We start from the raw sequence: 72,089 nt of genomic DNA, 5'->3' as shown, positions 1-72,089 counted from the left end.
TTGATTATACGGAATTTTTGATCTTAAATAAACATCATATAATTGTAAAAAATCTTTAACATCTTTTTACATTTGAGGCCACAAAAAATCATTAGATATTAGCTCCAAAGTTTTATTGTATCCAAAATGTCTTATCACTAGAAAGTCATGACAAGCTTTAAAATCACTTAATCATGCTTCATCTTCTGAAACATATAAGCACCTTTCAAAATAGAGTAGAGTATTCTTGAATTCAAATTTAGAACTATCATGAGATTTTGAAGAATTTTTCTTAATATTACAAATAAGAGGATCAAAAGTCATACTTGATTCAACTTCCTTAAGAAAAATTGAATCAACAATTAGTGTTGATTTTATTACTCAAAGATGAAATTATTCTAGCTTGAAGGAAATGATTTGTTGTTGATTAAAAGTTACATGTCTTTCTTTTGGTGCAAGATAATATTATCTAGAAAAGACATTTGATAAACTTTGTTTTTTTCATAATCAATAAGTGATCTTGAATTTGAAATTCGATAAGGACATATTCTAACAAATTTGACAATGATTCTAAACACATGCTGAGATAAAATGCTTAAGGTTCTTGTGATCCATATATATGAGAATTGGATTGGAAGCACCTTCTAATTAATGATGCTATTCTTAAAATAAATCAATAATCTTTTTGATGTAGATTTTATAGTTGATCTCAGTTATTTAAAATTTTCTTGAATAAAAAGCTATTAGGTGAAATTTATCATTTTTTCTTATTTGTAATAATACAATACTCAAAAAAAATCTAATGCATCTATTTTTTATAAATAATTGCTTTAAAAAGTTGATGAAATACATGATTGGTGCAAAAATAAAAGTCATCTTCAAAACTTTAAATGTTACTTTTGCTTCTTGATTCTACTTAAGTTTTTCTTTACAAGTCAAACATGTAAATAGAGTTATAATTTGAAAAAAATTCTTAATAAAGATTTGATAATAATTGAAATTTTAAAAAAAGTATTGGATATCTTTTATTATCTTCAAGATAGTTTGTATTTTTTAAGAATCCATCATGAGTCTATCATTTGAAATGATATATTCTAAGAAGTTTACTTAAGTAGTATGAAAGACATACTTCTCTATCTTGGTATAAAGTCATACATCTCTTAATTTTTGTAATATACATCAAACATGAATTTCACATTTTTTTATGTTATAAAAATAGATTAAGATATCATTTAGATAAAAAATAATAAAATTGTCTTAAAACTCTTGAAAGATATCATTTATCAGATATTAAAAAGTTACAAGTGCATTTGTGAGTCCAAAAAATAAGACATTGTATTCAAAATATTCATATTTTATTTGAAATACATTCTTCTATTCATCTCTTTTTTTAATGTATATTAGATTGTATGCTCCTCATAGATCTATTTTTGTACAAATAACAAAGATAGAAGATATTTTTTCTTAATGTTGATTTTTTTAAATCACCAATAATCTATTCATATTTGCAATGATCAATCATTTTTTTTTATAAACAAGATAGGAACTCTTATTGAAAATTTTAAATGGTGTGTGAAATTCTTAGCCATATTTTCTTCAATATACTCCTTGAGTTCAACTAATTGATTTTGCAATTAACTATAAATTGGTCTAAATGGCAATTGAGCTCCCTCTTGAAGGTCAATTAAACAATCGTAGGGACAATGTTTTGAAAGAGTATCCATATTTTTTTTTAAAGACATCTTAATAATCTTGATGTTAGCTTAGATTGCCACTTGAAGCCTTTTGACCATTGAAAACATAGGTGGCATAAACAATACAAGGTGATTCTTCTTTTATAGTATGCAAGAAAGCTCTTGCACCTACAAATACAAGTTTTATTATATTGTACTTATGACTTTCTACTTGATTAATAATATTCTTAATTATACTTTCAAAAAAGTCAAAACTACAAAAAATATAATCTATTTAAGGATTATATTTTTTTAGCTACAATAAATCTAAAATAATTGAATTAGAAGAAGATCTAATAATATTAAATATTATAAAGCTACTATGATCATTAGTTATTATTTCTATAGAAAAGATTTTATGAGCAAAATCTCCAAAAGATAACAAATTACTTCTATATGAACAAGTTTAATTCTCCACAATATAAGCACAATTCTTTTTATTGATGAAAAGTCTTTTATGCTTTTCAAATGACTACAAATAGAAGCATATTATAAAGTTTCATAATATTGAGCAATAGATGAATTGTCTATAGCCATAGATATGGCTTGTTTAAAGAACTCTACTTCATCATGTAAACATTGAGCTCAAACATCAAGATCATCTAAGTCTACAATTAGAATTAGCTTCTCATATATTGAGCTAGGAAGGATTGACTCCCATCTATACAACGACTAGTAAAGACTATAAGATATTAAAGATGCTTATTTATTGTAGCAATAATCTATTGCAATATATAACAACATCAAGTTTCAATCATGATGCTTATCATAAAGTAATCCATACTTCCATAATCCACATTTCATACTCTGAATAACTTGCTCAGTTAAGCCATCTGCCTCAAGATGATTTCTAGATGTGGTATAATGATCTATTAAAGCTTTAATACACAAAGCTTCAAAACTCCAAAAAGATTCTCTTTCTTGATCCATTAAAACTTCAAAAAATACTCCAAAATATGCTAATACTTGATCAAAAAAAGCCATAATTGCCAATTTTGAAGAATTTTGTAGTAAAGCCACAAGTTCAATTTACTTGCTATAATGTTCTATGAATACTAACATGTATTTAGCTCCACATGAGGTAACAATAAGTGATCCAACAAAGTCCAAAGATCAATGATAATAAAAATCTATGATAAGTAACAACTTCAATTGAAGTAATAATGTGATAAAACTTGATCTTACTTAATTACACTCTTCACATGGAGAAACATATGTGGCCACTTATTGATACATATCACTCCACCAATATTAACTATGTAATATAGAATATATTATATGCACCTTAAAATGTTGAAGTTCTTTATATATTTGATATATTAAAGATATTCTTTAGTTTGGTCTTAGAATTATGCACTTAGTTCCATTAGGCCATATATAAAATAAAAAATTATTTTTTCAATAAAATCTTCTTATTTGGTGACTAATCCTATCTCTTTTTATGTCAAAGATAGTTGAAAGAAATGTTCCTTGTTGATACTTGTATAAAATTGTAAGATCTTTTCGTACATTACTAAATATTTGATTTTTATTCAATTCTTAATTTGAATTTTGATCAAATATCATTGTTGCAAAATTTGATATTAAAGTCAAGTATGTGACTGCATGCCATCTAAAAACTACCTCTTAATTATAAATTTTATGCCATCAAATTGTAATTAAGTCTTCTTTTGAAGGACATGGATTACAAAAAAGTCCATTGGCATTCAAATTGATAATATATGTCCGATACACAACCTCAAAGTTGTATTCTTAAAGTAGCAAAGTTCATCTTATAAGCTTGCTAGTAAGCTTATCTAACTCCATTAGCCACTTCAAAGATTGATAGATAATTACTAATATTAAATATTAATCATACAAGTAAGGTCAAAAATGAGCAATGGTACAAATTATTGTGAAAGCTTTTTTTTTTATAAGATGAATAATTTGACTCTACATTTTTATTACTTCTAGAAATAAATACAATAACATATTCTTATGCTACCTCATCTTTTTATGTCAAGACCGCTCCCAATTCTATTGCACTCAAATCTATATATAATTAAAAATATCTATTACCAACCAAACATCAAAGTACTGGAGTTGAATCCAACTTTTATTTCAATGTGTTAAATGCATGTTATTCATGATTTTAAGTCCATGATTGATCTTTATCTGTGACAATAATAAAAGTTTTAGCAATGGCACTAAAAATTTTAAGAAACCTTCAGTAGTAATTTGCCAATCTTAAAAAAATCCAAAGTTGTGAAACGTCACTTGATGTCAAGATTTTCTACAATGCATCTATCTTTGTTTTTTGTATGTTAAGATTTGTTGAGATAATCACATGATCTAAGTATGCTAATCATTTATGGAAGAATTTACACTTTTTATGATATAAGTACAATTTTTATTATTATAGTCATTCAAATATTACTTACAAATATCTTATATGATTTTGTAGAGTACTACTAAAAATGATAACATCATCAATGTAACATTTAGAAAATGACAAGCCAGATAAAACTTGATCCATGATCCATTGAAACTAAGTTGATGCATTTTAAAGATCAAATAGAAGGAACTTCCTGCAATAGAATTAATCTTTTTTATTTTGATCAATTTTCTAAAATATTATCTTTAATTGAACTTCAACAAGTAATAGTAATTGGTGATAATTAGATCTTAAATCTAAAGTCTTAAATACTCAAGAAAATCCTACAACATCAAAAAATTCCTTTAACATTAGCATTGGATATCAATCAAATTTAGTCTTACAATTAACTAGACAATAGTCTCTACACATCCATTTTTTTATCCAATTGCCAAAAATATCCTTCTTCAAAGGTATGACTATGGCATAAGCATACTCACCATTAGAAAATTCAATCAAGTGTGTAGCCAATAACTCTTGGCAAGAAGCTTGGATACAAGCTTTTTTTGAGGCACTAAGCCTATAACATTGGATGATTATCTTTCAATTATAGGTGAAGAGATTTTCTTTTATAACTTTTAAGATCTTTAAGATTAAAGGCAAAATAATTGCAATACAAGTAAATAAAATTTTGTATCTTTCATGCTTTGGCATCAATAAGATGAGATCCTAACTCCAATAAGAAAGTCTCTTAAGAATTATTTTTTTCTAAATCTTTAGCTAAAACTATAAAGATATATTGAGCTTATAGCTCATCAATTGCATGCCTTTGTAAACAAAGAAATAATTTAGATTCTTCAACTTTAGTAAGTTTAGAATCCACCATTTTTTGATTATTATTCTTTAACTTCAAAGTACTAACATAGTCATGAAAATTCTTTTGAATAATGAGGGATATGCCAAAAATCCATATTGAAGTGTTGAGGTCCATAGCTTGGTTTAAAAAAATATAATATTAGCTTTCAATAAGATTATATACAACTATGGTGCTAGTTAAAAAGCCCATGGCATACTTTCTTTCATTGGTATTAAGTTCTTCATAGGTTTTTGAATTGACATCCCAAATCATACCAAGTCCATATATGTCACGGCCATAATCATGTAAGATAATAATTACATATAGAAATAGGTAGAAGTAAATAAAAGTAGATAAAAGTAAGTTAATTCTATAATATTTAATATGGAAGCTTCCTAGAAACTTCTTAGATGCTACTTTGACTTCATAGGTGTCTTTAATTGACTTTTTGGATTAGAAACGTGGTCAACAAGTTGGCCATGTGCCACACATGTTGTTAGCTTGAAGATCAAGCTAACTATGTGGCCCACACGTAGAAAAACTTGCCTTGTAAGTCAAGGCATGTGTCTTACAAAGTCAACACATATTGGAGGTCCTATAGAACGTTGCCACATAGCCCCTAGTTAGATAGTATATATAGAGACAAGAGTGAAGGCTTCTTCACTCTTGTCAACTCCTTTCTTGCTCCTAGTCCAGGTTCAAGAGTCTTTAGTTTCTTATCTTGTGGCAATAGCCATTCCAGTTTCCTTTTAATATACATACTTGTTTATATTTTGACTTATTATATCGAGATAGCCTTTTTGTGTATATTTTCCCTCATCGAATCTTTGTCCTTGACAAATTGACAAGAGTATACTTATGATATCAGAGCTTTGTTTTTCTTGAGTAAGAATGGATTACTCTTTTCTCTTGACAAGACATAAGCATATTAGAAGTTTGCGGATTACCCACTTCTAAACTGATATTGTTCTTAGTATCTTCTTTGTTATCAAGTCTTTCTTTTCTTTTGTCTTGAGCAGTATCAAACAAATTTTTCTTCTTAGTGTCATTATGGTAGAGCTTGTTGAAATGAAGACTGCAATGGCAGAAATGCAAGAGCAAATGAGGGAGTTAATGCTTGCGATGCATCAACTCAATTCACCAATACAGGAAAGAACAAGAATAGCAGAAAGTAGGAATATAGAGATGATCGGAGCTGCTTCAATATCTACAACAAATCACGTTCCTTCCCCAATTGTACAACACCCTGTAAGCACTAGAGAACCAAGAATTGCCTTACCCGAGAAATTTGATGGTACGAGATCTAAGTTTCGAGGGTTCATCAATCAAGTACAATTGGTAATTGAACTTCAACCGCAAAGCTATCCAACTCCAGGATCACAAGTCAGGTTTATTGGCACTCTACTTTCTGGTTCTGTATTATCGTGGTTTTCATCTTTTATTGAACAACGAAATCCAATATTGGACAATTTGGAAGCTTTTTTGGCGGAGTTTCGATCTATGTATGGTGAACACGATGCAACTCGTGTTGGAACAAATAAGATCCGAATTCTGCGACAAAAAAATCACTCTGTAACAGTGTATGCTTCACAATTTTGACAACTTGCAATTGACATCAAGTGCGATGATACTACACTCATGAGTCAATTTCTTTATGGATTGCAATACGAAGTAAAGAAATTGATGCTCAACTTACCTGATCCTCAAACTTTGAGTCAAGCAATCGATTTTGCAGTAAAATGTGATAATCGACTTTTTGAATTTTGATTCGAGAATCATTCACGGAAACCTCAACGTTATTACTCAATGGCAACATCAACATCTTTGCCAAACGTACATTCGGAAGTAGAAGACATGCAAATTGAAACGATACGTTTTAAACCCCTAACTAAGCAAGAAAAGATTTGTCGTCGTCAAGAAGGATTATGTTTATATTGCGGAGAACCTAAGCACACTCCTCAACATTGTCCAAAGAAACGACGCAACTATAAAATGAGGGGTACGGCGGTCAAAAAAGACAACATGTCGAAAAACGGATTTATCCAGCTACAATAGGGACCGTTGTCGTATTACATGCTTTCCTGCTCGAGAACGTGCCAAGCGTCTGGCTGTAGAAGGTAGTATGGAGATTTGCCGATAGTCAAGCAGTCTATCAGTTTTGACTACAGGAATATAAATGACTGCAACAATGTACCGTAAATCTATACAGATGCTCTTCGACTGCTTGTCGAAGTCCTTTTTGCCCCAGCCGGTAGGTCTCTAGACGTTACAGAGAACCCCGAACAACCCAAACTGTTAATCTTCAATACCGCTTTGTACTTACGATCTTGTATCCACTGACTGTCTTGTTAGATTAACCCAATAAATTTCATTCACTCCACATACTCAATCCTATAGACATCCTTTTAATCCTTCAATCATAGACGTAACTCGATTTCACAAAACGGTCAAGAATATTCAAACCCACTTCATTAAAAATCCCGATTCACCATTACAATACTGACTTCAGCAGCGATTGCCTTTGTCTTCCCAAAACTCTACGAAGAAGAAAAATCCAAATTCTATGTCTTTCCTTCCCCGACCCGAAGCATGAAGCTCCTCTCTCTAATCCCTCTTTGATCTTCAGAAACCTCCAATGAAAACCGAACTAGTAACCTTGCAAAAGCTTGAAAACTAGCTCCCCTCCCGATTCCCTGAAAAAAAAATCCCCCCCCCCCTCGTTCAAAACTATATCCCCTTAATTTTATCCTCTGAATTTCTTCAATCTTCCGTCTTAGATCCGGAATTGGCTCCCACCGTCAACCTTGGATCTGAAATTGTCTCTCGCCGTCAAGCTTGGATCCGAAATTGGCTCTCGCCGTCAGAGCTTTCATTTACCTTTAAGAAATCCATTTATCGAAAACAACGTTCCTTGAAACGGCACAGAGAACAAGACAGCCTGAAACAGAATCGAACCCCGTAATCGGGACCTTATTGAGTCGCCCGACCAATTCAGGTCCCATATTGGGAAAGATGCCCGTAGTAACCTGGATGTTCCCGTAATTAGGACAATTTGGTCCTTGCGTCAGATTGGCTAAGACCCGTAATAAGACCTGGATTTCCCGTAATTAGACTGCATTGGGTTGACCGGCCAATTCAGGTCTCATATTGGATAAGAGGACTCGGATTGGATTCTCGAAATTGGATCCAATTGGCTCTTCAAACCCGTCGTGTGAATTGGCCCTTCTCTTCCTGCTGACTCCCGTTATTGGAATCGAATGGAGCATTTCAGTATGCCCCGGCTGACTGTAATGGAGCGACTGAACCTGACCACTCAGTATTTGCACTAGAGTTGGTCAATGCTCCCAATATTCGTGGTAACTGAATATTAATAAAATTCCCCTTTCTTTTTATTTTCACTGTATACTCGTGTTACAACATGACATCCACCCCCTCTGAACTTGTGCATGCTCCGGTATGCACCAATTTACCCAATTGCTATTTGATTCAGAATATATCCTCTACGTATTTGTCCAGTTCGTCTTCGTCACCTTCATTATCCAAATCACTTTCATCTTCTTGCTGCGGAATCTCTATACCTTCATTAAGGTCTTCCATATTCATCTCAGCGTGTCTTCGTTTAAATATTTTTACTCGCTTCCCTGCAATTGGTATTTTCAATTTTGTACTATCTAACTCCCGTAACGAGTAAGTCGCATTATCATGAACTGTTGTTACCACATATGGTCCAAACCAACGTTTTGAAAATTTTCGCAAAGTATTATGTTGATTATTCAGACTATTGTCATAAACAAGTACCTAGTCACCTTCTTCGATTGCTTTTGGTCTCAATCGATGTTGCTTATCGAATCGCGCCTTGTTTTGTAACCTTGCTCTTTTTAACCTTCCCAATGCTATCTGGACATCTTCCGTTCTTTGCTCCAATTGTCGAATCCTAATAACCAGAAGTTCTTCTCTTGTCAATCCATCTTCCCATGGTAGCATACTCCAAGTAAGTACCTTTTCTTCAATCGACATAATTGGTTTTTGACTTGTCATAAGTTCTACTGGCATATATCTTGTCACCGAGCTATGTGTTGTTTGATCAGTCCATAATGCAAATGACAAAAGCCGTGGCCACTCTTTAACTTTCCCATTACAAGCTTTAACCAATGCTTTCACAATCGGTGGGTGACCACGTTCGCTTTTTGCATTCCCTTCTGGATTATAAGCAGTAGTCAGTGATAGTTTAACTCCACATCTTTCAAAGAACTTACGAGCTTCTTGTGCATTTAATTCTCCACGATCTGCAGTGATTTTTCCTACGCACCCGTAACGGCAAATGACATCTTCAAGCAAAAACCTACAAATCCCCTCTGTAGATTTTGTCCTCAATGCTCTTCCTTCTACTTGATTTGATAAATCTTCACGAGCTAAAACCAAATATCTCATCTGCCATAACCCAACCGGCATAATAACCAAATCAACAATCCATTTAAAATGAATAGTCAGAGGATATGTAGGATGAAGACCATCTCGGTGTCGGATATTAGAATACGATTGACAGATTTTACATGACTCTACAAATGAGAGCACATCTCGATACATATTTTTCCACCAATATCGTTCCTTGAGTTTAGCAAAAGTAGCCCAGATTCCTCTATGCCCTGCCCATAAACTGTGATGAAACTCCTTTAATAATTTTAGTTTTTCTTCCCTTTTGCCTATCACTCGTTGAGGCATCCCAATTCCTTTCTTTGGTCTCTTCCATAAGAATCCATTTCGAAGTAAAAATCCATATGCTTTTTTTCTTATTTGTTTGAATTTTTCTGTAGGCCAATTCCCCTGCTTAGTCAAGGTATTCAAATAATGACCAATATCCAATAATTCTCCTTCATAAGATTCTTCAAGAAATAGCTTGTCTTCTCCGTTGAGATTTGATATGGAATAGAATTTCAATCCAACATCATCAATGTCTTCAACCATTTCGTCCTCCCTCTCGTATCTTGCTCGAGATAGCATGTCTGCTACTAAATTGTCCTTTCCAGTGATATGCTTAAATTCTGGATTTAGTGACTTAATATAAGCAATCCATCTCAACATTGCAATATTTGGCGTTGAACAGTTAATAATCATTCCAAGCAATGGCAAGCAATCTGTTTCAATTACTACTACTGCCCCAATCAAATAGTCCTTTTCAGCTTTCATAGCCGAAACGACTTCCCAAAGTTCTCTTTTGACTTGCGAATATGCACGCTGACGAATACTTAAAACTTTAGCCCCAAATCGAACTGCAAATCTACTCCCATTCGAATCATCTTGACCCACAGTCCATCCAACGGCAATTGGACTAGCGTCCACAGTAAGAATCACTGCTCTATTGCACTTATAATCAACCTTCCTCAATATTGGAGGTGACATCAATAATTTCTTCAATCTTTGCATTGCCTGAATATGCCTTTCTTCCCATTTAAATCGGTAACCCTTGCGTAACAGTTCATATAATGGATCCGCTATGTGAGCAAAATGAGGGATCCAGATTCGATAAAATACACATGCACCCAAAAACCTGTGAACCTCTGTTAAAGAATCACAATCCTCTTTCATCCTTCTAATTGCATCAACTTTAGTCGGATCTGGTTTTCTTCCGTAAGATCCACATAAATGTCCAACAATTACAACCTCTCGTACTCCAAATACGGACTTCATACCCGATAATGTAAGATGAACTTCTCCAAGCCGAGTTAAAATCTTTTCACAATCTTGTATATGATCAACAACATATTTGCGACACCCCCTCGTATCTAAAGTTTCATCCTTGTCTCCTTCTCTGCACCCTTTTATAGGAACATCATCCAGAAAAGGCATAGTCTTTTCCGGAATAAAATCTCTCAATACCTTATTCATCCCATTCATCATATGCGCAACTGAGTTGGTCGCGCCTTGAGGAAGAGTGCACATTCTAACCAATCCAAGCGGTGTCCACATCGTTGTCATATCTCTACTTCCTTCGGCAAGTTGAAATTGATCATAACCTGAATACAAATCACCCATTGAATAGATCGCCCTTCCAACAAACGCCTCAGCAATTTCATCCACAATAGGTCCAATTCCTGCATTCCTGACAGTTACAGCATTCACCGGCTGCATATCTTGAATAAACCGTAGTGACCCATTCTTCTTAGGTACCGTAAACCATGGACTAGAATACGGCACAAATGAAGGTTCCAATATTTTCATCTTTATCTTTTCTTTCAATAGTTCCACCAATTTAGGTAAATGTGCCCTCAGTACTGGAATCGGTCTTAGATTCCAAGGTACATGCGGTACAGTGAAGATAACCATAGGTGTTATAATATTTAGATCCACACATCCAATTTCATGAGATTCAAAGGCAAACGATCTACCTTGTTTAGCCAACATCTTTTTGAAGCAAGTAATTTCCTCCGACAATAAAGAACCATCAGAACCAATCTTCAATTCTTCAAAAGTCTCTTCACTAAACTGATGTCCAATACTCATTGGATCTCTTAAACTTTCTTCTTTTGATGCTTCTCCCATTTGTTCTTTAGAATCCTCTGGTAATGGTCCGGCAACAGGCTTTACCTTCTTATCTGCCGTTTTATATCTCGTCTCTATTGTGACTTCTGGTGCTTGAAAAGATTCAAGCATGGTATAAACCTCTCTCGAATGAATCTCAATAATCTTATCATTATCCCCTAACCCAATAGATGTAATCAATTCCAATGAATCTTCCAGTCCATTTTTTTCATAAACACCCAAAATCCTCTCATCATCTTGCAATGCACCTATCTTGCATAATTGTCCTTCAATATTATATAATCTTTTTCTTTCTTTTCTTTTAAAATCATCAACTTTCTTATACATAATATTTCCATTCTCCAATATACCAATAAAACTCGCATCAAAGGCACCTTCATCTCGCGAGAGTACCTCCTCTTTTGTACCTCCATAATCTCGCTTTACAGTGGTACCTCCCCAAAATCCTTAAATCCTTCAACAATCTTTGGCAATGGTTTCTCCCTCAACCTATCTCGATTCCGTTCATGGTTAGGAGGTACTGTTAGAAATTGTATAGCTTTCCTCCCATCTTCGCTCCGTACCCTTGCATAAGCAGAACCATCGTCAAGTACCTTTGTTTCCATTCATGTTGCTGTGATATAAGGTTGTCCTAAAATCAACGGATAAGACGTTGTATCTTGAATGAAGAAATGTTGCTCTGTAGCAACATCCCCAATCCGAATTTTGACATCTGGACAAGCTCCATATAATTCGCCTCGTGTGTTATTAGCTGCTCGTATTGCCCATCCATGTTCCATATCAATTGGCCATTTTTGCTTCTTATAAAGATCTTTAGACATGAGATTTATTTCAGAACCATGGTCCACCAAAGCAACTATTGGTTCATCTATATCTCCTACCTTCACCAATACCTCAGTAGTTGCCCTTGCCCAATGCTTTCGAGTATAATGGCTCAAAGTTTCCATTTCCTTGTCACTAGAATCTTTAAAACGTACTCGCTGATTATACCCATTCTTTTCATTTGTTGGTTGCTTGTAACCAATATCAACCTCTTCTTCATCTCTACATATTCTTGCATCAATAGCATGACTCATTCCAGTTTCGCCCATTAATTGCCTCTTTCGCTTAATGTTGTCAATGATAACATCATGAAACTCCTTCTTTGCAATTCCCAAGACTTCTTTCAATGTGAATTCCACCTTAGCGTTTAATATACGTTCTTCCAACACCCCTTTCAAATTTGTTGCCGCTTCAATGTCAGAAAGTAGCTTATAGGCAATTGATTTGCCTTTATCTTTTGTCTCCGTTGTTTTTTCTCCCAATGATGATGAGGTATCCTTTACAGGCAATTCTTGTGAAGCTGCCTCCCGAGCCTTGTCTCCTCGAGTTTGCCTCTTAAAAGAATTTCCTTCTCTAGTATCATCAAAATTTTCTCGTCTCTTTTCTTCCATCAAAGCTTCATGTTGGCTCTTAGCAATATAAGCATGAACTGAAAGAGACTCAACAGGATCCTCCCAACCTGTTCTACCTCGTATTGTAGCTGCAGTTCTCAATAACGCTTCTCGAGGTAATTTCCCTTCTTGCATTGTAGAAACGGTAGAAGCCCAAAATTCACTAGTTTCCGTACTTCCACCAATTTCATCATCTACTCTAGCACCATAACTTGCACTTTCTCGTCCTACTGATTCATGCTCTTTTAAGTAATCTTGAATCAATGCTCTCATTCCTCCCTTGCCAAAATTGGTTTGAAGAAGATCCTCCCTATCTTTCAATGCTATCTTCCCATCTTTCCAGCAAATAATTCCCTATCGTATCATATTATTAAATTCATTGCAATCTTTTCTAGTGTGTGAAGCATCATCACACCAAATGCATCTTTGTACATATCCTTGTTTTGAAACATTCTTCGAATTATTTATAGAAGTATTTTCTTCAAGTCTTGCCAATTTGATTAGAAGATCTCGCATTCCTTGTATAATTTCTTCCATACCCATATCTGCTTTCTTTGACATGAATGTCGAAGGTTAAACTGTAGGCATTGTTGGTGGTGTTGTACGTACTGGAGCTTTGGGTGCTTGTACTGTTTTCGGAATATTGCTCCTATCCTTCCTCCTTTCTTTTTTTGTAAGCAACCCCACCGCATCTTCAACGTTCTTCTACTTCGTTGTCAATCCTTCATCTTCTTCTTTGTCTTCAAGAAGGGATTCTAATTTCTCTTGCAATTCTCCATCAGCAGCTTGAAGAAATAGCTCAACTTTGTTCGGCTCCAATGTCAATTTTTCTACCTTCGATAATTGAGAGTACTGCCTCTCAAATTCCCTTAGTAGCTCTGTTGCTTGCAAATTCTTATTGGGCCGTTCAATCCATCCCAGAAACAGCTTCTTAGTAACGCGATCAGCATCTTCCAAGAAATATTCGTCTTTCAATGCATGTAAAAAATCCTCCCATGAATTTCCATAATGATCCGTAATCGATGTAATGTGGTCTCTTATCTCTGGTATCGTGGCAAGTCCAAATAGTGCAACCATTTTCTTCTCAAAAACCCGATTTAATTCCATTTCACGAACATAACATCTTAAATACCTTGAAATATTCCTCCCATCAAATTGATCAATTTTATTGACCACTGCTTGCAATGCTTTAGTTGCCAGAGCTTCCTTTCGATCATTGCTTTGCTGTTGCTGCATTGACAATGAGAAGGCTTGAAACAAACTAGCAATAGATGGATCCATGTGCATACCTTGTCCTTTAGAAGACTCCCCACCAGAAACTCCTCCCAAAAATCCTTCAAAATTTTTATTTTCGTTTTCCATAAAATAAAGATAAAATCAACCGAAATCCAATACCTTCTACCTCAAGCTTTCACTTCGGGTTCACCACTTTTTGTCGTATTACGTGCTTTCCTGCTCGAGAACGTGCCAAGCGTCTGGCTGTAGAAGGTAGTATGGAGATTTGCCGATAGTCAAGCAGTCTATCAGTTTTGACTACAGGAATATAAATGACTGCAACAATGTACCGTAAATCTATACAGATGCTCTTCGACTGCTTGTCGAAGTCCTTTTTGCCCCAGCCGGTAGGTCTCTAGACGTTACAGAGAACCCCGAACAACCCAAACTGTTAATCTTCAATACCGCTTTGTACTTACGATCTTGTATCCACTGACTGTCTTGTTAGATTAACCCAATAAATTTCATTCACTCCACATACTCAATCCTATAGACATCCTTTTAATCCTTCAATCATAGACGTAACTCGATTTCACAAAACGGTCAAGAATATTCAAACCCACTTCATTAAAAATCCCGATTCACCATTACAATACTGACTTCAGCAGCGATTGCCTTTGTCTTCCCAAAACTCTACGAAGAAGAAAAATCCAAATTCTATGTCTTTCCTTCCCCGACCCGAAGCATGAAGCTCCTCTCTCTAATCCCTCTTTGATCTTCAGAAACCTCCAATGAAAACCGAACTAGTAACCTTGCAAAAGCTTGAAAACTAGCTCCCCTCCCGATTCCCTGAAAAAAAAATCCCCCCCCCCCCTCGTTCAAAACTATATCCCCCTTAATTTTATCCTCTGAATTTCTTCAATCTTCCGTCTTAGATCCGGAATTGGCTCCCACCATCAAGCTTGGATCTGAAATTGTCTCTCGCCGTCAAGCTTGGATCCGAAATTGGCTCTCGCCGTCAGAGCTTTCATTTACCTTTAAGAAATCCATTTATCGAAAACAACGTTCCTTGAAACGGCACAGAGAACAAGACAGCCTGAAACAGAATCGAACCCCGTAATCGGGACCTTATTGAGTCGCCCGACCAATTCAGGTCCCATATTGGGAAAGATGCCCGTAGTAACCTGGATGTTCCCGTAATTAGGACAATTTGGTCCTTGCGTCAGATTGGCTAAGACCCGTAATAAGACCTGGATTTCCCGTAATTAGACTGCATTGGGTTGACCGGCCAATTCAGGTCTCATATTGGATAAGAGGACTCGGATTGGATTCTCGAAATTGGATCCAATTGGCTCTTCAAACCCGTCGTGTGAATTGGCCCTTCTCTTCCTGCTGACTTCCGTTATTGGAATCGAATGGAGCATTTCAGTATGCCCCGGCTGACTGTAATGGAGCGACTGAACCTGACCACTCAGTATTTGCACTGGAGTTGGTCGATGCTCCCAATATTCGAGGTAACTGAATATTAATAAAATTCTCCTTTCTTTTTATTTTCACTGTATACTCGTGTTACAACACGACACCGTGCAGCTGGAACCTTGTACAATTCCTAATGAAGGTCCTATCCTCTCCTCAGAACCCTCTTCTTGTTTTATAATAGACTTATATTTAGGACCTAAGAATTGCAAAGCCTTTGCTTTATTAGATTCGGGAGCCTCAGCATGTTTTTTAGATGAACAATTTGTTAAAAGTCGTAAAATATCTTTTATACAAAAACCTAAACCAGTACATGTAGAAGTCATAGATGGTCGTCCCTTGTCTTCTGGAGATGTCACTCATGAAACTCATCCTATAAAAGTAACAATAGACGGTCATGATAGCTACATAGCTTTTAACATAATTAAATCCCTGTCCAATCCAGTTATTTTAGGTTTATCCTGGCTAGAAAAATATAACCCTCGAATAGATTGGAATTCACGTAAACTTGACTTTTTCCAGAGCGTTATTAATAGTTCTACCAACCAAGTAAAAAATTATAAGTCTAGTATAATAAAATCCATACTGATAGGTGCAAAAGCATTTATACATGTAGCAAAAGAAGGATCAACTTTTGCTATTTATGCTGCACCTATTTTTGAAAACGTAAAGACTTCAAGTGGCATTCCAAGTCAATATCAGGAGTATCAAGACGTTTTTGAGAAAAAAAATGCAGATATTCTTCCTGAGCATCGTCCATATGATTGTTCAATCGACCTCAAGGAAGGAACTCAGCCACCATTTGGACCAATTTACAGTTTATCGCAAGATGAGTTGGCTGAACTCAAGACATATATTGATGAGAATTTAGCAAAGAATTTCATACGCCATTCAAAATCTCCAGCAGGAGCTTTAATTCTATTCGTAAAGAAAAAAGATGAATCTTTACGAATGTGTGTTGATTATCGAGGACTCAACAAGATCACAATCAAGAACAGGTATCCATTACCTTTGATATCAGGACTCCTTGACCAGTTGAATCAAGTTAAGATCTATACAAAAATAGATCTAAGAGGAGCATATAATCTAGTACGGATCAAAGAAGGAGATGAATGGAAGACTGCATTTCGAACCAGGTATGGAAATTTCGAATATAATGTCATGCCCTTTGGACTCACGAATGCACCAGCCACTTTTCAACATCTCATGAATGATGTATTTCGTGAATTCTTAGACAATTTTGTCGTTTGCTATCTAGACGATATCCTGATCTATTCTAAGAACGTCGAAGAACATGAAATACATGTTCGTCAAGTATTACAAAAACTTAGAGATGCAAGATTGTACGCCAAGATGGAAAAGTGTGTATTTCACACTACTCAAGTTGACTTTTTAGGATACATCATTTCAAATGATGGTCTCATGATGGATTCTAAGAAAGTCCAAACAATCATGGATTGGAAGATTCCAAGGACAGTAAGAGATGTCCAATGTTTCTTGGGATTTGCCAATTACTATCGGATCTTCATCAAAGATTTCTCACGAGTTGCAGCTCCACTTACACGCTTGACTAGTAAAGATAAATTCTAATGGAATCAAGAAGCGGAAGCAGCATTTGTCTCTGCACCAGTCTTATATCGTGTTGACTTTTTGAAGGACGCCTATATGTTCCAGAAGGAGAAGCACGTTTACGTGTTCTTCAAGCACGTCATGACTTTCCAGCAGCAGAGTACTTTGGATATAATAAGACTTTGGAACTCATATCAAGAGATTTTTGGTGGCCACAAATGTGGAAGTCAGTCAAAGACTTTGTACAATCTTGTGATATTTGTTCAAGATCAAAAATTCCTCGTCATCGACCTTAAGGACTTCTTCAGCCATTACCTATACCAGAACAACCATGGTCTTCTGTTTCTATGGATTTCATCACAGATCTTCCAAGCTCAAGATCTTATGATTTTATATTTGTGATAGTAGATCGTTTCACCAAGATGGCATATTTTGTGCCAAGTACAAAATCTATCACAGGTGAAGAAACAGCTAAGCTTTTCATTGATAATATCTATCGCTATCATGGATTACCTAAAGATATCATATCGGATAGGGAAACTCAATTTGTGTCAAGATTCTGGAGGACCCTTTTCAAGATTTTAAAAGTGGACATAAAGCTATCTTCGGCTTTCCATCCTCAAAGTGATGGACAAGCAGAGCGCGTAAACCAAGTCTTGGAGCAATATTTAAGGTGTACTATCAACTACCAACAAGATGATTGGACAACCCTTCTGCCATTGGCAGAGTTTGCTTATAATAATACGGTACATTCTTCCACGCAACAAACACCTTTCTTTGCCAATTATGGCTATCATCCACAACTTGTTACTTTTGATTTTTCAAAAGTTGATAATCCTGCAGCAGAAGATATGGCAAATCGGTTGTCAAAGTTACATGCAATAATGAAGACACAATTGAAGGAAGCTCAAGAACGACAAAAGATAAACACAGATCTATATCGTAAGGAGCAACCACAACTCAACGTGGGTGATAAGGTATGGCTACTTCGTCGCAATATCAAGACTACTCGACCTTGTGACAAGTTGGACTATCGTAGGCTTGGCCCCTTTTCTGTTTCTGAACAAATCAACCCAGTTGCATATCGGTTACATCTATCGGAGTCAATGAAGATCCATCCTATATTCCACGTGTCTCTTCTTGAACCATATAAGACAGTGGATATACAAGGAAGAAGACAATTGCCACCGCCTCCTATAGAAGTAGATAATAATAAAGAATTTGAGGTGGAAGAGATATTAGACTCAATGCGATGCCGAAATAAGCTGGAATATCTTGTTTATTGGCACGAATATGATATTAGTGAACGCACATGGAAGCCATCTAGGAATCTAACAAATGCATCAGCTAAAGTTAAAGTTTTTTATCAATGACATCCATCAAAACCAAGATGAAAATCTCTCTTATAAAAGAGATAAGATTGAGGCAAGATAACATTCAATTTTCTATCCTTGTTTGTAACTTCTTTGCATTTGTGACGCTAATTAGATGGAGAGCCAACAACTAGTAAATTCAACTCAAGAACCTTCGTTTGCTGACCTGCCGGATGAGACATTACGATTGTCACAACCTTCAAGACGATGCAATCGAGATGAAGATCTTCAAGAACGACATGTTCTTCCTCAAATAGATGGTGAGATACAACACGTTTGGTATCACGATTTGGGAAGGGACTTCCGATGTTTGGTGATTTTACTAGAGGTAGGAACAACTCCTGATGGTGTTCCAAATATTCTATTCGAAGGAAGTTACGAAGGCCTCAACAATGATCAAATAATTGGATGGTCTTCCCGCCCTGGTATGAGACACTACCAATGGTTGAGAGGCCCTATCAATTATCTTCGAAGAGAACAGAGATCAGAGTATGTGGCGAATACAATTCGTCGCATCATAGATTTCATCAACATATGACCGCTCCTCGTGGAACTCGTCTCTAGAAGGGAGGATAATGTCACCGCTATAATCATGTAAGCTAATAATTACATATAGAAATAGGTAGAAGTAAGTAAAAGTAGATAAAAGTAAGTTAATTCTATAATATTTAATATGGAAGCTTTCTAGAAACTTCCTAGATGCTGCTTTGACTTCATAGGTGTCTTTAATTGACTTTTTGGATTAGAAACGTGGTCAAAAAGTTGACCATGTGCCACACATGTTGTTAGCTTGAAGATCAAGCTAACTATGTGGCCCACACGTAGAAAAACTTGCCTTGTAAGTCAAGGCATGTGTCCTACAAAGTCAACACATATTGGAGGTCCTATAGAACGTTGCCACGTAGCCCCTAGTTAGATAGTATATATAGAGACAAGAGTGAAGGCTTCTTCACTCTTATCAACTCCTTTCTTGCTCCTAGTCCAGGTTCAAGAGTCTTTAGTTTCTTGTCTTGTGGCAATAGCCATTCCAATTTCCTTTTAATATACATACTTGTTTATATTTTGACTTATTATATCGAGATAGCCTTTTTGTGTATATTTTCCCTCATCGAATCTTTGTCCTTGACAATATAATTGAAATATAATAGATGTTAGAAATATTACAAATATAGAAAATATACCACAAGGTACCTCTATTTTATTAATTAAGGCAATAGAAGGTTTATCAGCCTTAGTGACAACCAAAAAAATTTGGTTATTATGCAAGATTTCATCAACATGGCACCCAAAAGGTTATTTAACTCTAAAAAGTACTTTTGTAAGAATATAAGATAATTACAAATTAATCCAAATCAAGTAAGGTTGATGGACATAAGAGCCCAAAGTTGCAACATCCTTATAGGTTGAAGGACCAAAGAATTGATTAATATATTAATGAAACTTCAAAACTTATATTTGAATATTATCAAATGATGGTATATTTTTAAAAATGTACCTAAGTGGTGTCGTTTGATGCATAAAATACTATTATATAAGCCTCATCAAATTTTTAAATAAATTAGATTAAAGACTATACAATCCTTGAGCTGCTTCAATATGTGAATAATCTTGATAAGGCGATCTAATAATTAATAATTCTATATGGCCTAATCTCCTCAAATATTTATTACTAATGAAGATGACATCTCAAAGGAGTTGACTAAAACAACCAAGAATGATAAGAGGTTGTAGTTGTTTGACATACATAACCAACAATCTTTAAAGATGATGTCAAGTTGCTTGGTTACATAAAATTTTGATATCCATGTGAATGTACCATTAAACAATAAGTCCAACTTCCAATACTACTACCAAATCTATACATATGCTTGCAAAGAATTCCACAAGGATAATACCCTCATTTAGTGGATGTCACTAAATAGATTCAGCAAAGGTAGGTAATAAACAAGTTTTTGGTACCTTTAATATATCCAATGAAGCTAAAAATTTCTTCACATTGGTAAAAAGTTATGCATGTGATTTTCAATGAAGAGATGGATCCTTCTAGTATTTTGCATAAACTTCTAAAGATGATAGATTAGTTGGTCCTATGGAATAGAATATAAATACTAATATTTTTTTTAATAAAATTGCTTGACAAGGCAAATCAAATGCCAATGCACTGTAGTCAAATAAAAATTTTATTGACATAATTATATCAATGATTGTAAATATGATTAGAATAAATTCTTTTCTTCTTTTTATATTAGAAGTAGACCATTTTAGTCAAATCTATGCTTCTTTAGGCCAATTATTTAGGCCAAAATTAAATAGATAAAGGACCTATTGACCTACTAAAATATCATAGTTGGTGGCATTAGTCACGGCATACTTTAAAGATAAGTGTGAATAAAGTGGACTAGATCTACTACAAAATATTAATTACAAAGACTATTTAATATAGCCAATAGCTTATTTTGTACTTCCTACTAAAATGACAATGGTGAAAGAATAATGTTTCAAGTCTATAGGAGTGAGACCTAATTCTTGAGCAAGTTGCTTATCAATCATAATTGACCGAGCTCCAAAATCTAGCATAATATACAAAGATATAGCTCAAATAATATTGCTAATAATACGACTAACAACCAGCTTATTATTAATGTTATTTAATTATATAACTTTTAAGCATAAATTTTGATGTTTTCAAACAAATCTAATTATAATATAAAATAAAAATACTACCTTTGTAGCCAATGGAACTTTACTTAAAAGATTTATATTTATGGCCTTTAAGTCACCTTTATCAAATATGGTAATAGCTTCAATTGTAAGTTTTTCTTGTAATTTACCTAAATCTTCTTGTATTGAAAGCTTTATTACTACTTGAGTCATTTCTAACAATGGCACAAGTACTTTTTCTTCTAACATTTTATCAATCAATTGAAAGATTTTTACAAGTTTAAATTTTGAAGCCAACAAGTCAACATTAGAAAATATAGGCATATTCAATATTTTATAAGCCAAAGTATGTATTATATTTTCAACACTAATATCTTCATGTAATATTGAGGTTAAAATAAAAGACTTTGTTGCAAGGCCAAATGATAAAGGTAATTGTACATAAATATTACAATCTCTATGTTTACTTAGACGGCCAAATAAAGGTTCTAGTACTTCACTTGTTGTAGGTGCCATATTCTTAATTGTTGTTTGAGCATGTATTGCAATTGCAACTATCATTTCTTTTGATGCATCAAACATATAATTTTTTGCAGAAGAAGAAATAATTTTATTTCTAGAAGCGATATGAAAGCTAGTGACTTGATCTAATGGGGCCACACTATTGAATCTCTTTTATAACTTATAATGTTAGCTTCTAAGGTCTTTTCCTTATCCTAAGCAAGTCATATGTATAGATGTAATATAAAGCAATTATCTTCATTGTGATTAAGTTTATCACATTAGATAAATTTTAATTGATTCTTTTTGGATTTATTTCCTATTTTAGCCATTTCAATTTTTGACTTAGACTTCTCTATGTATAAAGCTTTTTTCTCTTAGAGACATTTGAGATTATTCTTGGTGTGGCTAGATTCACCATACCTCCAAAATTATATAGTCTTTTCAAGTTGAATTTCTACTAAGCTACTTTTGATACTTGCCATCTTTTTGGGCTTCGATACATCCATCATTCAAGCTATCATATCAATAGCATCATGTTGATAAAGTAATCATATTTTTTTAACTTCAGCAAATGTTTGTATCAATGTTGACTTGCCATCATAGTTAAAAATAATTCTTAATGTGGCTAAATCCAAAATATCTTATCAATCTTAGATAAGAAAATTTTAACAAGTTGGCTCTCAGCAAATACACCTTCTAACTCTACTGCAAAATGATCCAAACAAGTATACATGGTTTGTGGAATATCTTCTTTTTCATGACGGAAGTCTTGAATGCATTGCATTTGAACATACCTAAAACCTCTATACTCATGCTCTAAATGCTTAATAAATATTTAGAGAGGTTCAAATGATGGTGGCTCTCCTATTGCAAATAAAGCTATTTTTATTGCTTGAGCCACGCAAGACAAAGTAATTAGAGTGTTGATTAAAAAAGTAGCTACTTTTTTTCCTTTGGTATCTTCTAAAATTATACCAACTTCTCCTTAGATTGAATCTTCTTTCTTCATCGTAGGCATGAAGCTTAAAATAGCACCTTCTTTAAGATCTGAAATAATCTCTAAGCATGCCATCCAATAATGTTCCACTTCATACAACTTAAGTAAGTATTCTTCATTCTATTTTCCATAGGTTTAAAATACCTCATGCTCTAAATATTGTAATAAAGGTCAAAGACATATCATTCATTAAAATTGAGAGACCTTTGATGCTTCTCCTTTATTCATGTTTGAAACTTAAGTTTTCAATCTAGTAAAGAAATGCCTCTAGCTCTTCTTAAGAAACTATCTTTCACCATGTTATGAGGATTATCTTCCATCTAATAAAATATATCTACTCCTGGGACTCAAAGCCTTTGAATAGTATCCAATGCTGAAACAGGTTGAAAAGCCTTATTAGTATCTACTCCTAGCTTGAAGTTTTGGATGTGGTCACTATCTAAGTAGTTTGGTGAAGGAGATTGATAATATCAACTCCTATTATATACCATAAAGGACTATTTGATTACCTGCAACTATCTAAAGGCTAAAAAGATAATCTATATTTGTAAAACCACTAAGCATTATAATTTACTAATAATCACCTTTGGATTGCCATAAGACTTACATATCCACAATTAAAAAGATCTTGTCAGCCATTAATCCGACTTTATCTTTATAATACATATATTAACACATACTAGTATAAACAAAAAATAGAGTAAGCATGAAAAAACCTTTGAAAACAATACCTACAACGAGAGGAAGGTATCAAAAAAAATCCAAAAATCCACACTAGATCCTCATTTCTATTAATACATAAGTAAAAATCAAAGTGAACCAAAGTAATTAGAATCCACTTATAGTTGATGGTCACAAATTTTAGAATCCATGACAATAAAAGATAATTGCAATAAAATGAAACATAGAGAAGTAAGAGAAAATCAAATATTTACTTAGAAAGCAATTAAAATTTAGTAAATGCCACTTTAATACTTCAATTGATCTTTGCTTTAAAAAATTGAGTACACCAATGAATTCTTTAGGCCTCTTTCATATGAAATTGGCTCAAAAATAATCAAATTTGGATTCCATATGCACTTTGAATGAGCCTCCAAATTTGATACTTAAGAATTTTAGATAATGTGTATATTTTATTTTTTTAAAATATTAGATCCTATCATTGTACAATGGATCTATGTCCATAGATCTTATTACCATAGTTCTATGATCATGTATCTTATCACTATGTATTGATGCTTTGAACTACAATTTATCATCATCTGCCACCATTGATCTTTGTTATTTTTCTTGCAATATATATATATATATATATATATATATATATTTATATATCAAAACTTTACACCACATTGTCTTATGCAAAGCACCTTGCCAAACTATCCCAATGTTACTTCCAACACCAAAAATCCAAAAACTCAATGTATTATTGTAATTATAAGAAATCCCACAATAAGAAAAAAATCAAAATTATACCTTCTTGTTTAATAATGAGCCCCACAATCCAAATCCTAGCAACTTTGCCTTCCAACTTTATTTCATAACTCCAATATTATTTTATAACAAGTACTACCTCCAATGCCCCTGTTATGCAATAATACAATTTCATGCTGCAACTATGTCTCTCATGCGACCTTCATATATAACACTGCAACCCCCTGAATGCACTTTGCTCAATGACACGACCTAATATAATCCTAATCTAGTACTTCATATTACATAATATTTACAACAACCAATATGGTCATAGACAACACTGTGGCAATACAATCCAGCTAATTTCAATGCCTAGAATAGCCCAAAACCTAACACCAAAACATAAAATTCAAATTACATTTTTTTTTTTTTAATCTATTCCATTCTAATTTCTTATTCCACAAATTGAAGAAAAAGAGAGATTCTTGTCAAGTAAAAGATTAGAAATCTATACCAAACTAAATCAAGCTATCTCTTATACTAAAAAAAAAAAAATTCAAGAGTGTAAGTATAAAAATAAATAAAAAAATAAAAAAATAAAAAAAATCCTAAAGCTTTACTAAAATGACTAAAATACCATAGCCAAGCAAACTCTTACAACAAGTTCTTTCACTTTCAAAATCATTCACAAGACTTGACTTAACAAGAATGTTAAGTCAAGGATTTTTTTTCACTTAAATACTCAAACTCTAATTGATATGAATAAAGTCAACTAGCAGAAAAACTATCAATGGATGAAAAATCCACTAATTATATTAAACTATATACATTTGACAAGATTTGGCACTTTATGCTATATTATGTGATAATTTACATATTATTTACTTCCAAATGTATATGCTAAGAATATATAGATGTTCTAATTAAATTATAGTAATATTAAGGCCCATTATTGTGACTTTCAAGTTAAAATTTGAAAAGCCAATTGTCATATTTCATAACAAAGTGAATTACTTAATTCAATGTTTGAAGATTAAATAAGTTAAACATCAATTTTTTTATGTCATATCATAATTTGTAAAGAAATTGGTTAATGAATGTAGCATCATTCCATTTAATATCAATTGCAAGTTGTCAAAATTGTGAATCATATAATGTTATAAATTGATTTTTTTGATATAAAATATAGATCTTATTGGTTGCAATATAAATTGCATTATGGTTTCTATACATAGATTGAAACTTTGCTAAAAAAGCATCTAAATTATCTAATATTGAATTATATTATTTAAACAAAGATAAAAACCATGATAATATAGAACTTGAAAGTAGTGTTCTAATAAACCTAATTTTTGATCTTGAAGTTGAATAGCTTTGAGATTGAAGTTCAATCACTAGTTTTACTTGATTGATAAATCTTTAAAATTTTGATCTTTTATTATCAAACTTCTTAAAAAAGGTAATTCTTGATTCTCTAAGATTTGAATTATATTTCTCTATAGGAAGAATAACTTGATTTAATATAAATGTTGAAGTAGCTCCAAATATTTCTATATCTTCACTTCCTACCAATCTTATTGTTCTTTGTAGTGGTAAATTGAATTGATGCATAGAAAGTATTAACTCTTTCAATTTCACTTACATTTGTGGTATTTCATTCTTCATTTTAATAAATTTTTCTATAATTATACAATGAAAAAAAAAGATGTTTAATATTTCCTAAAATAAATAGAAAAGAAGATTGGAGAATAAATTTTTTTTAAGAATAATATTAGTTCAAAAGTGAATAATCTATTACTTCCAATATGCTTATGTTTTATTAAGAAAAAGAAATAATTCATTTTTAATCAAAAAAAGACAAAGTTGTGATATTGTAAGTGTATCCTTCTCAATTTGTTAAAAACAAGAACCTAAAAAAGATACATAAATTTGTCTTAACTTGCAAAGCAAGTTTCTTACATGTGTACCACATTGTTAGTTTGTATCACAAGTTATTAATACAAGCAATACGTTGCTAACTTGTTGGCCAAATTTCTAATGTATGAATGATCTATAAACATGTATAAAGGCAAAACTACATCGATGAAGCTTTTTAAGGATATATAATTAAATTAATTTACTTTTTTCTACTTCTACTTATTCATATTAACTAATTATTAGAGTAAATACGTATATCTATGAAAATTATTTAACATTATATAATATTATTCAAAAAAAATGATAAAGCTAAATTTGAAACGAATGTTCAAATAAACATAATTTTTGATCTTAGAGTTGGATAATTTGAGGTTGAAGCTCAATTATCAATTATACTTGATTGATGAATCTTCAAATCTTTAATCTTATATCATCAATCTTCTCAAAAAAATCAATTTTGGATCCATTTATGTTTAAATGATGTTCTATAATAATAAAATAATATGATTTCATATAGATGTTGAAAAAACTCCAATCATCTTTATATCTTCACTTCTAATTCATCATATTATTCTTTATAGTGGTGAATTGAGTTTATGCATTTCAAGTATTAATTCTTTTATTTTCTCCTATATTTATATTAGTGAAATTTTATTCCAAAAAGCTTTATCATAATATTATAATAAAAAATAAAATATCTAATATCAATTAGAAAAAAATAAAATAAAGAACTTAAGAACAAAAAAATTATAAAATAGTAATAATTTAGAAGTAAGTAATCTACAACTTCTATTATGTTTATGTCTTATTTAAAAAAAGAAATAATATGTTCTTAATCAAGAAAAAATAAATCTTTGATATTATAAGTATATTCTTATTAATTTGTCAAAAATAAAAACTAAAGAATGTAAATAAATAAATGAGATATATGTCTTTCTTTGATATATATATATATATATATAGAGAGAGAGAGAGAGAGAGAGAGAGAGATAAGAATGGCTATTGCCAAAAATAAGAAGACTATAGATTCTTGAAATAAGTCTAAGAATAAAAAAAGGCATTGATAAGAATTAAGCAGGCCGTATTATTGTCTCTATATACAATGAATGTTTAATTGAATGTTATTGTTACTTAGGTTGTAACAATAATATTCAACAATTATATGAAAGTAATCATTGTATATGATTTATAACTCTTATGGAAATATATATATATATATATATATATATACATAGATATATTTTTATATTTTTAGATTTTTTAAAAATATCTATGTATATATATATATATATATATTTATATGAAAGTAATCATTGTATATGATTCATATACAAGAGTAAATCATTGTATATGATTCATATATGAATCATTGTATATGATTCATATACAAGAGTTATAAATCATATACAATGATTACTTTCATATAATTGTTGAATATTATTGTTACAACCTAAGTAACAATAACATTCAATTAAACATTCATTGTGGTTTTCAAGCATATTAATCATTCTTTCTTCTCTACCCTATAGTGATGGGAAATTATCCCAAACTCAATGTCATACTCCAGGCAATTCAGAAATATAGTGAGATGAATACCAGGAATATTTATTCACATCGACCCCTATCGCCGGGCAATGCCACTCCCACCGCGGAATGAGAAACTCCTTGAAAAAACAAGTCCCTTCCCAGCTGCCCGAAATCGGCCGCCTGGTCAGCACGGCACGACACTGCCCACGTGCAATCCTGACGTGGCCTCTACGTCCGGAAGGCGGCGCCGTTAGCGATGTCCTCCTATGCAAGTTCCTCTTGTGGCGGGGCAGTGTGCCCGCCACTTCACCGTCACCCTCCACCCCAACAAGTGGCCCAAATTACTCAGGGGCAGCCCAGCTTCGAAATTTTAAGCGGTGACCGCCCCTTCTCATCGTCACGCGTTACTTCTTTTTCACTCAATCGAGTCTGTTTATTATTGGCCGCTAGGAAATTGCAGCTTCCAACTCCGCATCACCGCGTGCAGTACAGTGGAGATCTTCAAGAGTGTCCTCACCAGGAATTTGCAACTTGCTCCTTGCAATTTGTAATAAATGGACAGAGAAGCCTAGATTCCGCATCCACAGTGATGGGTCACGTATCAATAAGCGAAGCTGCGTTGGCAACTATGGCAATTGGTTTGGTGTCTTCGTTCCTGTCAAGTTTGAAAAGAAGAGGGAGATCTGATTTCTTAATAAGTGTCGACTTGTCTGGGTAGTGGATTGCGTGGGGCGTGTCGTAGTGCGACGCGATCGCATCAAATTCATCGCCTCAAAATTTGTCACGTTGTTGGGTCAATTGCAACGAACTGCGATTGAAGGATTCTTCTCGGTGGCCTTCAAATTTGCTTTAGTATGACAGAAGTTTTGCAGCTGTACTCGGCGTTTGGAAGGAGTGGAAGTGAGGTGGATCACCACGCACCGGAGTTGGTGAATTGTTTACTGCAGAAAAAAATGGCTTTGATCACATCAGAATGATTGATGTTTCAGCTTGAATTTCACCTCAAGATGTGTTCTCATCATGAAATTTTTATTGGGCCAGGATGTACTTTCATTGTTTTGAAAGAATATTTTAAGACGCTTGTGTTTTACAACCTTTCGGAAGATGCGTCCTTGATTGAAAGTGGTTAATGTTTTGTACATCATTACTGGATATGAAAATACCAATAAAATGAAATACAATAAAATATTTTTTTGAAATGAAAATTGGTTTAAATAAGCATGTAAATAATAGACGGTGGAGTAAAGAAAAGGTAATAAAAAAAAAAGTATGAATTCTATTACTCTTCAATATAAAAGTAAGAGGTGTCCGTTTGCAAGCAATAAAAATTCAGTAATTGCTAGATAAATTCAAAAGCCAACCAATACACACCATTGTTTTGCTGCAAAGCTAGGGTTTCTAAGGCCACAATTCAATGACTAGTGACTTACATATTACTTCCAAACCGAAGCAAAGCAAGGGTACTCCACGATTGTATATATACTCACTTGTTTATTTTTAAACCATCTGAAATCACACAAAAATGTTGTGACCCTGCTTCATTATGATAATTAAGTGACGTTTTAATCTCATTAAATTTAATGCCACCGTAGGTTATGGACGGAAATGGATGGATGTAAATGGAAAGATCGGCGGCAAAAAGACCAAATTCCATACTACTGCCCGAGTCCGATAAAGACGGAAACAATGCGATAAAAGTAAAAGTGAGCAGAAGAAAGTGCACGGTCGAAGGCGGCGTTTGTTTACATTTACTTCACCAAAACCGAGCAGGATATCGGGCACACGGTCAGGAAGAAATTGTTCATGACGGTCAGAACATTCTGGATGGTTGGCGTGCTTGCTATAAGAACACTGCTCCTCCGATCTAAACCTCGGATTGTGCGCTTCTAGATACTGAATTTGTTTCGACCCTGCCTTGTTGAGTGGCCGTAGAGGCTCGACAGTTAGGATCAGTGTGCCGTTGAATTTAGTGATTGTGTAGCGACCAGTACGTCCTGTAAGGATGCAGATCTTCGTGAAAACTCTGACGGGGAAGACAATTACCTTGGAGGTCGAGAGCTCGGATACCATCGACAACGTCAAGACCAAGATTCAGGACAAGGAGGGAATTCCTCCTGACCAGCAGCGATTAATTTTCGCCGGAAAGCAGCTGGAGGATGGTCGCACGCTCGCCGACTACAACATCCAGAAGGAGTCTACCCTTCACTTGGTGTTGCGTCTTAGGGGAGGGATGCAGATTTTCGTGAAAACCCTAACGGGCAAGACGATCACCTTGGAGGTCGAGAGCTCCGACACAATTGACAACGTTAAGACCAAGATTCAGGACAAGGAGGGAATTCCTCCTGACCAGCAGCGATTGATATTTGCTGGAAAGCAGCTAGAGGATGGCCGCACGCTCGCCGACTACAACATCCAGAAGGAGTCTACCCTTCACTTGGTGTTGCGTCTTAGGGGAGGGATGCAGATTTTCGTGAAAACCCTAACGGGCAAGACGATCACCTTGGAGGTCGAGAGCTCCGACACAATTGACAACGTTAAGACCAAGATTCAGGACAAGGAGGGAATTCCTCCTGACCAGCAGCGATTGATATTTGCTGGAAAGCAGCTAGAGGATGGCCGCACGCTCGCCGACTACAACATCCAGAAGGAGTCCACTCTTCATCTGGTGCTCCGCCTCAGAGGTGGACAGTGAACTAAGTCACTACCTCTGCTGAAGGGCGATCCGATTTATGTCCCCCTCCAATCTGCTGAGCTATTCATCTTTTCTTTCTTATGAAAGTAATCAGGCCGTTAATATTTTGTCAATATAATACACAGTTGAAATAGAACTCTTTTCACATATCATGCTCCACGTTGTGAAAGAATCTCTGGTTTCAGTTTTCGCAAAATTGAGGTGTGCAACTGCTCGGCATGCTAATTTTGGTGACTAGTGTTTGGTTCTAGTTCGAGGTTATTCTCCCACGTTTCTCAATGTGCTGCGATGTGCAAGTTGAAAACCTGCGTCGATGATAATGCTTTCTTCCATGAACTCGTATTGTCGAATAGAGCTTCCCGGCGCAATCTAAGTTGATATCGTGGCATGTTACGAATGATGCATGAGCAATTCATGTTGTGGAACTGTGTTAAACGGGAGTTTTCTATCTGCTCTGCATTTCAACAAGCCTCTTAATTTGCAACTGAAATTGAATTATTGCCCGTTCGTATATTTATATCCATTCTCAATTTTCTGGCGTTGGTAAATTGCTAAATAAAAGTAAAATGGCGTTGTCAAAATCAAAATGAATGCAGTTGGTTTTTTAGTCTTACAATTCATGAAGCTTACTGTTTGGTATGAGTGGGGTGCTTCTTAACATATCCGTTTACTCAATATATTTTGTAATAGTTTGTTTCTTCAATACAGTCAGAGGGGAGTTCTGAGCTGCATATATGATGGGTGGAAAATGGATTTAACTTGTTGCAGAACAGAAATCAGCAAAGAATACAGTTGGTTTTTTAGTCTTAGTAGATTATTTTCGTTGAGGTATTGTGCTTTACTATGGAGCACGTTACGTGATGTATATGTGGTTCAGGTGGAAGAAGATTGCCGTCCAATTGCTGGCGAATTGAGCAACCAACCAAGGAGCACTCATTTTGATTCGTTATAATGATTGCTCAACTGATTAGGTGAGAGAGTTAGTATTGCACCTGTTCACGATCAAGACGTAGTGTAGTACATACCAGTTCGTCCACAGCAATACCATCTCTTACCGTTCTCTTCCTGTGCATTGCAATATCTTGGATCCTCCTTTTTTACCACACTAGTTTGAGCTTATCAACCATGTGTGGTGAAGCTTCGTTCAGGATCCGACGTGTTTGATACATGCGCTGCCAAAATTAAGTGGTTGAATCTTGATTTTGACTTTAGAAAGTAATGCAGCATAGTTCGACTTAAACGAATGTTGTGATCACCAATACAGAATGGGAACAACTGTAAGAGATTTATAAGGGAAAAATCACGGTGGAAATACGACGAAGTAAGCAAATATGACACGGAGAGACTTTGAGACATGGTAGTTCGCTTCTAAGGTAGGAGATAGTAAAGGAACCCGAAGATGAGAGTGCAAGTTTGCGAACCAGACATCAAAAATATTGGCCATCTCTTTTGGTGGTCATGTATCTGATGTAACAGAATGGTTCAATCGCAAGGTTCCAGTCTATGCCGAGTTAGCGACCTGTGAAACGGATATTTTAACTGCGCAATTTAACTTCTAGTTCACGGTGAATCCAGTTCACTCTTGTAGGTCTTCTCATTTGTAGGACTTCGGCTGTCAATGAGATGGACAGAAAAATCAAAGTGTTACACCGCGTTTCAGCAGAATGTCTCCATAGGGCTCCGCTTGACTTACATAGATTGATTCATTGGAAGCCAGCACTGGAAGTGTCAAGCAGAAACATGTTAGGCTTGTGTACTTTTTTGTGGAGGGCGTTCAAATAAACCACATGTTGCGTTGTTGGATGAAAATACAGATGTCATCCACACTGACTTGCCGCATCCTTACTATGTAAACATTACAAGTTTATTATTCTAGACCCTGCACTCAAATACGTGGTTGACACAATTCCTGCCGTCTTTTTACCTCAGTTCATGTGAGGACAAATTTACACCGGAGATTCTCTTAAGTTATTGACTGTCGGATCCACTCACCGCAGACTTGATAGAACATCCTGGCTGCGCGGGTCTTGTCGAGTCCAGACGTTAGCTTGTTCATGGACGCCTCAAACACATCAGCGACTTGCAGCTTATTAAAATGCTCCCGTAGGAGTCTGGCAATATAAACAATGACTTTTTTCTTGTTAGACGTCGTTGCTCGACTCTCAAATCCGTACTGAAGTAATCCAGCTTGTGCGTAGAGGTAATTCCAATTGACTGATTACATTCAGGAATATCGACCTTGCGTTTGTACAGGGGACACCTTTTCTAGCGATCAACCTCTATTACAACATTTTAAACATGAGGCGCTCAGGTTCGTACAAAAGACTGATGACAGAATTTGTAACTTTCATATGATTTTTTAAAAAAACACTTTTACAAAAAGGATAGAAATGAAAAACAACGTTCATTCACCATAACCTGAAGTTGGCACTTTAAAGCTCCTACGGACATTAAGACATTGGCATCTTCAAGCAAGTCACGAGATCCGCTAGCAATTGGTTTGAGGAAATGACATACTTGGCTAAGATAATAGTCGTTGTACTGATTGAGTCTGCCGGCACTGGTACTTGAGTAGAACCACTGGTGTCTTCTAGTAGCTCTATTTCCAAATTTCATAGAATCAGGATGTTGGATGCTTCATTAAAGTTGAATATACATGTGAAGCGGGAGGTACTTCGCATGCATATTAAGAAATCATAAGGTTCTTCCTTTTCCACGTCGTATTCATTTTTAATTGTCGCATGCAGGTTTTTTCTCAATATTTGAACCATGCATGCAGCAAAGTAAAACCAGCACAAAAAGAAGGCCATTGTGTAATACTTACGAGACTGCGCGAGGATACCAGATTGGAAGTCACCACTAGCAAAGTAATCAATCATGTCAGATTTGCCAGATGCTCTCCGAGGTAAAAAATCCAGCTCCGGCAACTCGCCCGAAACAGCTGGAGACATGCTCCTAATGCCCTGAGCAGAGCTACGGCTTCTTTTGGACCTATCAGTTTCAAACTTTTTAAATGAACGGTTCCCATCATCGATAAATTGTTAAATTAACGGTAAATCTCTGGAAATGCAGTGAAGGTGCTCTGAATCCCACCAAGATTCACGAAACGAAGACGAAGCTCAACATAGACACGGTCTTCTTCCAGATGCACTTACTTTCCGGATGTAGGGAGTTCTCCTTCACTATCATAGGATAGACTCCCTGTCCCTGTCTGAGATGTTGGCATCGAGCGCTTGGAAGATTTTCCATCTGTGGTTAGAGGGGCTACACGTGTGGCAAAGTCGAAATGGGCTGTTTTAGAAGCATTAACTTCCTGACTTTCAAAAGACATGCAGGAGTAACAGTCGCAGATACTATTTCACACTCATGAAATCAATAGCTGTGGCCCATTTCTTAAATCCCGTGTTTCAGAAAATTTAGTAGATTAAACCATGGACAATGATTTGAAGAAACTTACCAAAAAGACCCGGTGTTCTAAGGCCAAACTTATTCCCGATGAACTCCTCCTGGCTACCAGTGCTGGGCGTTTGAAGAGCTGCTCGAAGCTTTTCCACAGACCCTAGGCTTGGTTGATCGGTAAGAGGAGACTGCAGCAGTTTGCCAAATTTACCGTGCCGAACAAGGAACATGAGTTTTATTAGCTTCTCCTGTTTGATCTCTATGGAACATAAACATAGATCACTATCGATGTACTTGAAAGCCAGGATAGAAAGAAAAAACAGAATTTAATTCGAAAAACAGTAGGCAACTTACAATTTCTACACCGGTGCGGAAATCATTTTCCATTGTAAATGCTGTTTCCTGAGGAAAATCAATCTCCATTGGAGAATTTTGCTTCGAGTCGCTAGAAGGTAGTGATGCGCGTTGAGTGCTGGGACCAGAATGAGCTGTACTACAAATAACCGTGTGTAAGATTCAAAAGATACTTCATTGATTCCGAATAGCAATACCCTTTTACATTTTTTGTGTTGGAGATTCCATGATGTATGCTCAAGAAAATCAACCAATCACGAGCTATGGTAAAATTGCAGAAGACAATGTAAATCATTCACCTGAGTCGAGCTGTAAAATATGGAAAAACGACATACTTACCTCTGCCTTCATGTCAATAGATGTCGAAACTTTCAATCTTTGAGATACCAGAGTTTATCATGAGCTATGCTGAGAGGTGCTTATGAAAGAAACACGCTGAAAATCTTACCCACAGAAATTGCACATGACTCAGGGCCAAAACGTACTGAAATTTGTGGAGACTAACCGCTTTTTTCTCCCAAATCAGCGGTACTTGGAGCGGAAATGGCTAAACTCCACATCTTCTGCAGCGCTGGAGCCCAAACTGGTTCTGGTCCCGATTTCAATTTCAACGACACACAAACAGATGGAAGCGTCCAATTACGCAGGACTGCTGCCGCCAGCTTCTTGTTCGTCTTTTCAACCTGTTTGAGAAACCATGTTCATGTTTGTTCACTCGTCATTCAATAGGCTCTCAAATGATACTCAAGAAGGTTGTAGCTTGATATTCCTCTTCATCCACAGCACAGAAAGACAAACATCAATCTTTTACGTTGATCGAGTGGGAGCGAACCTGGTTCAAGGTTGAACGATCGACAATGTCAGATCTATCGTTGAGCCAAAGGGTAAACATTTTCTTGGGTATTTCTGTCGTAGTGCCATCGTAAATCAACGCTCGGACGTTTCTCTTCCTTTTCCTTTGCCGTCTCTCCCGCGTGGGTTTGGAGCTCCCCTCCTCTGCCTGCAGAGATGAATCATGCATTTAATCAATCATAAAAGTATCTTAATTAAAGTCACAATTTAGGAAAGGTTAATTTTCTGGAATGAGAAAGAAGGGATAGTTCACCAAATCAATACTATTTCTATTGATATCAGGTTCTGGCAGCTGCTCCTCAAATATCGTATGCAGTGCACCGGAAAGGTCGGGTGGACGATTATCTGAGAATCAGAATCCAGAATAAGTTTGTCATTTCATAGTCTTGAGTGTAGAGAGGAACCATCGTGAAAGTTGCAAACCATAGATTATGATGGTTTTAACACTGACATAACAAAGACTTTCTGGTGTCTAAAAACTCTGTTTCATTATCGAATGAGAAAGTATATAAAGAAGCTAGTATTCATGTAGAAGCAGAAGGAAATCGGCAGGTTAATGAAATTGAATGTCCCTTCGATGGCAAAATCAATCTGCTCTGAGTTACCTGGGTTAACGGAATCTAGCACATGATCTTCACACAGATTGTTGTTTGGATATGGCCTCATCCTTGGAAGCTGAAACTCTGGCAAATGATCATCTGTAGCTCCGAGAATACTGTCCACGGATATAGAAGATACGCTTCTGCTTTCCGAAATTGCAACCAAGTCTCATAATTGAGTGAGCTGGCCAAAAACTGTGGTCAATCTAGCGTAATACATACAGTTACCAGCACTGATCAAATTACTGGGGAAGGATTACTGCATTACTTGCGAAGGCCGTCCAAATCTTCAGGTGAATAGTCTTGCAAAGTAATGTCTTCAATGGCAGCTGTTTTACAGATATCAAAACGTGAGGTAGTTCTGATAAAATGCGGAGTTGCCATGTAATATGAGGTTGTCTAGGACAGAGGGTAATCAGTTCGGTGTGTGCTCTGAATCTCTGAAAGAATTTTTTTAATGGGTGATGAATTCTTTACCCTGAAAGTGATCTCGAGGAGAAGAGTGGTCCTCAATGTTGATGTTCACTGCGTCAGGAAAAACGAAGAACATTTCTTCCTGTCGAAAATATCAGTAAGCGCGATTTAATCAAGATATGATTACGATGACCCCTGAGCTAATTGTAGGCGTTAATCCCATAAACCTAAAAAACTATCACTGAGCTTTGTTTCTGATAGAGTGATACCTCAGGCGAAGTTGCAGGCTTTCATGATAAAATTGCTTACCGTAGTATTAGTGGCCTCTTGCAAAGGAACAGATGAGGCTCTCCGACACCGTTCAATGCTTTGATCAGATATCTGAAAACCGTCGTCCATTGTGATATTCTCATATCTGAGCATGCGCAGACGTTACTGACTGCTAATGGGTTTGATGGTAACAATTACAAGAAAATAGTGTGGTACTTTTGCATACCTACACATTGTTTTCGAGTGATGTGGTTCCCATCCCCCATTGCATTTTTTTGACGTGAGCCCCATAACAATAGCAAACATTGAGCTTGTTTTATATCTGAGTATTTCCTGTCATGAAATAATTTCTGATGCCCGAGGACAGTCGCACAGATTTAGACTTACTTGGCATGATATTTTCGCTTTGGCAGAGTGGTTCGATCCTTAACGGCGTCTCGTGCCGCTTCTATTTTAATCTTCATCTGTTTCATATAAATAATGGGATGTGGTCATGCAAAATCTTGATCGATACAATGAATACGGATGACATCTTCAAGAAAATATGAACATTTCACTCAAAATTCTGTATTCACAAAAATGAGATACAACGCATGGGGGTTTCTCAATGTCAGGCCGTGAAGTTTCCTTGGTCGCAGTCTTGAGAGAACTCCACTTGGATTTTCGGGCATAACACCGCAGATCCTCTCCATTATCTCAATGCAAGATGACAGAAATGTGCCCTCAAGGATATCAGCTACACGACGATCACGAAAATGAATATGACATGATAGGGTTTGAAGGAAAAACCGCACGTACGAGAAATGCGTTCAGGTCTTCTGCAAGTTATTAACACACCATAGTTTTATCAGGTTCGTTACACAGAAGGCCTTGACAGTCAGATGACGAAGAGGAGGTAATTTAATAAAAAAAATTAAGATCAGGTGAAATGAAAACCAGACACTTCGCAGGAACTAAATTGCTTTGATAGGATAAATATGTTTCTGATTGCCTGCCTCATTGAACAAATGCCACCAATTGGGAGAGAACATTGATTTCAGTGCTTGCTGACAACTGAAGACATAGACGTTAGAGAGGAATGGTACTTACCATACAGAAAACATACTTTCCGGTTGTAAATATGTACAATTCCTCCTGCCGGCAATCAATCGTGTTAGACATTTCAGCACATACTTAATAGAAGTTGAGGCCTCAACTCCCCACGCTAAATATCCAGTTAACTTTCTAAACAGACTATGGTGACACTTGTTTGTGCTTTTGACTTTCTCAGTCGTGAAAATGATCCTCGGGAAGTGCTGAGATAGTTTTACTTACCCATGAGGATACCTGAGAGTCGTAGTGCCAGCGGAACTGGAGGATTAAGAATCTGCTTACTGTGTAAAGTCGAGAAAGTAAGTTGATAAAATATAATGGAGCCGTGGGAAGAAATATGTATTAATCACAAGGGTTGATGTGCGAGAGATTCCACTTCTAAATCTAATTCATAGACTGTCAAATTGTCTACAGTAGTGAGTTTAGAAACATAGAATACATTTGGACAGTATACCACCTAATCTGGGGCAGCATAGCAGCATGCAAACTGCCTCCAAGAGATCAAAAAAATTAAGTCTAAGTTTTTCTTGTGGCTGGTGAGGAAGTTTTCATGCTACGCAAGAAGTATTATCACCATTGAATCGGAAATTACCATATCTGTTCGATGTTGATTTTTGCTGCCCTCGACCTATTGATATTCGCACGAATTGTGGCTGCAATCCTGACAGTTTTAGATTTCCAAGAACGTGTCAATATTATTGTGAAGGTCATTGCCATTACAGTGGATGATTCTTTCCCTCCACGGAATTGTAGTTCGCTCACCATACTTCTTTTAAATTCAGTAAGCGTGTCCTCAAAGCTTCAGTTACTGATGCTGCAGGTTTCGATGGTCTGAGGATGTTCTAAGAGAGTCGCTGTCAAGAGGATTCTGTGGTTGCCTTCTGTATCGCGAGACTGAAACTAGGGGAATATAATGAATGCAGTTGAGGCACACTTTCGGGAGTATGTGACCTTAAAATGGAAAAGAAACTATGAAAATCTTTCGTGGATCTCTGCGCTCACCAAATTTGGCCCATTGGATGCTTCTTGCTCAAGAGATGATGCGAGTAAAACATGATGTTTTTATGTTGAAACTCAACTTCGCTTAAATTGTATCAGGTTCAAACGCTTCTCAATGTGATGTAAAGGTCAACCTTATGATGTCCTGCATACGAATCGCGCCCATGAAATTTCGAAAACGAGGCTTTAGATTTTATGAAAGTGGTCGAATTAGTAACAAGTGTCAAGAGATTTTATTCTAAAGAACAATTAATACCAATGCACTGTTAACTCGGAAACGAGCTATCAATCACAATCACATTTCAAAACAACATTTACTGCAGACTGACCTAGCAGTACTGTTAGATCATAATATTAAAACCTGTATAAAAAAATCCCTGCACGTTTTGTCAAAGAAATGAACTGTACAACGTACAGACTCAGTTTACTAGAGCCGGGAGCGATTAAAGATGGTCGTATATCCTGCGTGGAATGGTAAGAATTGATCGAAAACTCAGGAGTCACCTCGATCGAAGGGACTCGTCGTCACTGTTGCGCATATTAAAGAAACGGCGTAACGAGGATGGAAGCAGTGAAAAGAATATCATAGATCACTTAGCATCATGCTCATTCAAAAACAAAGCAGAATCACAAAGGTACACAGAGGCAGCTGCTAGAGGTAACCAACACTGCATATCCAACAATTTGTTGAAGTCTTCACTCGATCATCAAGCGGATTATCTTCGCCGCAGCATGAAGAGGCAAGAACTCGAGATGCGCAGAGAAGGTCAGCATAGGGCTGCATAGAGCGTTCACTTCGACGTTGGCATCTGCTAGAAAGGCTTTGGACAATGTAAAAGTGGAAGAGGCGCCACAAGAATCTCTATACCCCATGTTCGAACAGTCTATCATGTGTTTGATGTGACACTCAACATCCACAGAGATCGTCGAATTTAGAAAAATCTACACATCCCAATGCCAAAAGGAGGAAGTCGCTGTCAGCTGACAGTCACAGGGGTAACTGAAGGCGCCCTTTCTTTGGCGCGACCTACGGTCTTGGCGGGCATACTTCACCTTTGGCGCCACCTGCGATCGCAACCAGATATCAATGCAAGCACTGTTTTGCTCAGTTAATTTGGAGGCATAATTTCCTAAGATGCCACTTGATGCTTTTAACATTCTATTCATTTTTAATCATTTAATTTTTCATCTTTTTAATAAATAATGATTTTATTTGAATAATATTTAATTAATAATAGAATACTACTTGTTCACTTAAAGTATTCATGAGTAATTATGCATTTAAATATAAAAAATTAATGCAATATTTAAGCAGTAAATCATTTGAATATCTGAAAATAAAATAAAATATATAATATGCTAAAAAAAAACTTTAAAATCTTGTGAGAAAAATTGTGCAACCAATTAACAAAAAATCAAAAATCAAAAGCAAAATCAAAATTTTAAATTTATTAAGTTGTCCTCAAAAATTAATTATTAATAAGTTGTCCTCAGCTTATTAACTTAGTTGATTAAGTTAGGACAAGTAATCCACAATAAATGAGGTGAGGCAGTTTTATGTGTATAGAGTTAGGCATGATTGCAGCTAAGCTTCTTAGGGTTTTAATTGTAGGCTTTGTTTGTTTGGTTGTATTTTTTTTTTTTTTTTTAACCCATTTTGATGTCATAATAATAATAAAGAGTTGAAAAGAAAAAACAAAACAAAACAAAATAAATAAATAAAAAAAATCCAACCTTTATTTTTTATTAGTTTTCAACCAATATGGATCTAATAGTAGAAATGTTTTTGATGATGGTTAAGATAACTAGGTTGATTTAGTAATGCTTGGGTCAATTTAAAAATATGTTTATGTATATATATATGCAACAAATTACAATGATGTCATATCTTGATAGTATATAAAATAACATTCATGTACATGAAGGATTTAAAGCATAAGTTTGATACATTATTGGAAACATCAATGACATATTCACAAAGATAATTGAAGCTTGTAGCAAATAGAAGCAAGAAAGTTACATATATTTAATAATTATACAATGAAAAGACATTCTTCTTGATGGCCACAACCAATGGTATTCCAAATTTTTAATAAAAACAAAAACTCAAGATTTTTTTTATTAATTCTACCATAGTAGTTGCCAAAACCATATTGTTGTAAAAACACATTATAATCCTTGAGCAAATTTAAAGGAGACAATTTACAAAATCCTATCAACTATCTATTTTGATCCAAATATGGCATATATATATATATATATATATATATATATATTTCAACAATGGAATCTATTACTTAAATTCCAAGTTATTTGGAACTTGGACACAATTTTTTGAATAGGTATTCTTTTTATTCCTACTTTAGTTATGCTTAAACATTTATTAGAAGAATTTAAGTCTCTGGCCATTGAGGTTGCAAATAGGCTTGATAATATTTTTAAATTACAAAATGATAAAATTTTAGAGATTTTCTTTTGTATTGCAGTACAATTTAAGATTGGTTGGAAACTGGAGGTGTTATATAGTAATTCTATCTCTATTTTTTATTTATTTTTATTTATTTAGCTAAAACAGATTATACTTATTTTCCAATTTGATACCAATTTTAATTTATTCTCAAACACTATGTAAAAGAATGCCTATTGTTGTATAACTCTATGAGATATGAAAAGAAATTTCTAAGTGTACACACAAAACAACAAAAAATTTCAAATATTGGTAAAGACTTAAATTAATGAGCTAAAAAGAAAACAAGATTGCAATATGATGGATATAGGTAGGTGGCCAAAAAAAAAGTTATTAAAGAAGACAATTCTATGGTAGATCAAAACCCAAAGAGACAAATCTCTTAAACAAACAAAGGTTACATGACAAAAGAGAAGTTATACCAACTTGAATACCATTGTTGTTATACCATATTAGACCATGTTACACCATGACATTTGTAAAAAGAATTTTTTTGGATAAATATCACTAAAGTTTCAAATGATACAAATCTAATCTAAAACATAAAAAATGAATTCTTTAGTGCATAGAGACATACCAATTCTAAGTCAATAGAGTTTAATAAATATGACCTATTCATAATAACAAACAAAATTTAGAAATGGCACATATTTTACAAGAATTTCAACAAGAAACATCTTTGATTCAAAATTTCCCACGTGGAATTAATGTGGAACACATGAAAAGGTGTGAAATTTGAGATTAACACGATAGAAAATTCTCCGGGATTAGGCCACGTCATCTCCATCAATGGAAGCTCGATCGAGACTGCCACGTGCGACGATGGCGAGGGACGCAACTTCAGTGAAGCTGATCGCGTCGGCGTGAGCATCTCTCCGATAGTCGATGCGCAAATTTAGAACGTTATTGTCGGTGACAATTTGGTGATATTTCAATTGTGGAGGAAGTTGATTTGGCATGATTGTCATCGGTTCTGATGGTTTAAGGGAAAAGTCTTTTTCTTAATAGATGTGAAGTCGGAGTCTCGTCGTTTCACTGGTGGAAAACGCAGTAGAGGATGAGTGCGCTCTGGTGACTGCACCATTAGGACACCGTCTAATCAAAGACAGGAAAAGGAGACGAGAAATTGACAGTAGTTTCTGGACGAGGGGTTTCAGAAAGCATCGCCGTGTTCTGAGTTGTTGGGATATCCGAGGATCTACCACAATGACCTTGAGGAAAATGGTACATTCTTCAGCAATCACCGTTCAACTGGTTTGTGTTATAGGTGTGGAGATACTATCAGCTACCATGTCGCATAATTAGGTGTAGTTAGACAACGGTCAACTAAACGGCACGAAACCTATTCACCTCCTGTTGACGCTACTCTTCATTCAATTTTGGTGGTAATGTTGCTGCAAAAGTCTAGAATGCATGGGGTCCGATCTCAGCTCCAGCTTTTCTCCTATCCTCTGAATGGAAAAAGGCTCTTAGGATCGGGATTTCGTTTATGACGTCGGTTGTCTACCTGAAGGATACCAATGGCAGGTCTGAACCTTGAGAAATCCAGTGGAAGGTTTTCCTTTGCTCGTTGGAAGCCAACATCATTAGGTTCTTCAGATATCCTTCTTGATGTCTGCGAATGCTGCTCCAAATGGCCTTTCGTTAGGAGATTAAGTGCAAACACGTGCTAAGATTTCAGCATAAAAATGTGAATTCCTATCCCCAAACCTAAGTTTAGCAAGAACACACAGTACGTTTAAGGACGATGAGTTCGGGAAATGTTCACGTTACAACTTGGAAAGTTCATGTTTCACACAATTTCATGAAGTTCGTGACAAAGGAGTGATGTGACCAAAAGGTAGCGAGTCCATCCAGTTGATCCACTTCTGTGTTAGATTAATGCCAGTGCGGTGAACATAATGTGATTATCATTTGAGACATGAATTCTGAAATTTCACTTTTATAGTCGTTTATGTAATGGCATTTACTTTTGTCTACTTGTGGATAAATTTTTTCTCCTGTGATGCAGGTCATGCCCACGACATACGACAGAAATTTATAAATGATTCATAGTGCTCTCTGAACAGATGATATGCCCAAGGCTTCTCTACAAAATCGATCACCGGCATTCCATTTCCTGGGTTGGTTTGGACGAGTTAAACAGACGGCAGTGGAAGCTATTAGAGGCTTTGTTTCTTGTAAATCCCATAAGTCAGATGACAGTTTTGCAGAATACACGGCCAGAACTCTTGGAGATCCTGAAAGACTTGGTCCCCAAGATAACTGCGAAAAGTCTCTACCTTGCTCTATTATGCGGCATTCCTTTCAGACTGATGACAATTTTGCCCGTGTCTTTGCAAAGACTTTAAGAGATCTTAGTCCAGTATGTTTGCGAGGGGGTGGAGAGCAGAATCAATCAACTGATTATGAATCGCCAAATATATGTTCATCCTCAAAGTCAGACGATAATTTTGCTGAGTATTTGGCTTACACTGTTAGAGATCGCAGTAGAATAGAATTTCAAGACAACCAAGGTGAGACCTTGTCAACCTGCTCTGTGCAGCAAGATACATGCTCGTCACCCAAATCAGATTTCGATCATGCAGAAATGGGTGTTGAAGCTTGTCACAAGGAAAGTCCATTGTGTTACTTTTCTCCACCAGATGTGTGGTCGAACAGGAATGGAGGAAGGTCGCCTTTGGGCTTCGTTGGGAGACTGGACGCTAACACAAGCACCCGCCTTGCTGCTATTTGCAAGTCTCAGAAATCAGAAATCTTTGAAGGGTTGCATCACATTAGGGTATGCTTTTTCATTGGCTATTCCTCTGTCCTGAATCATTTTTCGCATGACGAAAGAGTGATTCCTTAGGGTGGGAATCTAGCATGAGTTAACGGAATTCCACATTCTATCTTGGGACGATAATATCTACCTTATTCTTGGATGAAAATTAATGTAACAGTTTCAGGTGAATCGGGCAACTGCTTAGTTTCAATGAAATCCAACGATCCGAAAATGGCTCTCGTATCACGACTTTGTAAAAATGAACATGCAGGAGTTAGATTCTGTTATTGCCTCATCATACGCGAATACGGATCAATGTCGGTGCATTGGAGAGAACACGATTTCTAGTGTTTCATCTGTACAGCCCAGACTGCCTGCCAATTTCTTCGACTTAACCACGAGAATTCGACTTCGAGCTGTAAAGCAGGTTAACCAGTTATGGTTCGAATATTCAAGTGAAAGTAACGTAATGTTCTCTCCAAAGAGATGTAAGAGACTATTTTACTTGTAAGCTACGTGCTCTTTTCATACACTAGTTTGACACTGTGTAAATGTTTTGATGCTGATGGAACAGTATCTCGATGGATTTGAGTACAGAATGAACCCCATGTCCAAATTTCAGGTCAAGAAGCTAAGGCCTCTATCAGGTCTCATGGCCACAGCAAAATTGGTATACCCATTTGAACTTCGCCATGTTACATGCAGGATTTCAGAAATCGTTATAGATCAGCTATCAAGATATACCACCGAAAGCAAGGCTTATAAATCTGTGGGGTCTCCACACTACAGGTTTCTTTTTAAAATTGCTAATGCTGTTCTTGTTGAGTAATGTCAATCTGGTGAAATGCGAATAATGCCTTACCGTATGCTTAACATCACTCGGTCCCGTCAATTGTACAACAGATCATTCACCAACCCGAGCCGATCAAGTGTGTGGAGGCCGTGTTCATAGCACTATATCTTACTGTATGTTTATAATCTTGTCATAACAATCATTTGGCAAGTATCTTATAAATCTGGGCTCAAAATCGAGAAGCAAGTTGTGAATCGGACTATATTTTTTTTTTGTCTCGCAGGCTGGCCTTAAAAGTGTTACGCGCATACCAATTGGATTCAAAACTCAGTTTGCAAATCAGGTGCATTACCGAAACTACGTTACGTTCATGGTATGCCAATCATGTGCTGCATTTCTCATGATGTCTTGACACCTAAATTTCTTCTGCTTACTCCATATGAGCTGTACTTGGACGAAGGGTGGAACAGGTCTTTCAGCACATTGTCTTGTTGGTTCAGTACAAGGGCAAGTATGGAGCGTTCGGAATAAGCAGGAGTCCCGATCTCATGAACAAGAATATCTGTTATGACAGGTGAAAGGAAACACTTACTAAGCAGAGTAGATAGTCTTAACTTTCTATCCTGCGAATCTTAGCTCTTCAGCCTGGAAAGATGCCTCGTAGATTTCAAACCCACGAATAATAACACGAGTGATTTCAGCAATTTCAGCATGTCGAGTATTATTGAGGACTTCAAGACAGCATATGAGGAAAGTGACCATACAATTCTGAATCTTAAAATTGGTCTGCAGGTTAGTTGATTATGCTCCTCATCATTCTATAACAATTACCAATGATCTGCCAGTAGTTGCGGAAAACATAATGCCTCTGCCATCACCTACTGAGCTCTGAGTTGGAGATCGTCTTTGCATATTGAGAGTTATTCCTTTCTTTTCTGCATTAAACTCGACTTGATTCTTAATAAATGCATGGTTTAGTAATTAAGCATTAAGATTCTAAAATATTAAAGTGAGGTTATATAACAAGGAAGCATGCTGCATAAGACTTGGTAATGTAAGAATCATAGACAGAAATCTTGAAAATTATCTGCAGACAAAATTCCTGCTCTATAATCTCCATTATATCCATCTCACAGCCACTGGATGTTGGTTGTTCATTTGAATCTAGAAGGTGCTTTCTTATGGTCATCCAAAAATTAACAAACCTTATTGCAGGTAGAACATAATATCATGTCACCAAATTTTGTTTGTTGGGAACACTTATGTCTCTGTCCTGCCGTCCAACCTTGGCCAGAGGTAATAAGCTGATCATACTTTTCAGTTCTGCCAAGAATATTTGCCCATGGAATCGTTCAGAGATGCTTCAAGAATTATTTTGATTCGTATGTGGTAGGAGATATATACAAGTCCCATGTCTGTCTGCTGTTGCGGTTCCTTTGAAGGTTTCTCATTGTAGCTGGCAACCTCGCGAATGAAGAGCAATATTTGCTCGAAAATAGTTCAAAATGAGGATTGAAAAGTACTGAAAGTAAATTCTGATTCAGTGTTTGGCAGCAATCGAGAAACATGCATCGCGGATGAAACATCTGTGGAGTCTGTAAGTCAATCCTAATCATTATGTGGTCAAATTCATTTTGCAGCGGCTTAAAATATGGTGCTCAATTTAACAGCGTCTCTTCGTTGTTGCCCACCAAGTCGTTTTCATAACCATTGTCTTAAAGAAAAATATTCTAATCTGATAGAAATGAACCATGGATCAAAGAGCTCTGTTGTGAGTTTCTGCAATGATCGCGTGGCTCCCCCTGTAGATGGATAATCTCTGGCAGGGGGGACGACCCCACAAGAAGGTCGTTAAAGTGCTCGAAAAAACTCTTATCACATGATGAAACATCTAAAAAGAAAGCCAAGCTAATGAATAGGAAGCAGGAGAACTTGTTGAAGAGCTCTAAATACAGAAAAGAGTTCCAGGGACATGCATTCAGCTCACCTTTGCACCGAGGCCAATCCATCCTCTTGAGTGCCGTAGCTGATCTACCTACAGCGATCAATGAAAACAAATGTCAGCATTCCAATGAGCAACTGAGTAATCCTCGAACCCCCTCCTCAGTCACAACCTCTGTCAATCAGTCTATGTTTACGGCTCCTTTAAACCCAGAGAGTCCACTCATCCAGACAATCGAGAGTGGGCAAGAGCTTCAATTTGAAGAGTGAAAGATCTAGATAACAAATTTGTGAATCGATAAAGATCTGTAACCTGCAATACACGAACTATGTTATACCCATTTTTCTTTGGAGATCATAGACAGAGCTTGGACGTTGTTCACACAAATATTACAGCTGGAATGTAACTTGAGTTTTTAGGAAATTTGGATTCACTTCTAAGATAAGAAAGAGGGAGAAGATAAAGAAAATAAGTCTAATCCCTTTCAAATCGCATCTCAAAATTTCATGAGCGGATATAAATATATATATATATATATATATATATGGATTGTATTAGAGTAATGAAAATTTGAATAAGACGTATTTTTTTTAATGAATCACTTCAAATAATTAAATATTTATTCAGTTACTGGGCTGTGATTTTGTATCATATAACGGTTTCGTACCAACAACAACCCATGTAAGTCAACAACGTCCAATACAATTAATATATGCATTCAGAAAAAGCTAAACACTCGCCTTAGATTGAATCAGAGTGCACATTGCGATTAAATTTTCAAAAAGTAATGCAATTCTTCGCAACGTTCAGATCACGCAATGAGTTCAAATTATAGGGTCTAATTACTGAGCCGTAATTAGGAGCCGTAGCTAGGTTCTGACAGATTATTAATACTATCTTCCTTTGATTCAGCTAGTTCACAAAAACATTTTATTATCATTGGATTTTCATTTTGTACAGGTCGGAATACGAAACTCTTGTTACGTCCCAATAACACTGAGCCTCTAGGCAAGTTTGTATAGAATGTACTGGGATGAGCTTGTTCAGCGCATCGGAAAGCGCAATTCGTGCTACACGTCTCTTCCAACGGTAACTTCTTCAATGCAAGTTCAGCTGCTAATCGTACAAAGACTTGATGCTGGAGCTTCAGGACAGTTTGTGGCAGAAAATTTGCTTGTTAGCATGCAGAAGAGGTAAAGAAAACACCTGCAATGTTATCAGCAATATTCCACAAAACTTTCAGTTGTTTAAGTAAGCGTAGCGTGGAGCTCATGCAGATATGGGCGCAATCTTCTATGCGTGTCAAAGCGTGTATTTCTTCATAAGTTCTGTTACGTATTTTTTTGGCCTTAAGAAATATATTTCACTAGGGAATTGATCAGGAATGATGACTCAATGGATCAGTAACACTAATCCTGCAAGCCGTTGAATTAGGTCTAGGTTTTGTGAGGAAACTTCTACCCACAACTCAGCTGGAGATGAGAGTTCAACTCACTTCCAACAACCCAAAGACATGTGATAATTTTTTTTATCACAGCAAGGCTAAACAGAATTCAGTCCAGTTGATTGATGTGCAAAACATGACAGATTTTAGTTTATTTTTAACGAATGGTAACCCTTTAGTTATTTTTATATTAAAATGGCTTCACATAGTGCCTGGAGACTTTGTTTTAAGGCTCTAGACTAGAGTAAGAAATGTAAACATTTAGAGGGAAATTGTAATTCCACCTTATGGATCCAATGAATATTTCTGTGTATATGTATATATAATGGAAGTGTCTTTTGAAATAGTGCCATTTGAATGGAGATAGCATAAATCTTCTCCCTAGAATAGCCTTTCAGAACATGACACACAAACTTGCCTGTTATGTCATACACAACTGGTCAGCAGTTTACAGCAACGTGTTGGTAGAGGTTTGACAATTAGGAAAAGAATATTTACTTTCTGGTGGAAATAAGAAAGTCAACCTTGCACTTCAGGCGGCATTCAAAGTAGGCTTACGAATCCGAGTGAAAGGCTTTTCACAACTGGTGTTGTGACTGTTTTAACTACCCCTCAATTTATCTACAGTGTAGCAAGTGATTTGTGGAACGGCATGCAGAAAGTGCCATAATCCGTAAGGCAAGCAGCTGCATGTTGTGTACAATAAAGGACCCAGATTGTCTGTCAAGCAATTACACTATGCCAACTGACAACTTCACCACATCAAGTGGATATGACTCTGCAGACTATTAGGCCAACGCTCATTTATTATGTAGTATGTTAACGTGCACTGCAGTAATTTTAGATACTGATACATGGCGATAGAAGTGTTTGCTGGTCTTTTGAACTGAAATGTTTTTGCCTGTATTATTTTTCAATGGGATGTGGAGGTAGAAAGCTTTCCTGTTAAATTGCCAAGTGAGAGTGTTCATCTTCTATAATATATTTACTCGAAATTGGCAACTGAAAGGTGCAGGTCCAGTTCAGCTCACAATGATTGTTACAACAAACAGTTCAATTAGTAAACTGATGAGCTATGTAGGTCGAAGCTTGTTGCTTCAAATACTACAAACATAAATCAGATTACGTAGGGATTTTTTCTAATCCAAACGTATGACGCCGACTAGCTCTAGTCAGATTTGGGAACTGCTCTACAAGAATGATTTACAAAATACGGTACCACTAAGAAGAACGAGCAGATCGTTCAGCGCTATCCAGTCAATCAATGACATTTACTCTAAGCTCGCTGAACTTATTGAGATACAAGAGACAAATCCAGTGAAAGCTCTCATACTAAAAAATAAATAGCGTGCACACTTAGAGCTTCTATAGGTTGATCTGGAACTTATTCCACCCCAACTAAACTCAATATCACTGATATGCACCCCTCACCAGCCTTACTAAGCAGAAAAAACTCTTCTGCAAAATTGAACACTACGCACCACAATTGGTTTCCAAAACAGACACAATTGGCTCATGAGACAGGGGCAACAACTGGAGCAGCCACAGGAGCAGGTGCTGGGGGAGCTGATGCTACTTCAATTCTAGCTGATGAGTCTCCAACTGGTTCTGAAGATTCTGAAACTGGAGCTGGGGCGTCCTCTTTGGCAGGAGCGTCTTCCCTTTTCAAGTCACCTGCTTCAGGCAGTTCTACAGAACGACTTTGATCCTCAGCAGCGGGTTCTGCTTCAGCCTTGGCTAAGCCAGCTCCCTTCCAGTACAAGGCAGATTTTTGGTCATCATCCTGCATCAACTTCGCGTACTCGTCGTGGGTATAATCATTTTGATCCTCCAAGATTGACTTAATGGCATCCTCTTCAAAATATTCAGCTAGGATCTTCTGAGACTCGGGATTCTTTGAGTAGACAAACTTGACCTTGCGGAAGGTCTTAGGATCAAGGAATGGCTTCACAAGCTGTACAATCCAGAGTGGCATCTAATGTGAGACTGTTGCAGAGAAACGTTGCACATTATGAACATTAGCATGATCTAGAGAAAACCGTTCATTCATGGATACGTTCAGTTAAATAGAAAAATGAATGGTGATACTACTGACCGTCCAGAAAGCCTCGAAAAGCCGCGGTGGGTTGTAGAGGACAGCAACGTGCAAACGTTCAGGATACTGATTTTGCAGAATGTTCGTGGTTTCACGAGCCAAGCCGATGGGAGTGGACTTCTTCATTGACCAGCCTTTAAAATCAACTAACCATATCATCTGCTCTTGACCCTCGGGAAGGTTCAAGATAGCGTTCTCCAGGAAATAAACCAGCTGTTTGATTTCCAATTCGGGGTTGTATGTACTCTGTTGCATTCAAAAAAACATACGTAGATATGTTAAATATAAACTGATACAGCCTCGCGACCCAAACCGGGAGAAAGCGTCATTTGGTACAAAAAAAAATGCATGAACAAAATAAATTAAAACACCATTTCGTCAAAGAATAGTCATATAGCAGACACGATCTTACCTGTCGACCAGGGTGCATCACAATAACAGAGTGCCCCTTCTTGTCTTTGATGTTAGCACGGTAAATTTTTCCTGTCTCCGACTCATTCGCAATGTCACTCTGCATGCGGTAAACCGAAGTCAAGGTCTACTACAAAAGTCAGGATAGAGCCGAAAACGCCTACTTCTGCACCTCAGTGAAGAGGATGCGAGCCTGTTACATATCACATACTCCCAAAAACCATGGGTCAGGAACAAACCCAGCGTATATCTTCAGGCTTGTAACTCTCCCTCCATGCAAGCGAGTCCTTCAACATCTTCTCAGACTTCTTGAGGTTCCAGTTCCGCGCCCTTAAATAGCGCTTAAGACAATTGTCGTCAGCAAATTGCTCTAGACGACCAGTTAACGGTCCAATAGCTTCTCGAAGCTGGGTGACCTGTAGAGACAAACATCTTTCTTGTCAAACACCTAGACTAGGAAAACCGTGGAAGTGACGCGCTCAAGTGCAAGAAGCCTTCAGGAACAAACCGTTGCTTGTCCCAAGACACAAGAGTTAACGATAAAATGTCAACTTCTCCGAGTCATATTCTCATCAGGGATCGTAACATTCACATCTATTCGGAATGGTAAGACAAGCTTTGAACAGAAAATGAGCACAAACTTCCAGAGGTTCGCGAAAGAAAAACTGAGTAAATACCTTCGCGCTCTCCTCTTCTGGCGAGCTTGGCTCGTCCGTATTACGGATGCCAACCTTGCTGGCACTCTTCTTCAGAAGACTAGTCATCTCTTCTCACATCCAACCACACAACCCAACAGTTTCAATAATGACGGCTTCAACACGACTCAAGCTCACCTCAAAACAAGTTCATGCTGTCAGTGCTGTTGTGCGAAGATCAAGAGAAATCGAAAGTATGCTAAATCCTGCATAGAAAGATTAATGACAAAATCATTAACGACAGCGAAACCCCCTAACTCTAATGTAATCTAGAGTGTAATGAGTATCATACTTGATGTTCAGGAGTGAACCCCGACAATGCAGATGACCAGCTATCTTTCAGATCGGAGTCGAAGTCTGAATGGTTGCCCTTTGCTACAAGCTCTGCACGCCATAGAGGTGAAACGGAAACTGTCAGATCCCAAGAAATCTCGAAAATCACCAGAACCCGCAGCAAAAGAAGTACCAGCGAGGAAAGCATCATTCACTGATCAAGAGAAAGAATGATCACCACTGTCACACTCGAAAATCAGATTCGTAACAGATAAACACTTTGCTAGCACTGAGCTACACCTCTGGAACCCACTTCATCGCTAAAACCACGAGCTCACAACGCATCACTCTCTTACCACCTCCCCACACTCATACTTACGTCAGATACAAAAAATCTGATCCAAACAACCAATGTAGCTCCACGATAGGCAGCTCCACTCACAATTGAACTCGCAGACACACATGCAGGGATCGTGGAGGCTGATTTCAGCGAGAAGAGAACAAACACAACGACCCTGTGGGGCCGCCAGGAGGGGGTAACGATCAAGGTGGCAAGAGAGGGTAGCAAGGAGTCTGAGGGACAGTGGGCATTAAGAATGGAACGCTGTAGGTCCTCGCCCACGCCGGCGATAATGGGGTAGGAATTTCCGACTCCCGCCAGGCAGGAGCACAATAAAACCCGGAACAGACTGTCAGTAATTTAGGGTTTCATCGAGTTTAAAACCCCCGCAAATAGTACTGAGCCCAATCCGCGACTAGTCCCCACTGAGAGCCCGACTTGCAGGGACTTTGTTTCGTGGATAGCCTGCGGTTCTCCAGGAGGTGGGTTGAAGAGCAAATTCTGTGGCGATAGCGCTAAACGGTGTCTTCGATTGCAGCGTTCACCTCGTGCGTCACGCCCACGGTTACGGTACTTTTTCACGACACCATGAGTAACAGGGGATCTCGAACTCTTAAACAGGATGGATAATTCGAAACGCAGGAGTTGACTGGAGCGTAACTATTTACCAGTGGATGTCAGCAAAGTTGTTCAAATCAGAACATAATAAACAGAAGAGGTAGTCCTTGCATTAAATACAGTATAATTCAAATGATGGATGAAAATTATCGGGTTCAGTTGATGAGGATAGCTTGAGAGAATTTGTGTTGCTCTGATTGTATTATTGATGCCAAATGTGGAGTTGATGGAATTGAAGATGGATTATGGTCTCATCCGATGCGCTTTCATTACTTGGAGGTTAACCCATATATTGAAAGACCCACGTGCCGGTGAGAGGAATTGAGGATTCAGGCATTAAATAGCTCGTCTATTAAATGAAAACTCGCCAGGCTCTAGATTCAAATCTCGCTTGGCAGTCTCTACTTAAGTTTTAATGATGCTATAATGTAGGGCTTTCTTATCCTGCTCCCTTGCACTTCCCTGGCCCTTCCGAATGCCACAGTGTCCCAGATATATGAAACTGAATTTTGTTCCTCTGCTGAATGAAAAATGAGCATCGGGTTGATTCCCCGCAGTAGAAGGGACATGGAGTTACAGATTTGCACCACGAGTGTAACTCTGAGGAAATCCCTGGATGGTTTTGGATTCACGAGTGAAATTTTTTCCAAATGAAGGCACTGTGTTCTCGTCTTGATAAGAAAGGCAACAGTAATATTGTAAAGTTAGAATCAAGTTCCAAAGTAACCTTAACATTGATAAAGATCCGGGGAAGGGGACAAAAGACATTGACCCACTTGTGCACACCTCTCCGAATACGAACGATTGGGGCCAGCCTTCATCAATGACCGTGATGGAACGCATGGCTGAGCTCAAATGAAATGAGAAGCATGTGTAAAACTGCAATGATCTGGTCTTCTATGGTCTTTAATAGCCTTCAATACAAATGCAAAACAAGCACTGCTTTCTAGAAGGAGAACACTCCCTGCACTCATACACGAGTGAAGGCGGTACACACATTGCAATGCCTGTGGAGTATTAACCGCACGTTCTTCGAAAAAAGACAGCAGTTTGAGTAACTTAGACCTACTCTTGGAAATGTATCATCCTGAAATGTTTACTTCGACACTTCATAGTCCTATTCGGTGCCTGCCTACAATACACAACAAGTTCACTAACTTTTGATTCTTGGTATCACTAGGATCAATCCGCCAAAATCGTCAGATTCGTAAGGATTCCTCTTGCAGACCCATCAGAATCAAACATCAAGGCTTGGCACTGCCATAACATCGTAGTAGCCACACGGTAACGCAGTCTACTCCCTCGATGTGAACGCTGACATTCTGTGGCTGGAAATTGCTGCTGAATTTGTTACCGTAATTTTCATATATGCTGAGCACTGTGTGCATTCGAAGTCCACAGGCAGCAGAGCATTACTTGTCCATAAGCACCATGTAAGTTCAAAGACTGCTGGTCGCCTTCATCGTCATCGTCTTCTTCAATATGACCATGGTTGAACTTGTGAGCTCGATACATATCACCGACATACATTACGCAACCGAATTAGATGCTTTCTCGAACCATCCTATTCCTCCACACTGCACAACGATACGAAGGTATCTCTAACAAGTCGATGAGATACGACTCTCGTGACAGCTCACCAAACAGACAGAATCCTCAATGTACACATCTATCCTAACCCCAAGAGCAAGAGGCAGAGTTACTATCAAAATTTTCATCCATCAAGAGGTGATAGGGTGAAGAAGTGACACAATATACATAGAGTAGTTGCTTGTAATATCAATGTAGACACACTACTTACTTTATTCATTGAGACTGTACTATTTATATTGTTTGGCATCCATAATTACATAAACCTAATATAGTAATTAGGTTTAGGTTTTTATTTAACCTAAAAAAATAGAAGATGTAGTAGTTCATCCAACACTCCTCTTTACTGTGGATCTATTACTTGTTTTTCCTTGTAGATACTATTGTCAAATTAATACAAGGGGAAAGATTCCAATATTGTATTGACTTCTTAGTTCTTTGATGGTGGTAATTTTTTTTTTTTTTTTTTTTTTTTGTATATTGTAGCACTCATGACTTTTTGTTGTTTTGAGTGCTATTAAGATTTTGGCTTTTATTATATTTGCACATTTATGGTCTATGAATTCATATATTCTTGGGATTCTTCTTCTTCTTATTTAAAGACTTACAGCTTTGTTTTAGAACCCATTAATGATTTAGATGCCTGTAAAAAATTGGATTTTTGCAATTTTAATTCATCTATTGTAAATTTGTATAAACTTGACTCTTTTGTTGTATGTTTTTGTAAGCTTGACTTCTTTGTTATAGTTCCTTTAATATTATTTGGTTATGCTTCTATTCTTGATGCTTCAGCCATTCTGTATAATGCGTCCCCTTCATTGGTAATTGGGGTGATTCAAGTTGAGGATTGTTCTTCCTTTAATTCATCATCTACTAGAATTTATAAGAAAATAAGTGCTAAATTTGGTAAAAAAAATTTTATTAAAGAAGTGGTAGTAGAGCTTAGGATAGAAAGTGGTTTTCTAAGCAAGTTATTTATCAAAGTAGTTGATACTATATTTTGGCCTTAGTTGATATTGGATGCATAAGATATAAGTGATCTTTATAAGTTTTTATTTTTTATTTTTTTATTTATTTTTATTCTATGAATTGTTTATAGAACTTAAAAAGAATAGATAGAGGATTAAGATCAATATGATTCTTATATTAAAATGAGTATACAAGAAGATTACTAGTTGTTTGTAGATTCTAATGAATTATCTTTTAAATAATATTATTAGGTTATAGACAAAGAAGAGATGCATGTACTATAGGATCTAAATTATAAGTTGAGAGAAAATATTTTTGAGAATGGAATTTAGATAGTTTATTTTTTGTGCTTCTTATACAGAGGTTCTACTACAATATTGAATTTTTAAAAATAAATCTCTATTGAAAGGCTTTATAAATAAAGCAACAAGCAATTCCAATAATGATATATACTTGAATTGAATGTCTTTTATGTCAATCTTATTTCTTATGTTATGGAATGTATTGTGATGTCTTTTGTATGTGGTGTAATTTGTGGATTTGTTGCCATCTTCATAGACACTATGTTATTACAATTTATTACCATTGGTTTGACTATTATCATGCTTAGGTTACGACTGAGCATCTCTATCTAAAAGAACTTGTGAGCTTCTATAGATATCTCCATATATTTAGCTTTAAACAAAAATATTGGAATGAAAGATTATTTTTTTCTATAGGCAGGTGATTGGATTCTCTTTAAAGTAGAAAAAAAAAATCTTGTTGATGATCTTATTCTTTTCGAATTCCCTATCTAGTCACTATCTACAAATCCCAAGATATTTTGAATTGACTTTCTTTTGTATAAATTGTTATGCTTTCAAGTTTCTTTGATACATTTTAATATTTTTCTTGCTCCTTGTAGGTTTGGTACTTGCTATCATGATATGAAGTGGCTAATTCATCTAATATCAAAACGAATGACAAAAAAAAATTGAAAAAGATAGAACAAATTTTCTTCTAGAAATTGATATTATATAGAATTAATATAAGAATTTTTTATATTAGTAATAAGTTTTAACTTCTCTACTATTGATATTGAAACTAAAATATAATCTCATAGTTAAAAGGGGAATAAGGTTTGTTAGGTGTTATTATGCTAAATGAGAAATATATTGTTAGATACCTAAACAAATTTAGCCTTGAGATATAAAACAATCTATCCCTCACTTAATTTTGACATTTTGAATTTTGGTTCAAGTTGGTATTTGAGCCATACAATATACTTATTGCAATTCTCTATCAAGAATAGGTCATCCATGTAGAAGACAAGAAAAATCTTGTTGTTCTTATATATTACATATATATTGTAATCTTCTTCACTATTTTGGAAGCCTTGTTTTCTTAGATAAATGTCAATATTTTTAATACCAAGCTCTCAAAGCTTGTCTTAATCCAAATAAAGCTTTGTGTAAGCAGTATACTAAGTATTCTAAGCCTTTTAATATAAAACCTTGAAGTTGAATTATATATACCTTTTCTTATAGATTGCTATATAGAAAGGCTATCTCTACATCAAGGTGGAATAATTTCTAGCCTTGCTAAGTAGCTAGAGCCATTAGAAGACAAATTTTAGCTCACTTAATAACAAGAAAAAATATATCTTTAATCTTTTTTTTCTTCTTTTTATTCAAAATTACTAACTATCAGTCTTGTTTTTTTCTTGTATATGCAATCATTTATTTTTTTGCTTCACTTTATATATCCATTTTGTTGATATTGATTTTTTTTATTAGAAATTATATTAATTCCTATGTATTTTTTTAATATATATATATATATATATATTTCTTTCTATAGTATATTCTTATGATAAGTGACATGTTGTTTTTTCAAAGGTTGTCAATTCATAAGGTAGGTCCAATTTTTCCATCAAATATTTTGTAAGCCATGGTGATAGTTTGAATAATATACTTGATCTTATTTTGAATCCTTCATCTATTATGAAGAGAATTAATTTTTTGAATTGAGATAGATTAATAGATTTATCCAAATTTGAGAATTAGATGTAATAATTGAAAGCATTCAAAATTAACTATTTGTCTATAGAATCAAGGACGGAGTAATATGGCATAAAATTTGATCTTGAAAATTACTATGATATACATTATTTAACATGGTAAAGGTCATCACTCTCTATTATTAATTATAAAGTATGTGATAAAATACCAATCAATATTGTTAAATGTTGATATTGTTCCATAGTCAATTTTAAGATTATTGGCTCTTAATCTTCATTGTTTTTATTTTTTGCAAGGGGATGCTAAAAGAATAGAAATATAGTTGCTATATCAAAGATGGTTTGAGTAGAGTTAAATTTGTAGAATTTTGACTCATTCAATATAACATCCTTGATTATTTCTATTTTGTAATCTAGGAGTTTATAAATTCTAAAATCTTTTATTTCTTTATGAAGGCCCAGATAAATTTCTAATTTGGATATAGATTCTAATTTGTTTCTTTTATTTATTCTTATGTAAATATGTAAGAGATAATTAAAGATATAGAATCATGAAAGATTGAGTTTTAGAATAAAAAGTCTTTCTTTTGATATCTGTTTAAGATTTATTTTCATGGAAGAATAATTGATGAGACATATAATTGTTTGTGCTACTTTAGTCAAAAGATATTTTTGTACTCACTCTCCTATAAGCATATATTTATTTTTATTTTGAATAGATTTTTTTTATAGTAATAAAAATTCTAATTTATCCTTAAAATCATTTGAATTTGGTTCTATAATTTTCTTTGATTAAGTTGGAAGTGGCTAAAAAATTATTCTTAAAGTATCTAATTTATATAATCCATTATTTTATAGTAATATGATAATTAGGTGAAAGAAAAAAGAACACATTTTATTATAGAAGTGCCTCGTAGAAAGATATAATAGAAAAACAAGAATAAATAATAAAAAGGTAGTAAAAACTTTAGTCTTAATCTTGATTTTTTATAGAAGAGATTTCTATTATTTTATAAGAGAATAAAAGAGCCAAATTAAAGTAAATAAGATAAATAATTGATATAGGCATGTTTTAGAGAAGATTAAGAATAGGTTTTAGAAAAAATTACCTCAAAATATGAAGAATTGATACTTGAAGAGAATTGGTTGTGAAGTAAGGACAAAATCAAACCATGAGGTATAAAACTATACACCTACAATAACTCCAAGGTTTTTTTAGTCAATTAAATAATGGAATTTGGAAGCAAACTTATGAAAGGATTTTTAAGAGATTTTTTTATGTGATTTGAAGATATATAGAGGTTTTGAAAGCTTTTCAAAGTAAGAGGTGTATTCAATGGATTTGGATTTTAAGAATTAAAAAAAAATCACAAATTTGATGATTGAGTGAGTGTCATAGCAAATTTATAAATAATTTTTTTAATCTATTATTATAATTTTTATTAATGTATATAAGAAATTTAATATCAATCAAATAATTAGATTGAAGGTTGTGAGAGTTTTTATAGATTATGATTTCAAATAATTGAAATTTAGAATTAGTAAGGATTTTTGCAATCTTGCAACATTTGCTAGTTTGATTGAAGCAAAAATTGGTGAGAAAAATTTAGAATTAAATATATATATATATATATATATATATATATATATATATATATATATATATATATATATATAAACCAATTTTTGAAGTAATTAAATAATTAAAAAAATATATATTGGAAGATCAACATTCAAGTTGGAAAAGGAAGGTGACCAACATCCAAGGAGATTTTAGGGATTTTTTTTATTTGATATGTTTGATCTTCTTAAATTTTTTGTACTTTTTTCAATTTAGATAGTAAGAATTATGCAAATTTTTAATTGAATTCAATTTTTCAATCATAAGTTATTGATATTTCAATCTATAATAGATTTTAAGATTTATTTAGGATTTGATTAGGATTTATTAGGATTTGATCTAGGATTTGGATTTAATTAGGATTTGATCTAAAATTTGGTTAAGATTTTATTAGGATTTGATTTGGAATTTTATTAAGATTTAGGATTTTTTTAAGATTATTTTAGGACTTCATTAGGGTTTGATTAGGATTTGGTTAGGATTTTATTAGAATTTCATTAGGATTTGGTCTAAGATTTAATCTAAGATTTTGTTTAGGATTTGATTAAGGTTTTATTAGAATTGATTTAAGATTTGATTAAGATTGATTTAAAATATCATTAGGATTTATTGATAGTTATATTAGGATTTGATTAAGATTCAATTAGAATTTCTATTTTTAATATTTTAAAAATATTTTTTAAAGATTTTTTTATTATACATATATTTTTAAGATTTTTTTTTATATTACTTATGATTTCTTCATGTTTCTTTTGTAAGTTCTTTAAAATTCTTTTAAAATTTAATTAAATATTGATTAAAATTATTATATTTTAATTTAGATTTTTTTAGGATTCTATTAGAATTTTTAAGATCTTCTTATTGCAAGTTCTATTTTACCTTCTATAGTCAAATGTTTGATGAATTTTCAAGCAAACTTCATGAAATAAGGTATTATTTGAATTATCTTTGGTGCTAGTTACTATTATTTAATAAGATTTCTTACTAGATAGAACTACATAATTTTTTTTTTTGTGAAGATGACTATGCAATTAGAATCTACAAGTTGGCCAACAAATGTAAGATTTTTGTGGAAACCAAATACATATTTGATATCAAATATGTATCAAATTTTACTTGAGGGTGTATAAATACCAAGTTACATGGCTTGTAATGACATACGATTGATCTTTTGTAGAAGTGATAATGCTAGAATTTTAGACTAAATCCTAGACCAAATCTTTAAATCTAAATCCAAATCCAGACAATTTTAGACACTTATTACTTGTTAATGTCTTCTCTTACTTGAGCTATTTTCTTGGCCTTCTCTAAATTATCTGGACTTCTTTTAAGAATCTTCTGAATTATTTCGTGAATTAAAGCCTTGAATAAAAAAGTGAATAAAGATATCATCAATGAGAAGAGTTCCCACAAATCTAATTACTACAAGTTCTAATCACTAAATATATTTAGTGATTTCTTCTTCCTTTCCTTATCTCAAAGAAAAAAGGACTATGAGGGCATTATTTTGCCCTACTTCTAGCTTGATTTTTTCTAAAAATATTTTCATGAGCATGTCCCAATTCTTAAAGGTTTTGAGGAGGGTGGCTTCTATACCATTCATAAGCTCCATCCTTTAGGGTACTTGAAAATCATACAAGATAATAACTCGGATTGATTATTAAACATATCGTAAAAAGTTCTATGAATCTTTCCACATGTGCCAATGGATCATCGTCTCTAGTTCTTTTAAATATAGGGAGGTTGTAGGACATAGGAGTTGCTTGTAAATCCTTAGAGATTACTATTGGCAAGCTCCTTGATTGAACTAAGGGGTTGGTTGGTATAGGAATTGGTATAGATTCTCCTTCATGTTCCATTGGAAGAAAAAGAAGTGTTGATGATTTTTTCTCTTGATTTACCTCTACAACTAATTTAGAAGAGTTAGAATCCAATCCTTTTTCTTCTACTTCCTTGCTTAGACTTGATTCAATTGGATTTAAAATAAAAACATCTTTTAATGTTGGAAGTGAGGATTGCCTGTCCAATTGTTGAATCTCTACTTGTTTGAGCTTTGGTTTGTTTTTCTGGCCAATAGACCTAAGGTTTTCTGTAGGTGAAGATAGGTTGGATTCCTTAGATCTAGTAGAATGATGTATCTTCATGTCTATAGACATATCATTCAATTTAGTGTAATTTTTAATCCACCCAATTTTCCAAAAATTTAAATGTTTGATTCTTCCATCTGCAACTCACTTAAGTACCTTTTTATAAGGAAGAGAAACAAAAAAAAAAAATAAAAAAATAAAAAAATAAAGGAAGAATGCTTGCTTAAGTATTACTCTAGGCAATAATATTCCCGACTTTAATTGCTATACAAAACTATTATTGTATAGGAGTGACTCTAAGCAATCTTAGTTGTAAAAAAGAATTTTGCACTGGGATGGCAAAGAGCCAAAGCTCTCATTTTTTCTTATTTTTTCACAATAAGACAGTTAAGGAATTACCTACTATAACAGTTAATAATAAAGGTTACATTACAAAAATAATTCTTTGCAAAAAAATCACATCATATTAAAGAAGAATTCACCTAATTGCATCTCCAATCAACTTGTCACTTATTAACAAACTTCTAAAATATGTGACTCCTCTCCTAGCTGATCTCAAACTAAAGGTCTTAATAAGGATTTAAGGCTTAAAGATAATGGATTAAAGGTTCTATCTACCTTCTTCTATCTATATCTATAAGAAAGATTGGAGACTTATTTTTCTCGCGTCTTCCTCCTAGATTCTATCCTCCAATTCTTAACTCCCGCTTCTTGTATTCAAGCAATTTTTTAAAATTTCAAAGAAAGAATAATTGATAAGATTCAAGGACTTACTTGGTTACAAGCTATTAATGCTTTCTTTCTTTTTTCTTGTATTCCTTCGCCTCAACCACAATCTGTATTAGCAAAATAAATTTAAATTCAATGAAGTTTGTTGAAAAGATATTCACCTTATTGGTCTTCTCTCTTTTTTTTTTTTTTTTTTTTTTTTTTTTTTTTTTTTTTTTCTTTGTTTAGTTTCCAAATTTCTTCTAGATAACTTTTCTATCTATCTCTTCTTTTTTTGTTGATGAAGAATTCTCTTGAGGTTCTTATTGAGTTCTTTCTATACTACTTTTTGTGAATAGAAGGGATACAAGGGATGGATGAAGTGATTAAATCTCCCTAACACTAGAGAAAAGCCTTCAACTAGAAATTCTCAAGGATGAAAAGAAATGATACGAGGGATGGAGGGAGTGATTAAATCCCCCTACCACTAGAGAAAGGCCCTCAACTAGAAAAATTACAAAAAAGAGGAGTAATGAAACCTTGAAGACGAGCTGCACCCTTTATGCTTGCAAGTGACAACCACCTAAAAAGAATAAACAAAAAATGCTATTACTAATATTTAACTACTCAAATTCTACTTAGGATTAAAAATAACACTATTTCAAAGAAATAAAGTAATGAATAAAGAAAAAATATATTAACTTATTTCAATACATAAAACTATCATGCATAAAATAATAATAATAATAATAATATTAATAAATAAAAATAAGAATAAGAATTAAACAAGGAAAATAAACATAAAAAGATAATTAAAGGTCAAAATAAAAGTCGAAGTAAAATAGAATAGAAGTAAAAATAAAAATAAAAATAAAAATAAAAAATAAATTAAAAGTAAAAAACATAATAATAAAATTAAGAATTAAAAACAAAAAAATATTAAATTAAAAATATATGTAAAATTAAAATTTAAAATTAAATATTAATATAATTTTTTATTATTTAAATAAAAAATTTATTTTAATATTATTCTTTTTAATTTTAATTTTAATTGCTTTCAATACTTATTTTTTTTTTTATTTTTTATTTTATTTTTATTACTTATTTTGTTTGTATTTTCAATTTTAGTTTAAATTTTTTATTATAATTTAATATAATTAAGAAAAAAAAATTAAAACACAAAGTTTACAAGTATAACATAAAATCAATAATGTAAATGAGTGAAAAGATAGAAATCACTAACCTCAATTGTATTCCGCTTAAGGCAGCAATCCTTCTCTACTCCAAAAATCGCCACAATTTTATTTTTGATTCAATAGCACCAAATTTTGCATTACTAAAATCTCAACTCAAAGGTTCTTGTACTCGGAATTTTCCAATATTGAATTGTCACCAGGCATTAAGAGATGCCTTTCTAAACATGAGGTACATGAAACTGCCAAGGCAGTGAATTCCTTTATAGTCTAAAACTCACTATAAATTTTTATTAATTCCAATTTGAACATGCAATGGCTTTTTGAAAAGCTAACATCAAGATACACAACCTCAAAAAGTTTCACTATCAAATATGCAACACATAAAAACTGATTGATGAAAACCTGAGAGCAACTTGGAGTACACAAAACTACCAAGGCAGTGAATCCCCTTCTAATAAAAAATCCACTAAATATTCAATTTCAGTCAAATTCAAACATGTGAGCATTTTAGAAAGCTCACATCAAGATACACAACCTCAAAAAATTTGAAGTTATAACACGCAACAAATAAAAACTGATTGACAAAAATTCGAGAGTAAATCAACAATCAACTCAACAATATAAAAATTTACTATCTTGTAAAGTAAGAAATAGAAATGCTTTGTTTTCACTAATAAGGAAGAGATGTAGAATACTTACCAATGATGAAGAGCTACTTGAATTGCTCACTCAACAAAACCAAGCAAAATCAATTACAACAAGCAACTTCACATCCACACACACCCATTAGAAGCACCATCTCCGGACAACCACACCAAAATGTGAGTGTAAATTTTCACTCCTCAACCCAAGTTACAAGATGGCCTCAATCAAGGGTTGCTTGTAATTAGTGGCGTAAAGTGAAGTAAGCAAATAACAAGAATAAAAGAAGAACAACCACAAAGTAATTGAAATAAATGACATGAAGCAATTACAACATTCAAAACTAAATCACAGTATGTTCAATGTATTTTCATCTAATAAAAAATAAAAGTGAAAAGTAAAAAGTATATTTTTAGATATTTAATTTTGTTATCTTTCCAATGATGTAAAAAACATATAAATCCGAATTACTATAAGTAAGTTATGAAGTTTTAAAGATACAAAGTAAATAATTAAAAAGTGAAGTGAAAATATTATACCTAAAAGTTAATTTGCTTATAGATCAAGGATTCGAGCCTCACCAAGGCTCACATGTAGTGTGTAAGGGTGTCTAAGAGAGGTCACGAAGCCTTAGTCTTATCCTCCTAACTACCTTCAAAGTGCTACAACTCATATGGGACTCGTGCGCTCTCCTTTCTACAAAAACAACACTAGCTGCTAGTCCTCCTATTTTCTACTTGAAGGACCAATATTTTTGTAATTTTGTCCTCACCATAGTGTTCAAGAACACCCAATCAGCCTAGGAACCTTACGTGGCCTTCAATTCTTGCTCCATTTCTTCATAAAGGCTCCCAAAGTGGTAAAACTCATTTTTACCAAGATCTTAAAAATTACTCTAAAAATTCCTAAAAAATTCTAAATAAATTCTAAATAAAATTTAAAAAGTTTTATAATATTTCTAAATACTAACATCTATTTAAGGCTATATTTTCTTATCTTGATAATTTTTAATAATAATATAAATTAATTTAAATCCATTATAATTTTTAAAAAAAAAATCAATAACTAAAATGACATGAGGTTCTTTCTCATGCTTCTTCTAACTACTAATACTTATAGTTTTTATAAATAGTATATATAGATAGAAGACCAATATTAAAAAATTTGACTAAAATCTTTATCCAATCTCAAAGATTATCTTTAGCCAAAACTTTATCTTATTCTTTGGAAGATGAGAGTTTGAATCCACAATTACAAAAAGAATTAAAAAAAATAAAAATAAGGTTTGATGATTTGGTAGCAAAAGAGGTGGTTCATTCAAGTATGGTTCAATCAACTCTATTAGGATGTATAAGCCTTGGACTATATGATTGGGAGGATGATGCAAAATCCACAAAATGGTTAACAAAACACCCTACTTCAAGTGCAGATGAAGTAATGAATGTCAACTCTATAGATGGTTTTGCTACTTGGTAAAATGATGAAGTAGATATAGACTTAGTAACCCTAGTTGAAGACATAAAAATTGAAGATGTCTTTAAAGTGAATTTTGATAGCACTCAAATTGATGAGTTGGATGACTTAATAGAGGAAGACAACCTTATTCCACCTTTACAATTTAAACAAATTTCAAGTGGTTTTATAATTAAAAACCAACATGACCATCCATCCACTAATACCAAATGATTGATATAAGGCACTTATAGAAAAATTATATGTTTAAAATATAGATAATATATTAATAGATATTTTTCTTAAAGATAGATCAAAATAACTAAAAAAATGGGACAAAATAAAAAAAAGAAATGTAAAACATACAAAGGTTGTACAAAGAGGATAGAAATTTTCTTTTAACAAGCAACATAAAGTTAAAATTCTTAAGCCTAGTATGTTAGTTCTCTTATAAGTTGCTAGGAGATTAGATTTTTCAGGAAAATTTGATGTCATATGGTTAGGCCGCTACTTAGTCAAAGAAGTCTTTTCAAATAACTCATTTTGGCTACAAATACTTAATAGGAAAGATTTTCCTACCAAAATATTTCAAAATAGATGTAAAGAAGATAGAGAGTGATTTTTATCATACACAAAGTTAAGTGACTCATCTTCAAATTCACCCTTATTCAATCCCTCAAGTAACAAATTATCAAAACCAGGTGGAATTTAGAAGCAAAATCATTGGAGTTCAAGATAAGATATTGTTATATTCATTTGTTTTGTCTTCTTTTCAATTTAGTTTCTTCATCAAAATATTAGAGATATTCAAATTAAAAGAAACAAGTACTTGATGAATCTTTCATGAAATAATATATCTATCTATCTATGTATATATATATATATATATATATATATTATTAAAAATTGAGAGAAATTATCTTAGTAAACATCCAAAGGGCATAGAAGGGTTGGTCAGGTGAAAGTTTGTCAAGTGACTTTTCCAGGTTTGAATTTGGTTGGAAAAAATGGACTATCCTAATGAATTAGTGTTAATGCAGGAAAAGACCAATTTTGACATCCAACGAATTTATAAACCTCATAAGGTTGATAGTAAAATTCTTTCATATTAAAGAAGAATCTAAAAATATATATTTTTTTTTCTTAGCTTTGATTTTTTTTTATTTATATAATGATTAAGTCTTAAGTTAGATTTAATTTTTTTTACTTCTTTATTTAAATCTACAAAATAGAGCCTACTTTAGTAACTTTAGATTAATAGCAAATCATTCATTCTTATCTTGGATAGTTATTAAAATACTTTTGTAGAAAATTCCTCTTTTTATTCAATAGCATTTTGGAAGGATAGTTCTAAGTTCTTCTCTTTTGCAAGTCATCTTAGATGGTTGCTATGTGTGAGTTATTAAATTGAGTCACTTATTATTTTAGAATAAAAATATACATTTAAAATGTATTAAATCACAAGATAAAATAAGTAATGTAGAAATCCTTAGAGAAATAGAAAATTAGAATGTTAGTGGTGGAAATAGAGTCTCAATAAGTCTTGGAGGTAATTATCTTTGTTGGTTTAGTATTTTTATTCATTGTTGAATAGTAGGAATTATTTATTTAGACCAATATTTATATTGATCTTCTATCTATATATACTATTTATAAAAACTATAAATATTAGTAGTTAGAAGAAGCATGAGAACAAACCTCATGTCATTTTAGTTATTCATATTAAAAAAAAAGATTTATAATAGATTTAAATTAATTTATATTATTATTAAAAATTATCAAGGTAAGAAAATATAGATTTTAATAGATTTTATTATTATAAAATATTATAAAACTTTTCAAATTTTATTTAGAATTTATTTAGAATTTTTTAGGAATTTTTAGAGCAATTTTTAAGATCTTGGTAAAAATGAGTTTGACCACTTTGAGAGCCTCCATGAAGAAATGGATCAAGAATTGAAGGCCACGTAAGGTTCCTAAGCTAATTGGGTGTTCTTAAATACTATATTAAGGTCAAAATTATAAAAATATTGATCCTTTAAGTAGAAAATAGGAGGACCAGCAACTAGTGTAGTCCTTGTAGAAAAGAGAGTGCACAAGTCCTTTATAGGTTGTAGCACCTTGAAAGTAGTTAAGAGGATAAGAAACAGTGAGAATAAAATATAGTGAACAAAGTGTGACTTAGTTTTGGATGTTATAATTGCTTCATGTCATTTATTTCAATTGCTTTGTAGTTGTTTTTCTTTTATTCTTGTTATTTGCTTACTTCACTTCACACCATCTATTACAAGAAACTTTTAATTGAGGCCATCTTATAACTTGAGTTGAGGAGTGAAAATTTACACTCACAAGTTCCAAGAAAAAAATGTGCAAAAATTTAGAGCTTGAATAAAAAAATAATTTATTACCTAGACATCTTTAAACCGAACCTCAATTCTAATGGTGTCTTTATTTCTATAATATAAATATAAAAAAGAAGTAGTACGCCTAGAATATATCAAAGTATTTTTGTAGATTTTTTATCAACTATGGTAGTAAGTGGTTAGTAATAAAAAAATTGAAATAATGCTTAGAAAGCTAATTATTGATAGTATACATATCTATCTCTCAATCATTTTTATACTACCATGAAATCAACTAATATAATCTTTTACAAAAATACTTATGTCTAGTACAACAAAAATAATGAAAAGAGTGAAGAACCTGATAGAATTGAAGGATTTAGTATTAAGTCTTGCAACTCAAGTATATCAAATGAGATCTTATTAAATGTGTTGAATGTCCCATATTATGTGCATCAAAAGCTGTGACTATACCAACTCTTAACTAAGATACTAGATGTGTCCTATCTTTTTGGCTTTCAATACATTTTGTTTGCAACAAATTATATTCTTCATCTTTCATAATTTATCCTATTTTTGTAACATAATATTAAAGCTAGATGAACATTATTATGGATAAAAATTTGTTGGACAAAGTTTGGATGAAAAAATTGGATGTTTTTATTGGATGAAAATTTAAATGATTTACTTGCTGCTAGAGCTCCATTGTTGTTGTTGAAGCTACTAGAATTGTTGGAGTTTCTGGAATTATTGAAGTTGATGGAGTTGCCAGAGTTGCTAGAGCTATTAAAGTTGCTGGAGTTGCTGTTTTTATTGAAGATGTTGGAGCTGAAATTTGATTCTATTTAAAGCTAATTTTAATTTAATCAAATTTTATTTATTATTGGTGATAAAAATAAGTTTATTTCGTGCTAATATAGCTTAATTTTATTATTTTCTAAATATTACACTTTGTAAACTATTTATTAATTATTCTTTTATATTTATTTATTGCTATTATATTAATTATATTTAGTAATGGTATCTTTAATTAATCATCACATTGATTGACTAGATGAAAAAACTATGGTACATGGACATTATTATGAAACATTTGATAAGCATCCACAAGCTCTACATGCATGTAGATGGGATATTAGAATGTCCTACAAGTATTGATAGAAAATTAAAATGAAAAATAAGTCAAGAAGAAGCACAAGCATTTATTGCACTCAATATTAAGTCTTTGAAATTGATTCATATATACAAATGCAATACTACAAGGGAGATGTAGGATACATTGGCTAAGATCTACAAGTCCTTGAGAGTTATTACCGAGATATATTTAATGAAGAAATTGTATAATCTTCAATATGTAGATAGAGAATTTATGAAGTTTTTTTTTGATCTCAGAGATCAATATATTGAAGTAAGTGGTGAAATGGACAAATAGAATATGGCATTTCGTATACTTATCACATTACCAAAAACTTGGAATGTACTTGTTCAATTGATTACATTGACGAAAAAAGAAGAGATTATAAAAGAAGTAGTACGATCTTTTCTTATTGAAGAAAAAATACAAAAGAAGGAAGGAAAAGTCTAATTTTCTATTTTCTACTTTAACAGTGTATTCAAGAAAAAAATAAGTCCTATAGAAGTACCATCCACAATAAAAAAAAACCTAAGATTAATAAATTTAGAAGTATTGGTAAGACTTGAAGACAAAAAAGGCATTGACAAGATAATATAGAATATCCTAAAATAAATAGCAATAATATAATAAATGCTAGAGTTATTCTTATTCTTTCATCTCAAGAAGTACATTTAATTCACAAACAATAATTACATCATTATTTCAATTATAACATTATATGTACATTAATAGTACATTAGATATATACATCAAACAAAATAAGAATAAATTCCTCAACTTCAATGAAAATATGACTATTCAACTCCAAAGCTATAATGGTGGCATTAGCAAATTATAAGACTCAGATGATATGCATTTCATAGTTTTAGATCTTGTAAGAAAATGCATTCTTGTGGTTGTAAAGGATGTCCATTGGATTCTTAGAGCTCGTCATACTTTATTATCAACTGCAAATTTATGCAAGAAAGATTAAAAATTCAACTTCGATGTCAATAGAGTTGATGGGATTCTACCTTTAAGTAACTTACTTACACAAGGGACGTTAGTCAATAAAGCTTATCTTATGCCCCATGAAATTGAAGAATTTTCTATAATTTTGAGTTTATGTATTTCAAGTCATATACTTATTGAATAGCATGAAGCATTAATACATGCTTCAATACATATAATACGAAAGGCAGAGCAGATAAATTATATTGAAGGATTAGAAATCAAGGAAGTGAAGGATAAATACCAATTTGTGAGTCATGCATTATTGGCAAGGTCTATAGACAATCTTTTTTACACAAGCATAAGCATGCTAATGATATTTTAGATGTAATAATATGTAATCTTGATTATTCTAATATAGTTAGCTTTAGTGGTATTAAATGACTAATTATATAGATTGATGAATATTTTGGCTATTGTAGCCTTATATTTTTTCAAACTAAAGACCAAGTACATGTTGCTTATAAGACTTGAAAAGAAGAGGCATAAAGAAGAATTAGAAGAAAGGTAAAAACTTTTTTCACTCATCAAGGTTTATAATAATAAACTTCATTCTTATTTAAAAGTTGACGACATTTAATACAAGACCACTTTTGCATATATACATAAAATTTTTGGCATAGCAAAGTATATGATGTTGACTATTTTTGAAGGAATATGAACACTTTTAGTCAATGCTAAGCTAGATTGTGAATATTGAGCATTTACAACAAAATTTGTGACTTGGACATACAATTGCCTTCTACTTGTAAGATTTAGTGGCAAGATACCACACAAAGTTTTTTACGGCAAAAAACCTTATCTTCAAAATACTCATTGTTTTTTTTTTTCTTGTTTGGTATCACATACCAAAGAAAAAACATCAAAAATTTAATGCAAAGGTAAAGAAGGATATTTTTGTTGGATATTTAGAAGTTGCAAAAGGATATAAATTTTTTCTTCTTGAGGAAAAGAAGATGATCATTACTCAAGATGTGATTTTTTTTGATAAGAAGAATAAGTTACCTAGAGAACCATTAACCTTTCAAGAGAAAATTGGAAAAGAGATGGATCACAAGAACAATCTTTATTTCTTAGATTTTCAAAATCCAAAAGAATTATAAATATTCCAACATCAAGCCCTAAGATTATATATGCATGACAAATTGGATGGAAAAATGGTTGAAGAAGAAATGAATATTATACCAATAGATGCAATAGAATTCCATCAATAAGAAGTTGAAGCAATTACTCAAGCTTTACCACCAAAATATTGTTATGTAAGTGGCATTGATCCGACAAATATTATAAGTAGTAATAAGATGCATTGGATGCTTTGAAAAAAAGATAATAATTTTATTTGAAGAAATTATGACTTACCAATTGAAACAATAGATGTAGTTCATATTGGTGAATATATAGAACTAGAGACTATAGAACAAGCCATGAATTCATCTTTTTGCAAAGAGTGGAGTTGTGCTATGAAAGAAGAACTCAATTCTTTGAAAGATCATGGTATATGGAAATTTTTATTTTTATCCAATAGTAAAAAGATTACAGATTTAAAATAGGTTTTTAACAAAAGACTTGCTAGCAATGGTTCTAATAAATGTTTTAAAATATGATTGATTACAAAAGATTTTATTCAATTGAAAGGTCTTGATTACCAAAAAAACTTTTGCACTAGTTGCTCATCTTGCAACAATTTACATATTTCTTGTAATTATTGCTATCTTTACTTGAAATATATTATAACTTGATATTATTTCAACTTATTTAAATAGTTAATTTAAAGACGAAAATATTTATATGAAGATTTTAGAAGGTTTGGAAGTTCCATCATAAGACAAAGGTAAGATGTTACAATTGCTAAAAACTTTATATAGTTTGAAGTAATCTAGACGCAAATCAAATGAGATTTTGAATAAATTTCTATTGAATCTTAGTTAGGAGCACTCAAAATCAGATCCTTATTTATACACGATGTATATTGAGGGGCTAGTTCTTGCCATTATGTTAGGAACATAGTCCTTAGAACCTTCTAGAGACAAGTTTCTAGAACCTTCTAGAGACAAGTTTCTAGAACCTTCTAGAAGCAAGTCTCTGGATCCTTCTAGAAACTTCTTAGTTGGTAGAAGATGTTAGGGACATAGTCCTTAGAACCTTCTAGAGATGAGTTTCTAGAACCTTTTAGAAGCAAGTCTGTAGAACCTTCTAGAAACTTCTTAGTTGGTAGAAGTTGCTTGAGAAGCTTCCTAAATAGGAGTATATATTGGAATCGAGGCTGAAGAGTTCTTCAATCTCGACAACACATCTCTTAGAGCTCTAGTTCACCTCTTTGGTATTGATCTTGTATTCAACTGATTAATCTAGTTCTTGCCAGTTCTTCTTGAACTTCTTGTTAGATCTCGAGTTTGTATTTTTGTGTCCATGACAGTTTGTTGAGACTTCACTCACCTCAGATATCAAAGTTAGTTTCTTCCTCGTTAGAGTGCGGATTACCCCTCTGCTTGGAAGTGTACTAACATTTTAGAGGTTGCGGATTATCCTCCTCTAAACGGATACTTCTTTTATTACAATATTGGAGTCTTATTCTTCTTGGAGAGAGTGGATTACTCCTTTTCTTGAAGCTCTTAAGGCATTTTAGAGGTTGTGGAGTACCCTCCTCTAAACCAATATTGTCTTCTTGTAGAGTCATTTTTGTCCTTCTCTTAGAATGGCCAGAGGTCAAGACATTAGTATGATGGAAAGTTCGGAGTCCAAGTTGGATGCTATCATGAATGCCCTTGCTACGTTATCGCAAAGAACTGCAAAGATTGAAGGAGTCGTGGCAAGGCTTCATAATGATGGAGCATCTAGGATGGCACAATCTAGGTTGTACCAGCCTCAAACTTCTACACTTGGAGAAGCAACTTTGCCTCAAGTTCGATAAGCACCGCTGGTTCTACAACATAAAGAGCCCCGAGTTAGCCTTCCGGACAAGTTTGATGGTACGTATTCTAAGTTTTGAGGATTCGTCAATCAAATCAGGTTGATAACAATTTTATAGCCCCAACGCTATCTAACGAAGGAGTCATGTGTTGGACTTGTTGGAACCTTACTTACAGCATAAGATCTATCATGGTTTGCTCCTTTGTTTGAGAAACGATCGTCCATACTAAATAATTTTGAAACCTTTTTGGAGGCATTTGTGGAAGCATTTGGTTAACACAACAAGGTTCGATGGGCTACAAAAAAGATCTGGTCACTATGACAAGGGATGCACTCTACATCAGTCTATACATCGGATTTTAGGCAATTAGCATGCGACATCAATT

At 34.0% G+C, this 72,089-nt stretch overlaps 4 protein-coding genes across 18 annotated transcripts; 2 read left to right on the top strand and 2 right to left on the bottom strand.

Annotated features, from left to right (window-relative positions):
* Nucleotides 1-29,339: 29,339 nt before the first annotated feature.
* Nucleotides 29,340-30,388, top strand: LOC112280011 (polyubiquitin 11). Its single transcript, XM_024514915.3, has one exon. It carries the CDS (start codon nucleotides 29,552-29,554, stop codon nucleotides 30,239-30,241), a length of 690 nt encoding a protein of 229 aa, XP_024370683.1. The 5' UTR covers nucleotides 29,340-29,551; the 3' UTR covers nucleotides 30,242-30,388.
* Nucleotides 30,389-31,506: 1,118 nt separating this feature from the next.
* LOC112280010 (sister chromatid cohesion 1 protein 1) lies at nucleotides 31,507-39,224 on the bottom strand. Of its 6 annotated transcripts, none has more exons than XM_090249115.1 (22): nucleotides 38,888-38,905; nucleotides 38,550-38,682; nucleotides 38,224-38,365; nucleotides 37,814-37,882; nucleotides 37,444-37,502; nucleotides 37,219-37,263; nucleotides 36,928-36,947; nucleotides 36,517-36,593; nucleotides 36,169-36,274; nucleotides 35,923-36,001; nucleotides 35,714-35,774; nucleotides 35,452-35,588; nucleotides 35,100-35,191; nucleotides 34,827-34,994; nucleotides 34,500-34,677; nucleotides 33,995-34,128; nucleotides 33,699-33,828; nucleotides 33,397-33,505; nucleotides 33,066-33,232; nucleotides 32,759-32,840; nucleotides 32,234-32,352; nucleotides 31,507-31,960 (listed from the first exon to the last, which is right to left on the bottom strand). In XM_090249115.1, the coding sequence occupies exons 3-22, from the start codon at nucleotides 38,274-38,276 to the stop codon at nucleotides 31,878-31,880; spliced, it is 1,968 nt and encodes a 655-aa protein (XP_090105241.1). In that variant the 5' UTR covers nucleotides 38,277-38,365; nucleotides 38,550-38,682; nucleotides 38,888-38,905; the 3' UTR covers nucleotides 31,507-31,877. The 6 variants fall into 6 exon arrangements, with proteins under 6 accessions (XP_090105241.1, XP_024370680.1, XP_090105239.1 ...); XM_024514912.3 differs by having other exon boundaries at nucleotides 38,636-38,682; nucleotides 38,888-38,903; XM_090249113.1 differs by having other exon boundaries at nucleotides 38,550-39,224.
* A 2,350-nt stretch (nucleotides 39,225-41,574) lies between these two features.
* Nucleotides 41,575-47,992, top strand: LOC112279716 (uncharacterized). Of its 9 annotated transcripts, none has more exons than XM_073532575.2 (13): nucleotides 41,942-42,527; nucleotides 42,699-43,203; nucleotides 43,333-43,469; nucleotides 43,723-43,958; nucleotides 44,157-44,220; nucleotides 44,355-44,417; nucleotides 44,528-44,587; nucleotides 44,715-44,818; nucleotides 44,946-45,036; nucleotides 45,460-45,540; nucleotides 45,789-45,841; nucleotides 46,053-46,867; nucleotides 47,147-47,992. In XM_073532575.2, exons 2-12 carry the CDS (start codon nucleotides 42,762-42,764, stop codon nucleotides 46,453-46,455), a joined length of 1,734 nt encoding a protein of 577 aa, XP_073388676.1. In that variant the 5' UTR covers nucleotides 41,942-42,527; nucleotides 42,699-42,761; the 3' UTR covers nucleotides 46,456-46,867; nucleotides 47,147-47,992. The 9 variants fall into 9 exon arrangements, with proteins under 9 accessions (XP_073388672.1, XP_073388677.1, XP_073388676.1 ...); XM_073532570.2 differs by having other exon boundaries at nucleotides 41,944-42,527; nucleotides 42,699-43,469; nucleotides 47,147-47,379; nucleotides 47,621-47,992; XM_073532571.2 differs by lacking the exon at nucleotides 41,942-42,527 and adding an exon at nucleotides 41,575-41,911 and having other exon boundaries at nucleotides 42,699-43,469.
* A 576-nt stretch (nucleotides 47,993-48,568) lies between these two features.
* On the bottom strand, nucleotides 48,569-51,930 carry LOC112279474 (uncharacterized). 2 transcript variants are annotated; one of them, XM_024513946.3, is made up of 7 exons: nucleotides 51,484-51,930; nucleotides 51,124-51,215; nucleotides 50,814-50,902; nucleotides 50,376-50,552; nucleotides 50,138-50,236; nucleotides 49,726-49,971; nucleotides 48,569-49,584 (listed from the first exon to the last, which is right to left on the bottom strand). In XM_024513946.3, exons 3-7 carry the CDS (start codon nucleotides 50,898-50,900, stop codon nucleotides 49,144-49,146), a joined length of 1,050 nt encoding a protein of 349 aa, XP_024369714.1. In that variant the 5' UTR covers nucleotides 50,901-50,902; nucleotides 51,124-51,215; nucleotides 51,484-51,930; the 3' UTR covers nucleotides 48,569-49,143. The 2 variants fall into 2 exon arrangements, with proteins under 2 accessions (XP_024369714.1, XP_024369715.1); XM_024513947.3 differs by having other exon boundaries at nucleotides 51,547-51,896.
* Between the last annotated feature and the right edge of the window lie 20,159 nt (nucleotides 51,931-72,089).

The sequence above is a fragment of the Physcomitrium patens genome, chromosome 3 (genome assembly GCF_059467195.1).
Source record: "Physcomitrium patens ecotype Gransden chromosome 3, ASM5946719v1, whole genome shotgun sequence".
In the NCBI taxonomy this organism is placed as follows: domain Eukaryota; kingdom Viridiplantae; phylum Streptophyta; class Bryopsida; order Funariales; family Funariaceae; genus Physcomitrium; species Physcomitrium patens.
This window is presented reverse-complemented; position numbering and strand designations above follow the sequence as displayed.

Excerpts from the sequence above, each read along its gene's own strand:
- LOC112280010 (XM_090249113.1), bottom strand. The coding sequence starts at position 38,276 with ATGTTTTACTCGCATCATCTCTTGAGCAAGAAGCATCCAATGGGCCAA. Across the intron at positions 37,883-38,223 it reads CATCCAATGGGCCAAATTTG|GATTGCAGCCACAATTCGTG; the intron begins GTGAGCGCAGAG and ends TAAAACTGTCAG. Across the intron at positions 36,002-36,168 it reads AAGAGGCCACTAATACTACG|GAAGAAATGTTCTTCGTTTT; the intron begins GTAAGCAATTTT and ends TATTTTCGACAG.
- LOC112280011 (XM_024514915.3), top strand. The coding sequence starts at position 29,552 with ATGCAGATCTTCGTGAAAACTCTGACGGGGAAGACAATTACCTTGGAG.
- LOC112279716 (XM_073532571.2), top strand. The coding sequence starts at position 42,762 with ATGCCCAAGGCTTCTCTACAAAATCGATCACCGGCATTCCATTTCCTG. Across the intron at positions 43,470-43,722 it reads AAGGGTTGCATCACATTAGG|GAGTTAGATTCTGTTATTGC; the intron begins GTATGCTTTTTC and ends ATGAACATGCAG. Across the intron at positions 44,221-44,354 it reads AAAGCAAGGCTTATAAATCT|ATCATTCACCAACCCGAGCC; the intron begins GTGGGGTCTCCA and ends ATTGTACAACAG.
- LOC112279474 (XM_024513946.3), bottom strand. The coding sequence starts at position 50,900 with ATGACTAGTCTTCTGAAGAAGAGTGCCAGCAAGGTTGGCATCCGTAAT. Across the intron at positions 50,553-50,813 it reads CAGAAGAGGAGAGCGCGAAG|GTCACCCAGCTTCGAGAAGC; the intron begins GTATTTACTCAG and ends TTGTCTCTACAG. Across the intron at positions 50,237-50,375 it reads AGCCTGAAGATATACGCTGG|AGTGACATTGCGAATGAGTC; the intron begins GTTTGTTCCTGA and ends TACCGCATGCAG.